This window comes from Lottia gigantea (genome assembly GCF_000327385.1).
Source record: "Lottia gigantea unplaced genomic scaffold LOTGIsca_63, whole genome shotgun sequence".
NCBI classification, from domain to species: Eukaryota; Metazoa; Mollusca; class Gastropoda; family Lottiidae; genus Lottia; species Lottia gigantea.
The window spans coordinates 62,196-125,962 of NW_008710145.1; the positions used below are offsets into that span (position 1 = coordinate 62,196).

Below are 63,767 nucleotides of genomic sequence, written 5' to 3' on the forward strand. Positions count from 1 at the left end.
CACTATAATCATGACCTTCTAAAATGGTATATATCTAAGTAAATGACAGTGTCCACAAACATACCTCCTAAGTTAAAAGTTTTCACTTATCATGGATATCTTTTATGTTGTAAAGTTGTGGCATCTTTTACATACCATCTTGGTTAGGAATTAGCATAACATTTGGCATTCATTGTCAAACAAAGATGGGATGTTTACTGGCTTGGAGCATTTCTTTGAAGGGTGATATTAAACGTTGAGAAAGGCTTTTAAACTTTGTTTTGGCTTGACGAGTATTTTCTACTGTACGTGATGGGGGTTCACATTGGCTTTACATTTCTTCCTTCACCCTTTTCTTAAAGACTAAAGGCAAAAGCTGGCAAGCTATAAGTGTCAATATTGAATTTAATGTGTTAGTGGGAAATTTCGTATGATGACTGTGTAGTGTTAAAACAGCCTGGATATCCTAGACTATACTCTCCTGCTGCTCGATTTCTATTCAGATTAGATTTAAGAGAGAGTTATATTTTAAAAGAAAGAGTAACAACATTAACCTCTTCCTTTCTTCTAACATGCCATGTCATATGGTGATTAAAATAGAAATGATATTTGAACTATGTTGTGCTGATTATGATAAAGAGATGGTATAGAAATCAGGCTGGGTTTGAATAACTATTAACATCAATTTGCTATTCAATATAAACAATTCAAGATAATATTGACTAAAAGACGTCAATTTTTTCTTGTCAACTCCTGCTGTCTTCTACTCTTTATACAGAGTAAATTAGGCATAGCCAACACTACCTATACAAATTATATAGACTTATAGAAATCGTGAACACTCTATATAGCCAGCTTATACTACAACACAATATCTCGTTTTTCATTGAAAATCTGACAGAATTTTTCCATAATCATAATTTCGCTCTAGGTAACAAACACATTGCCCTGAAATTTATTTTTCAAGCTATAAAACTTATGAGAAAAGAATAAATGTAAGCAGATATTAATTTCATATTGTTATCTTTCTATGTTGAATATTACGACCAAGAACAACCTGATTATCATTGTGGGAAAGGCGTTGTTAAAACATTTATTGAACAAATTATTCTGACCCTATGCTTTTATGTATAAAGGTTGTAAAATATAGTCTCATAAAATGAAATGGGGCAGAAGTTTATACACATATTCATACAACTTTAATCTTAATATATAATAATCAAACTAGTTGTCCTGATGATGATTACATATCCTAAATGTGTTTGGAGCTTCAAAGCTCAATAAACTCTTGACATTAAAAGCACAGATAACAAAAATAATGTTAGATATTTTCTCAGATTTGTAATAATGATATGAATGTATTTTTTTATGCCCATGGTAGAATGTAAAATATAATGTTAGTAAAAACTCAGAGAAAGTTGAGTTAAGTTTAATGATTATAACATAATATTATTGAGTGATGGTAGTTAATTTAAGTTAAGTAATGAACTCCCAGTAAACATGTTCCTTAAATATTTCAACAGATGTTCATCTATGTAAAATAAACATCATTATAAAATTCTCTATATTTTAATATCATAAACATAAACTGTGCACTCTATATATAGCTAAAAGCATGCTACACATACTGGATACTTTCTCAAAAACTAAAAGATACAGAAATCACACCAGTTGGTGCTGAATTGCATACTCATAATTTAAGTCAAGATTTGTACAACTAAATTATTTGAAATATGTAGTTAAATATAAGTAGTTAAATATAAGTATTTTGAAGAAATGAAAAAAATAAAACATAAAATTCTGGGGTCAGTGTTTCTTTCCATACTCCATGTGGTCCTCATTTGACCAAATACAAAAAATAGAGAAAGTATAATGTTTGGACAAGGACATGTGTCCCACAGGATAATGGCAACTAATAATGTTTTTCTTTCCTTTTGCACTGTGTGTAATGTTTTTTGGGTGTTTCTGGTACCAAGTTTATTCCAGTCATGTGTTTAGATAAATTATATGACTATTATTGTGCATATGTTCTGAATCTGATAACCAGATTTTTATATTTCTTACACTATTTCTTTTTTCCTTAAATAAAAATGATATATCTCTATTCTTCAGAGACCTGTCTGTAGTTATATTATGGATTTTATATTGAAGACAAATTGTATTTGATTAAAATATAGTCTTTTGAATCAATGTCTATATCGATGTTGTTGAAAAACCATGACAATATATTCTATCTCTTTTGAACAGGTTCAATTCTATAATTTTATGTGTAAAAATGGAAGGATTGAGATTAATTTGAAGGAATAAAGCCTTAATACATATTCTACAAAAACTATAAAAACTTTGTACTCAAAATACAATTTGATAATGATTACAACATTCATTTTTCTTTAATCAAAGTCGAACTTACTATATGATTTTTGTTTTAGTAAGTGATACAGGGTTTACTTTAACTTTTAATGATATAATATCGGGAAAGGAAGACTTATCACTTTAAAGTTCAAATATAGGCCATGAATGATGATAAAGAAAATTTCAACTCTTTTAAATTCTTGCTATTGATCTGCTACCATTCACTGTGTTTTATTGCTTCTCGTTATAGCTCTACTAGTGTTTTATATATACCTACTTTAATATACACCTGACTTTCTAAAGCTTTGCACCCAATAACCCCTAGTCACAATCTAAAGGTCATAACCTTGTATTTGAGTCAGTCTTTAAACAAACAGTATTTTATCATGATATATACTGAGTTTTTCATGACAAATTCCTTTTGATAATCAATTAAGCTGATTGTCAATCAATTAGATTTGATTTGATTTGATTTGATTTGTATATGATAGGAATAAGTGAAATATATCTCTTAATGTGAGTCACAACAAAAATCCTAGAGAGAAAGAATGTGTCGGAATTTATTCACTTGGTTAGAAAGAGGTTTTTTTTAATTAGATCGTATTTGGGTCAGATTGTAGGCTGTATTGAATTGGTTGAGAGGTGAACCAGTACAACTCATTATAAGCTCAGTAATAGTTTGTGTTAAGGCCACGCACAAAAATTCACTAGTTTCCCTTATAATAATCCATTTCAGTTTAAAACCAACTGATATTCCAGTCTTGACTACTAATATGTTAAATGTCAGAAGACTAATTAAGTACTAGTTAAAAATTTCACCATATTGCTTTCATTTAATGATGCATACTATAGTACTAAATGCTGATTCATAGCCAAAAACTGACATGGGAATACATAAACATCAAATTTTTATTTGAAACTCATTAAATTCTTAATGAAAGCCTTTATAGTGTTGCATATGTGTCAATAACACTGAATAACTACCAGATGAAAGATCAGATTAAAAATCAAAAGTTCTTTTATGTTGGCAAATCATAATTTGGCCTGGAAACAAACAATATGTAATTAACAGAATTATGCAAAATTAAATCTCATTACATTTCCTTTAATATTATATACCACTGTAGATTACACCTACAGGATATAGACCAGTGTACTTAATACTGTAATCAAATTAAATATACATTGTTATTACTGATAGAATTCAATACAGACATTGGGCATTTACTTTACAGAACATTCACACATATCCTTATAGAACTTTTCATGAGAATCCTGATCAGAACTATCAGAAATGTCATATTATAATAGACAGATAGATAGATAGATAGATATTTATTGTATTTTTCGACCTTTTTGAGCAGCATACATCATGATACAAGATAATACATAATAATAAGTGATACAAATATGACATACTGACTTCAATTAATAATTATACAAAAAAATATAGTGTATATATAAACAAGTTTGAAAAAAGCATCATAACAATATAATGCATCAACAAAAACACACCATAGATAGATAGATATTTATTGTATTGTTCGCCCTTTTTGCTCAATATCCAGCCTTGCATTGACTTGTTCAAATCATAAAATGGTATTTCATTAACACATTAAATATCACTGTCTGAAACATTGCATATATACAATAATGGTATATTATATGTAATCATTGATCAAGATGTGAAAAATACAAATTTAGATTTATACAGTTTCAAGCTCATGTGCTAAACCTGGTTATTTTTTGTGTTTTTCAGTTTCGAGGACTCCAACAGTATGGAGTCCCATCCATACCGACCAATGGACACCACATCACCTGACAATGTTACCAAGAGTCGGAAGAATAAAGAAGACAAGTATTGTGGTGTGTGTGGAGACAGGGCTCTAGGCTACAACTTTGATGCCATTTCCTGTGAGTCCTGTAAAGCTTTCTTCAGAAGAAATGCTCCCAAAGGCCTGGTAAGTGTTACTTTTGCCCTTAAACAAAACATGAAAGCTGGTCTTTGAAGGCTTGAGCAATACCAAGGAAATAAATTGCACAATAAAGTTATATCATAAACATTTTTGTACATAAAAACTCATACTGTGTATTTGTGTCATTCAGACCAATAAACAACAACATGGATATACCATGTCCATCTTTAAAAGTTAGTTCAAACATGAAAAACTTTGTGGATTCCTAAAAGTTCAGAAACTTTATTGAGTTGGAGCTCCACTGATATAAATATTTTGGTCAGCGAAAGTGGCATTGATGCCACTCTGTAAGTTTATCAATTCAATATCCCTTTCAGGGAGTCCACATATTGTTGATTTATTATGATGGTATTTATGATGAAATCTGAATGTATTTATAATGTTGATGATTGTCAAAGTTGGTTTTTGATTTGTGGTAGATTAGACTGTCTATAAATAAAAGTATTAAAATGGGTTATTTGGTATTTACAATAGTCCTTTATCTTTTATCATCTCTAAACCATAGCTAGCATGGATTACATTAACTTTTACACTTCTTTTACTTTTCTATTAAATGTCTGCCAGTTCCTCTATGTCTTTTCTCTAATGTAGCTATCTGAAAATGTCATCAGCGGAAATGTCTGAATTCCCATCTCTTCTAACCTTTTTATATTGAACTTGATGAAACATTTGGTAATACTTAAGAAGATAGTTGAAGTCACTGATGAAATCCAAATATTTTTCACCAAAAATCATTTTTACACCAAGGAACACATTTTTCTACAGTTGTCGTTTTCCATTTGTTTACATGACTTATTCAATATAATGTTGATAGCTAACTCAACATTACTGTTTTTCAAGAAACTGAAAACTTATTGTTGAAATTTCTTGGGACATGACAAACAATAGGTTTGCCAAAACTCTTAATGATTGGCAGCCATCTTTGTTTAGGGAATAGATTTTTGCTTGTAGAAATGTGAAAAGAAAGGCAACACCCATGTTTTTGGCCACATAAGGAAAGTAGATCAACATTTGGACAACATCTTGTTATTTAGGATATTGTTTTCTGAAGGTTCAGTAAGGACAAAGTGACAGTTTATTTGTTGTTCTGAGAAAGAATTGTTTGTTTCAACCAATATGGGAATGTTGTTCAGTGGAGGTATTTTTGTCACATGATTGGCATGACAGCACTTGAAGAAAATGATTTTAAACAACTTGATTACATTATTTCTCTGTATTACTCCGACCAGTTTCATCACTCCTCACATGTAATTGTGAAATAGCAAGTAACTAAGTAATGAATTTCCTCTCTGCCAAAAACTCTGATGGAAACATCAATTATATGAAAGAATTTTTCATTGATGGGCACGGTCAAACATGGCTGAATCCAATACTGTCAGCTTTAAGCCCTTTCAGAGAAAACTTATTAAGTGAACCAATTCTTTTTAAACTACTTTCTGGTACTTCCTGTTTTAACTAGATAGATAACAGTAGTTTCAGTTTTTGACAGTTACTGCATCTTCCTAGAATTTTTAAATAATTACTGTTTACATTACAAATTTAATTGAAATGTTGAATGGTATGAATAAAATATACAGTATTTTAGTGTTTGATGTAGTCCTATAAACCTAGATTTCACTTGCTATATATATTCAATGTTTAAACAGGTATTGCCCTAGGTGCTTTACAATAGATAATATATAGGCTGTCATGATTCAACCTGTTTTTACTTACTTTATTTCTGGTAGAACCAGTCTCATAAAGGCCTGAAGGAAATTAAATTTGAGATTATACAAGATACATACAATTTTCATTTCATTGAAATATTTCTTGAATTATTGTGGTTCTTGATAAATTTGATCAAATACTAAATGAGTTAAGGTACAAACTGATGGTTGTAATAAAAACAAACCAGTTATTGTGACTTGCTTGATGATTAAACTATATCATTAAGTAAAATTTGCAAGATTGTTAAAAAAATTTTACACGAAAACAACTTGGGTTTTGTTTATGATGTGGTAAAGAGATGAGTTTCTGTTCTTTTAAAATATCAGATTTTTAAAAACTAAATTGAAGGATGAATATAAACCGATAACATGCAGTGGGCAATAAGAAAAAAATTGCTAGGACAGTGGCATTTAGATCCTCAATAGGCATTGTATGCAGCATATGGGACCATGGTTCATTTTCTGGTCTGAAGGATTATAGACGGTTTTCCATGTGAGAATTAGGTTTTAGTTTAGACAGGTTAGATAAACAATTTAAAAAGACGGGTTCCTCTTATTCAAAGTTTCTGACATCTTCAATATTTATGAAACAGATAAAATGGTTTCAGTTATTGATAGTTTTAAAAGCAGAAGAGTATAAATTGATTGAATAATGTAAGATATCAATATGATAATCAATTATAACATGTTACTAGTTGATATTATCTCACATCATATATTCCAACTTTATTATTTATCAAATAGTTACTATAGAAACCAAATGCCCAATTAGTTTTTTATTCTATTGAAATAGTATCTTAATGTTGATTATTGTATAGGAGAAAAATCATTACATGTCAATCATTCTATTCAAATCTAAAACAAAATTCAATTTGTTGAGTTGATAATCAAACAAGTCTTGATTACTCCAGTATCTTTAATCTATTGTTCTTTTCACCATTCAAATTCTATCTTTAATGTTATTTTCAATAAAGTTCCACCAATCTGCCATTAAAACATGTCTAGCTTATAATTAAAATGAAGCATGGAATTACTGAATTATAGCTGAATTAGTAATCTGTTAACAACATGCATCATATATTTTAGATATTGTTCAAGTTAGTAACAGCTGGTTGGACATCTATCAACCACTCCTTTTACTTTCTGTTACATTATTGGAACTTTCATACATAAAAATTACATAAAATTTAATACATTAGATCAAAACCTCGTTTATCACTAGGATTAGAGGAACAGTGTACAGATGTTCACATGTCCATCTGTTCTTTCAAAGATTGCAGTAGCTCTCCAGATTTTTAGGAAATTGTGCCTCCACATTTTGCACCCTTTGAAAGATAGGTTAACCTCTTTGATTATTAATTTATCAATATCAAAAGTTATCAGTCGTGTCAAGGTTATTTGGCAAAAATTCGAAAGTAGTTGAACAACTTATACAAACAACTATTTGTATAATAGGTGACTGAATGACATATGTGTGGTTTTGTCCACTTAAGAAAGACATGTCTTCTTGGTTGGCCTATCTAGAAGTTTGATGTAACTCAACAAATGTTCAGATTGTTTTCATGGTACATAATCTATACAAATCAAATTTGTTTATTTCCAACGTTGGTTAAACCTGACTTGATCCACATTTTGTACTTTTGTCTGATTAGCTTGTGTAGATTTGAAGTGAACTGAAGATTGGTAACCTGATCATTTCATTGTATCAGCTAATAATAGAGGTTTAAGCAACCTACTTATTATTGTATAATGTATCTTGCAGGACTACTTTAAGTGCCCTTATGAAGAAAAATGCAAGATGGATGTATCAAATCGCAGGTTCTGTAAAAGATGTCGCCTACGGAAATGTTTTGAAATTGGTATGAGGAAAGAATATATTTTGACAGAAGAAGAAAAGACAAGAAAGAGAATGAGAATAGAAGAGAACAGGTATAGTAAAAACAAAATGGCTGCCAATTTTAACCCTTTTAACCATTCTGCTTCTCTAATTACAGTACAGTGAAATGTGGCTGTTTCTTTATCAACACAAATTTATCCAAATTGAATCAACAAATTCTAAAATAATTTTATATTCTGAGTTCTCATTCCTTTTTAGGGTCATGAGCCAAAGGTCACAGATTGGGGTCAAATGTGGCCAATCATCAAATCAAAGGTTAAGATCACTTTTCTATCTTATTAAAAACAGCCAAATTCTGTGTACTGTAATTAATGAATTTTAAACTATAATATATGCTTTCTCGCTTTGCTTTACATGTCTTTTTTTTCCTTGTTATTATAGTTTTCTGACAATTTTCTAACAATACGCTGGACTCAATACTGCATATAACTTTAATAAATCTTAGAAATTTATTGGTAAGCAGGAGGTATTGAATATATTGACGAGTTTTTTAATGTGAAGAAATTGTAATTTCAGACGTGAAAAAGAAGTTGAAAAGTTCCGACATCAATCAGGTGATGTAACATCTTCCAACAACAGATTACGACCTCTAGATCCAGAAGAACAGCAGGCTATCAATGAATTGATCACCGCCTACCAACAATCTCTGGAAATCTGTGTAGATAATGATATCTCACGAAATAACCCGTCCATGACTGATCTGGTCAATATTGCTGAGATCAGTGTCCGCCGAGTTATCGATATGTCCAAAAAGATCAAGTCATTCAAAGCCCTCTCACAAACGGATCAGATAAGCTTACTTAAAGGTGGTAGTATAGAACTGCTTATCATTCGTTCAGTCATTACCTTTGATAGAGAAAAACAACATTTCTTGGATCCATACGATAATGGGAAATATGCCATGACTGCTGAACAATTGAAAATGGGTGAAGGGTCTGGCTTATTTGATGAACATATGAAATTTGTGAAGTCATTAGCTATGGATTTAAAAGCTGATGAAACTGTGCTCATTCTCTTGCTGGTCATTTCACTATTTTCACCTGATCGTCCTAGTATTAGTGATAAAACCTATATTGCTAAAGAACAGGATAAATATGCCTTACTACTTCAACACTATTTGGAATCGAAATATCCTGTTAGCTACGTCCGCACAATTTATCCCAAGCTGCTCATGAAACTTACAGATATTCGAAATTTGAACGAGGAACATTCACAAGTTTTACTGAAAGTCAATCCAGAAGGAATTCAGCCATTGATGAAAGAAGTTCTAGACCTCAATGTTAATAAGCTGTAATGTAATTGCCTGCCACATTGTTTGTTTGACTGTATCAGTCTAATGGTGCCTCAATCATCAGTTTTAGACACAGGAGTTTGGTCTCTGGCAATTGGTGCAACAAGATGGTTCTGGCAGATTAAAGTACCTCTTATTGAAGTCTTGTGGCTCATTTGTGAATAGTCTATAAAGAAATGTAAGACATGTATATAAAATATTGTGCAGTCTATAGAGCACACTAATATAATCAGATTTATATGACAGAAGATTTTAAAATAGACTGAAAGTTCAAAGTGAATGAAATCTATTTTACTTTTGGAGTTTGAAAGTGATATGACTACTATTTTGTCCCAACTCACAATAACAGAGTGATGTTTTCAACTAATAACTGATCATTTGTTTGTACAAGAAGTCATTCTTCTCAGGAAATTTGATGTAGAGTTCACAATATCTAGTGTATCACAGTCAGGGGCAAAGAGTGAAAGCTGTAGAGTGGTCACACCAAAGAGAAAGAGTTCCTAGAGTTAACTGTGATTTCATTGAGCTTTCACATTGTAGCTACCTACTTAAACAACCTTTTAGAGAGATGACTGAGAGTGATAGAGTACTGAGTATACTAACAGAAAAACTATTATACCAAAGTTGTATTTAACATAGACTTTGTCAAAATTTCCTTTCAATAACTCTTTACTGATACAAAATAAGGACAAAAAACAAAAGTGACATTAAAAACTGCAAAGATATACTGTATTATGAGAGTTTATAATAATGATAATAATTTATTGCGTAAATTACACCACAAGTGGTCAAAGCAATACAAAAAACAAAAACAAACCAGAACACAATAATGTGAATGATGACAAAATACAGGAGTTACAAAAAACTGCATGAAAAATATAAATGAGCAAAATACAAAGTACAAAAAAAGTAATATTTCAATACAGCACAACATAGCGAATTTCATCTTCCAAAAGAACAATGCCTCATTGAATAATGTCCTCTTCTTGCCCTGTTATAATGGATATTATCTGTAGAATGGTTGGCTTCAACTAATTGTCAACTGAAGTGAGAAATTTTCACATTGTTTATATTGGTGTGTTGTTTGTAATTCTCTATGACTAAAAGCAATTTGTTTGTAACGGATGGTACTTGGTACCAATGGAAGTGACATTTGAGTTTATCCCCTTTGAAGAATTGTGCTATGCTGCATTTACTGACTCAATTGTAACTTGCATGAGTATCTTGTATGAGTACAAATGGTAAAGGAAGTGCTGTGAGTTCAGATCTAGTAGATAATATTGTAAATATATTGTATTATTTGATTATCATCTAAGTCTGTTCATTTATTTCATCCTTCATTGTATAAAATAGTCTATTCTGAACCAGAATTTTTTTAGCAGCCATTTTGTTTTAGATAAAAGGTCAATGTAGAAAATTGTTGTTTATTTTTAGCTGCTATGAATTTTGTTGTTGCTATTGTTTGCTGCAGGTTATTTTCTGTTTATTTATATTTAGCATGTTAAATTGAAACTATGAGAAGTTTCTCAATGTATAATCATCATAGAAAGTGCTTATTTCCTTTGTTAATTCTTTATTTAAAGTGCAGGTCTGCCAAATGGTTGATGTATTGTATAATTTTATAAATGGCAAGATTGTGGCTTTAATATCTATCTGTAAGAGTTTGCTGTCAGAAACCCCAAAACTGTAAGAAATCTTAACTCTATAGAGTTTCAGTGCTAATCTTAGCATTGTAGTTAGCCTCTGGCTTACAAAGTTATGATGTTTTGGTAGCAAGCCTCAGAATACTTCAAAACTTTGAATTTTGAATTCTTTTTAATGGGATAGCACTAAGACCAAATACCATTAATTAAGACTTGATTCCTAATTCCTAGTTTATGATTACACTATATTATTTTTTGTTTATGTTTGGTAACTGTGAAAGGTAATGTTAGCATTAAGTTTTAGTTTTTCATCATGATATTTATCATTTTATGTAAGATTCATTTTTAAATTCACTTGTTATTCTCAATGATCACTGCATACAAATACTGATTGTAATACCGGTTATATATGACTTGAAATTACTGAAGACCTTCTCTTCAATCATGTGCTTTGAAGATTTTGCTTGTGAGATTTTTGTATGCACAGCGTAAAAGGGTAATTTCTAGATTAAGTTGATAAGTCATGTCTATTACCTATCATTGTTTAAATAAAAATATTCATATATGATATATAATTAACTATGGGTAGGATGATCGCAATTGATATATTAATACCATATATTCATATTGAGAGGTTGTTTGTGAAAACTCAAGATGATTTTAGCATTACAGTAATATGATCAAGGTTTTTTAACCAATCATAAAACTGTCTTTTTAAAATTTGGATTGTATTCCCTTCAGTTTTGAAAAAAAACCAACGAAGTAAGACTAGACTGAATATCTTTTTATATCCTAAGCAGCCTTCACATCATAGCCTTATTTTCTATTTGTGCTGTTTACTCTCTGTACTGTTATATTTAGTTGTTGAAATAAAAGGTCTAGGATATGCTAAAAAAAGATAATTTTCATGTTGTAATAAGATGAAAGAAAAATAGCTGGTGGCAATTTGTTCAGGTATATATTGATTTTATTAATGATTTCAGTATGGTTCTATATATCATTGAAACCTTGAATAAAACTAGACACTTTTCTTCTACCTAGTCTCTTTTCACCTAGTAAATTTCAATCAATGTTTTCACTATAATATCATGATATTGACTCACTGTATTCCCTCTGGCTGTTCTAATTTCTATGGTAAAATTCAAGGTAAAGATATTTAAAACATAATGTAGGAAAGTTGATTATATGAAAAGTGTCTTTTGATGTCATTATGTAACTAGTTTCTACTGCATCTTTATGATTTAACAATAATATTCTATATACCACATATTTTAAGTATTTAAAGGGTTTGGTTTGGGTTAATTTGTATCCAGTGCCATAAAATATTCAAATTCTATTTTTTTGATCATTGTATATATTTCTTGATGATTTGAAATTAGTCAGTTTGAAGCATGTCCAGTCAAAATTTTAATTTGTAAATAGTCTTTAATCAATTTTCAGAGATCATTTTGGCACAATTTCTTATCAAAAATATCCCACCACTTCTAATCTCTTATACAATAAAAATTTTATGTTTGAAGTCGGTTTGTAGAATACTCTTTATATTTTACTATTAATTCTAATAACTATGCATTCTGATACAGTGGACTTTATGGATACTCTGGAAATCAGATGATCATATGAACTATGTTTGTACATGAACATATTATAATCTGAGTTACAGAAATCAGTTGATGCCACATGGTCTGATATGATGTTCACTGAAAAGTACCTGTTTCTATTTGTGTCTTCTAGAATCATGTTCTCAGTTAAGAGCAATAACTTTCATAGAATAGAATTTTAAAATATTTATTACAACTGAGGTTATGTCAAATTATTTTTGGAAGCAATAGCATGTTTATCTCTTGATATGCAAAATTTAACTTTTGAAATGGTTTCATTCAGATCTTCCATTTGACCTTGGTGAGCTTTCTACACAAATGTTCAAATAAACTGAATGTAGAAACAAGCCAACTGTAAATGTAATGATAATGTATAGTTATTGACTGAAAGATTTATGACTATATTAATTATCATAATTCTGATTAATGACCTATTTAATTACTCTAATTAATTACATCAGATATATATATATATACCATTATAGTTCATATGTAGATCTTCCTAATTGTTCAATAGTACAGCACAAATGAAAGATTCTCTTGGCTTTTTGTCCTTGTGATAGCTTCAAATTATTGAAAATAAATAGATTGTTCCTACCCTAATCTGTGGTTTTATTTCACTAACCCATATACAACAAGTTCTTCAAACAACGATCAGTAAGAATATCCCAACCATGCAATTTCTAACTATGTGTAACATCGGAAAATATGAGTAACATCAGAAACTGGGGTAGTGGTTAGAGATGTGGCTGACGAAAGGCATTTTAATTTTTCCCGTGGTAAAAGGCAGTGTCCAGCTTAGCGTTAAAGCGAACCAGAAACAGAGAAACGAAACAGAAGTAAGTCCTGGTCAACATATCCATATAGGAGTAGACCTAAATAAGCGTATGGTACATCGGCACTTTGTGTTGATTGTATTTGTAATATTCAGAAATAGTCAACGAGATGGTTCATTTCAAAAGTTTTTGCAGAAAATCGCCCCCAAATTATGAAAACATATCAAATGTGAAACTTATTTTATAAGAATGTTCGGAACGCAATGTCCGTGAATGAAATATAACAAGAGAGAACTATGACCGGCATCTGTATGAATTTAAATACTGTAGAAATTTAAATTAACGATACCTATACTACATCTACAATACTATCAAAAAAAAAACTCTTAAAGATACTCCAATTTATTGTGTCAGAATATTTCGCAGCCGAGAAGATAAACGTCTGAACCCCATGCCATACCTAAAACAATTTAACACATTCGCGATGTTAGTAATTTTGTTTCTATTTTTTTATGTTATAAATTTGTTACTCATTTTAGTACCAGCATTCGAAGTGTTCAGTTGAAACTCACTTTAACTAATTTTTCCAAACAGAAATGTAATTCAGAAATGTGTAAAAAGAACTAAAAATAACACTTCACAACAAAAAAAGCATCAGTGAAAATAATACATAAGTTTGTGCACAATAAATAATAAAATTACATACATTATAAACAATACATGCACATAGAACATTCCTAGCTATGCTAATAATATTCAAACACGCGTTAGGTTAAAAAATAAAGTTTAAGAAACTTAAGGAAAATTACATAATTACAAGACCAACTTATTATCTATCAACTTACGTCAAAGTGGTGCTGAGTTTTATAAATAGTCGGAACGACGTTCAAATATTTACAATTAAAATACCATCAAATCGAAAGAAAGCGTCGAATGTTAACTCATTTTTCTGTATTGTATGTATTTTGATACAGGCACGCCCTGAACTTTAAACATGTAATTAAACAATTTAAAACTACTTGTAGATTTCTTTAATGCAAGGAACAGCGCAGATATAAAAGACACGCTCGTTATTTCATGAAAGAACATCAAAGGGCAGACAATTGAAAGAAAGGGAACATGTAACAATAATAAAATATTTTAAACCATCAACTAAATAGTTTAATTGTAATGGTCCAACTGGAAGAATGGTTTCCGAACTGCGGGGTATCGGGAGTATCGACTTGTCATTTAAAAAATTTCTCAAGCCAAACCTTTATATATCAAGCCCATAAAAATAAAGATTACCGTCTTACCAAAGTCATTTCTGATTGAATTGTGTAATTTTCGACTGAAATTGTTAAGGGAAAAGGTCTAAATATCCATTTTTGAATGACCAGGCATCCAACTTTGAATTTAATTTCTGTTAATGCTTGGTAGGTAGGTAGTTCGCTTTCAGCGGATGATATCACAAACTAGGTAGTTGTTGGTAGTCGTAGTAGTTAGTAGTTGGATTGGCTCAAATTGGATGATTCTGTGTTGTTGGTTTGGTTGTTGATTCTTCGTTCTGGTCGGGTCGAATGACATGGCGGTGAAACTCAGCCCTGGATAGTGTGGTGTGAGTTCTGTTAATGCTGTTACTCCTTACTTTATATATTGCCTGTGTATCAAATAAAGATGTTTCGCTTAAACGCGCGTCAGCTTTTTTTGGTCGGACAAAAAATTTGGCTCAAATTTGTAAAAAGTACACACAAAATCTAGAGATATGTGCCCCTAAACGTATCTTAAAGGAGTTCACTAAAAAATATCCAACCGTTAATTTTATATCAGTTGATAATGAAAATGTATGTAGTTTTTTAAAATCCGAACAAAACCACAGACCATCACCACTGTAGTAGTAGAATGTTTCTTATTGGTCAAGAATATAGCTCTTAAAACTCATTGAGAAAGAATTTAGCAAGGATTATATATTTCAAGATTGTTAAATTTGGAATGTGAGAAAATTACTTTTTCTAATTATTTAGTTAAATACTAGAAATGTTGACTCTCAAAGAAACTCTGCCTTCACGCGATGGTGACATGTTTACTCTGGCCTGGATCTCACCGGGTCACTTATCAATCAACTTCTAAATGACCAAAATAGTCACCCGTCATTGACCTTGTACCTGATGAACCCAGAAATAATTACCCCAATAGTATTGACTGCTTGATGACCACCGTGACTTACCGCCGGCTTAGATTACGCTAAATTGACCACAGTCATAACATAAAGGTCATTTAAATGACCATTCGATACAGTTGGGTGGGCTCTAGAGTTTCAATTTTATGGTTCCAAAGAAAACAATACCATCACGATAAGCTGCAGTCTGGTTGTAAGAGTTATATAGAGGGTATCTGAATGAGTTTTTACACATGGTTGGTTGAAAATTAAGGAGTAAAGATGTTGAAATGATTAGATTAAGAAGTTAATATTGGTCAGACTTGTCTATTAATAAATACTTAGAATGGTCAACCTAAACACAGTCAGGGTTTAAAGTATTTGAATAATCTATAAGATAAATGGTAATGTCAAATGAAATACAAAGTTTGACGTCTTTATTTTAGACTGGTAGCATGTTTTAAGTTAATAAACTCATTCCTGAAATACATGTCTCAATCTATCAGCCTATTATATCAACAATTCAAATGGTGTTAGGGTCTATTGAATTGAGTTTCAATGAAAGCACTGGCCTAGGTCACAGGGCAATAGATAAGCTTATTAATTATGTGAAAATAAGTCAGTCATTAGTATGATTTTAGTTGAAAAGACACACACACCCTTACATACACATACTCTGATATATAATAATTATACTGTATATAGCAATGGCACCAGTCCTGAAATACGGGATGTGTTACGATTTTATTATTTCTTAATTTGGCACTAATACAAGCATTCCCAATTTCTTCAGAAGAAGTATCTTCTGATATTTAGTATCTTCTGATTTTTCCATCCGCTTTTTGTGATGCTGGTAAAAGAGATCGTGTGTGAAAAGTGTCGATTGTATTGGAACCTCATGCTGTATCAATTAAGTCAGGTAGGTATTGTTTCAGATCATGTGCGTTAAGTAGAAGATTCCAGGGTACAATATAATATAAGAGTTTTCTGGGAATGCATCCTTTCTATTTTGGACGCTGAAGAATAAGAAGTGACTAGTAAAAGAATAAGAAATACCGAAGCCCGTGTGCTAATCACTGTTTGTCATTAGAAATTGTTAACATTATACACAGTGTACTTTATGACGTAGAAAGATGAAACTGTCTTGGCAAAACTGAAAACTATATAGTCACTAAGGGTCATTATCAGATTCACCTGCCTTGATTGCTGTCGACCAACATTAATTTGGCGGAGTTAAAAAAATATATTGTCATTTTAATCCACACTCATAGGATTGTCTTGGGCTATTAACCACTTCAGTTTTAATATTAGCGCCGAGATTGGTGCTTTGTTACTCACTATAAGGATGGTTCAGCCACGCATTGGTTATAGAAATGATCAGCGGAAAGCTGTCACTCGTCAGTTCCCCATGCATGTTTTAACACCAAAGTGTCACAGGTGTGTGCATGTTATGCTGGTCTGATGCTTTTTAGAAATGGAAATGATGTACAATATTTTTATATTGAAAATAGAGTCCAAATGGCGTCACTGTCACTTGATGTTCGATCCAGCAACTCTCTTCACAGTTTTTACCTGAATGATTAACGTATGAAACAAGACTATAGTAGTATCAAAAAAAAAAGTTTGGCATTTAAATAATACTCATCAATCATCATGTTTTCAGCAAAAATGAAAAGAAAAAATATTTTGAAAAATCCATCATCATATTGAAAATAATGGGAAAAAATACCTGCTTTATTCTCCTCCAAAACTAGTAAATTATTGATAAATGTAAAAGTTTAGTAATTGTCGTTAATTATAAAAGGGTTGTTAATATTACGTTATTGTTCTTCACAGACTACTGACAGTAAAAATCCTTTACTTTAATCAATAATCCTTTTATAATTGTGCAGTAATAACCACAATGGATAGTCATGCACCAGCGATTCTTTAATAATCATTTCTTTAGTAAGATGCGTTTTCTCATTTATTACCAGATTAGAGTTGATAATCAGTGAAAGTATTTAGAATTATTGTTGATAAAGAGACTGTACACTAAATAATATTTTATACAACAAATCTACTTCTATATTATTGATTTTCAAACAGGAAAAATCCCTTAGTTAACAGAAATAACAATAGTCTTTGAAATGTATTATTCATTAAACTTTTATTACATCATGATAATCCCCGCTCTCATCAGTTGTGTGTGTTTTTTTTTTAATTCCAATTATATAAACGCGTGGCAAAAATCCCATCCACTGTTACAATGGTAAATGTAGGCCTATGTCGATAGCGAGTACAGTCTCATTATGTTGTAAATTAAGTCCAGTTATTAACAGGAGGCAAGGTTAGCAAATTGTTCAAATTGAAATCTGGCCAGTGAAGCCAAAAATGATTGAATGTATCATTGATGATATTTGGTTTCGAATGAACAAGAAAGTTGAAATGATAACCATTACGAAAAGTGAATTTAAATGCTAGGATAATTTCATTAATAAATACATCTAAACTAATAAAGCTTGAAATCGTACGCTTTATGGATTATAAAAAAGGAATCCAAGAAATTATTTCAACAAATCAGATAAAGTTTGTTTGTTTTGTGTCAAACACGAAAAATGTTCCCGTCTGAAAGAGTTCAACATGAAACATTGTGAATAGTTTTCATAAAACATTTATAATGCATGGTTCCTATTGCATGATTATATTATTTGTTTCATGCCAACAAGACAATAACAATAAATTCCTGTCACATGTCAACTAAAATAGTAAATATATTTTTTAAATTGTATTATTTCCTGCTGAATTGGTATATTTTTCTGAATACATATAAACAATATGAATAATATATTGGATGATTGACAGGCTGTGACGTCAAGTTTTATTATAAACAGTTAACATACCGTGACTAAAAACCTAAAATGTATGAGGATTATCAATGCAAAGTACACAATGCCTATTTTTATTGTCTAAATTTGACGAATATATTGACGCTTTTCTATGTTAGCTCATTCTGGCAGAGAAAACCAAAACAGGTCCCAATCTTCCAGAGTAAGGAATAAAATCGCCATGATTTTCTATTCAGGCTGCTTCTTGTCCGCTGTAACAATAAACTGCTTGAAGAATTTCAAAAATAGGTTTCCAATACATGTAGTCTTTTAATATCATTATTTAATTTTTAAGACGTATATCTGTTCAGAAAGTAACAAAACGGCAGACGTTTATATTCACGTAATACTGGCGTGTAGAAAATCAAGATAAGCTGAATTTTGTTATCAGCTTTCAGAATTTTTGTGAGAATTTCTGTCGTCGCTTTCTTTCTGATATAATAGAAGTATTGGCATCACAGAGAAGGAATATAGCAGTAAACTGTCACATAAATTAACACTGATGTTAATCTGGAGAATCAGAAATTACCAAGTTTAGGTTAGACAGTACATTTCACCAACATATTATGACAGCTGTAGACTGCTTGTTGATATGTATATAGGTTACGCATAATAAAGAAATTCACAAATATTAATGGTGCATGAATCTCTATGCAAATGTTCAAAGTGCCCTCAAGATGTTAACATGTATTGAAGCAAACAAGAAAGAGTTTCAATTTGTTGAACTTTTGCTGACTAAATTTAATTAGATATTTCCTGACAAGGCATTGTTACAGTAAGGCCTCTTTCCGACTAAATTCTAACAAATTTTTTTGTTATTTTATAGATTTCGGGTTATGAAAAAAAAAGTTATCCGTAGTAGGTCTAACTTATGGTTAACCTACAATGAATCAAACATGACATCTGACATAATGTCAGAATTGTCGCTTTCCACGGTTAACGAAGTTAGCTTTTATTGCAGTAAAGTGATGTGTGTAGCTGGGATGGAATAATTCTATGATGGACTTGAAACGCAAATATGAAAACCATCGAATTTTTTAACACCTCAACTGCATGACCAGACTTGTGGATTGGAGACAGGACGTTTATAAAGGTGAGATAGGTAACGCACAATCTAGCTTGAAGTTTAAAAGTTACATGTTAAAACGCTTATCACCTTAGTAAATTTTGACTTGTGTTTATCTTTTACCAATTGACATCTTCACCTCAAACCCTCAAGACATGACCTGACGATAATAGATCAATGCCCCCTAGCGTGATTTATATTTCACCAAAGACAGGTAACTCCATCTCTTGTTTTGCTCCAATGAATTATAGTTTGACATTCCATAAGACTGTATTGATGAATGAACACGATAATCGTATAATTAGTAGATATATTGTTCAGATTAAACAAAGGTGAAAGGTTGACATTATCAACTTAAATTTTAACTGTTGACTTTGCGTGCCCAAGAACAGTAATTTTTTCAAGAAGAAAATGACACGCAAATATAACTAATTAAAGTGTAAAGTGAACAACAAATATTCTTCAATTGCGACTCCATTTCTAATTCAGGCCATGGTTGTTTCACTTAAAATTATAATTCAACACAGTTGTCTTGCCTCGTAAACCCAATTCAACTTACAAACTCCTTCAATATATACAAAGATATAAACAGATCATGTGATTAATGTAACTGATATAGAAAAATTTAAATATATAATGACTACCAATGATAGTAAAATACTAAGATAGCTTGCGTTGCAAGGTATCATACGCCCACTGGCAGCTGTCAGAAAAAAATAAAACAGTCTTTAGTGACTAAAGTACGAATTTTCTCATATTGAAGAAATTATTCATGCTGAATAATTCCACAAAATTTTTTAAAATCAATATCAATAACCCAAATACAACAAACAATTAAATCACACAGCTCTAATCAAGGGCAAAAAAACAACTTTTGACGCGTGTTTACAAAGTCAAGGGAACATAACTCAATGTTCATCAAAAATATCTCTTGTTAGAACTTGTCCGAGATCTTATCAATTCCAATGATCACACCAAGTTTCATCAGAATCGGTTGAAAACTGTAGCTTCAATCCTGCTAACGAACTATTTTTAACAAATTTCGACGCGTTTTAACAAAGTCAAGGGCAATAACTCAAAAACCGTTCATCGAAAATGCGTCAAGTTAGAACTTGTCCGAGATCTTATCAATTCCAATGATCACACCAAGTTTCATCAGAATCGGTTGAAAACTGTAGCTCCAATCCTGCTCACGAACTATTTTTAACAAATTTTGACGCGTTTTAACAAAGTCAAGGGCAATAACTCAAAAACCGTTCATCGAAAATGCGTCAATTCGAACTTGACCGAGATCTTATCAATCTAAAGCATCACACAAAGTTTCATCAAAATCAGATAAAAACTGTAGTCTCTATAGTGCTAACAAGAAATGTTGACGGACGGACCGACGGACTGACGGACAGGGGCGACGACAATATACGACCACATATTCATGTGGGCGTATAAAAACATATTGGGTCTTTTTTGTTCAAAACTCAACAAATTATAGTAACAGTAACCAATGAAAATAATTAAAACAATTCATACGTTAGTCACTACAGAATATTGCTGTTCATCATTGCTTTGGCGACATGGTGTAATATTTCAATAATGTCCAGCGGTTCGCAATAATATTTACAATTTCAAGTATAATCAATTTTCACCTGTAGCCTGGACACCCGCCTATCGGAAATTCTGGTTTTTGTTCTCTATACTGGTCGGGAGCATTCTTTAAATTAAATTTTCGACTTGACATTGATATGGATCGACAGAGCTGATTTGGGATCGTGGGCTGTTTACGTTAATGATTCATAGAAACCCCTACTCTACAAGAAATAAAAATGAAAGATTTGACTAAGCTTAACACACACAATTAATTGTCTTTATTGGATCTTTCTGCAGTTGTAAACTCCTAGTTGATTTCCGTACATGGAAGGGAATCTTTTAACGTGTACCGGGAACACTGCTACTTTCGAATTGCACTATTCCAATTTTCAGTACGACGTCTTTGGGTTTTGCAATTCCATTAAAACGAAGCGTTTTATATGATGTATCTTCAGCCAAGGACCCATATATAATTACCAGCTTCAGCAATGTTTAAACACGCAAATTGAAAAAAAAAATTTCTGCGTTTCTACCACGGACTAAGATATCATTTAGATTTTTATTTCGGGTATAGGCGCTAACTAAATCATTTGTAAAGACTGTTTTTCCTGCAATTCTTTGTAATATATTATTCGGGGAACTTGATCAGCTGTGTTGTTGTATTGAATAACAAAAGGTATAATTTGGAAATCAACTTGGATGTTCATTCCTAAAGGATGCATGGTTAGTAATTTGTTTATCCAATAATTTTCGCTGAATGAGTCGAAATTTCTTTGCATCAGTGCCAGATTGTTCGTATATTTGTTCAATGGGAATAATTTTCAGGTGTGCTAATTGGTGATCCGGTTGATTGAAGTGTTTTGCAACGGTTTAATTAATTTTGTTAAAGTTGATGTCAGACTTATGATGATTGAAACGGACCCTTAACGATTTTTTGTCTCCCCAACGTATTGTTCTTCACATTTTGTGCAAGAAATGAGATAAATAATATTTTTGCTGTTGCAACTGAGTTTTCGTTTACTTGAATATGCGCGTATATTTCGGAAAAAAATTGTTGGTAAAATGAAGGGACAGGTTTGACATCGAGGGTTGTTACAAGGATTAACTGAAGAATGTGGTATTGGCAAAGGAATTGAATTATATTTATAATAGATTTCAGCAACTGTTGAGCCTTTAATACCTCTCAAGAATCTTCTAGAGTAGCCACGTTCGCGCAATTGTTGGAAAACAATCGCGTACAAATTCAGTGAAATCTGAAGATTTGCGACTTTATAATGCCAGAAAAGGTATGTTTCGGATGAAAAGAGGATTTGAATAAAACCTTCAATAAACATGACAAGTTATCTAGTTGCACCAAGAACAATTATAGTGGCAATTATCCTAAAATCGTTTTGGATAAGTTACTTGATACCTGGAGGCTTCTTTTATAGGTAAGATTGAGTAACTTGATGGTAACTTTTGGTATTGGGAGAAACGCCAATCTTTAGGACAACCCGTTTGTTTCCTTAAAATATTAATATCCCTCTTCCGTATTACTCCTTCTGCTAAAAATGATGGATGCATTCACTGTTTAGATCTCAGTTTTACAGTACAGAAAAGTAGGTGGTCAAATCTAGAACGAAATTGATCGCTATAACAAAACACATTTCTTAATGGATTTTTTAAAACCGTCATAATCCCTTGAATAAAGCTGGACTTTGATATAGGGTATGATTGTGAAGACTTACATTGAACCTTTATCTAAGTTTAACGAACTATTTCAATTTCGCTTACAGAGTATGGACACTTTTAGAAATGGATAGTGCAAATTAATACGATCACATTATAACGACTCTCCGAAAAGTCATTCACCATTGCCTATATTCATGGATAATCTCATTAAAACGTTGGAGTGACGTCTGTCCTACCATTCTGTTGACCGCTTTATTGCTTATAGCTAAATAATTTCTTCATTAAAACATGATATTAAACAAATGGACAATTTTAATAGGTTATACTTGTACGTCGACCTATCCAAACCTACCTGGGGCTAGTACAACTGCGAAGTAATATTTTAATATGATCGAGCTGATTAAAAAGTGATCGGGTTGAGGCAATTTGTCGATTCATCACATAGAATTCCCGTGACCGTTCTTATTGCTCTCGAAAGCCCTACTCGATCATTAGTCTTTTACAAAGTGTATGCACAGGTTTGGAAGATGGCCCCTGTTCTTAAGCTGGAAAACAGTTGAGAATACATTTTGCATTTAAAAACCACGAGTTCCGTACTCAGCAATCAGCAAGTGTTTCTTATCAATTGAATCGATTATTTTATCGCCATTTTCCGATTGGAATGGGCAGATCTTCAGTAGACTTCTAATGTTATACTATAGCTATACATTTAAATATTGTCGGGGTTCTGTATCTGTAATTATTTGCCTCCAAATTTGAGCATTGGAAACTTGAAAGTTGAAAGTTTTAAAATAAGATAAAGCCGAAATAGAACCACGCCTTTACCAGAATTTCACGTCTGTCTGTCTGTCTACTATTATAAGAAATGGTCGATGAAGAATGCTGGTTGAACCTTCATCTTATGATATATTATAACAGAAAAAACAACTGTTGGTGGCCTTATCAGATGAACAAAGATTTGCACAGACCATAAAACCAACTGGTTTACACTCAATGGCTTTACTTAGTACAGATTTTATTGTTTCCATCATCACTTCATCATTCCACCTCACATACCATCAATTATACAAAATACCGTATCATATAGCTAGAAAATATATTTCAGCAAACTCATTTTTTCAAGCCAATATTACAAAATTGAAAATTAGTATAAGGCTACTAAGAAAAAACTATAATGTATGTACATTCAAGATTGTATGATAAAGCCTGCATAGCAACATTTCTTGTTGTTAAATTATATCAGAAATTTGCATACTCTTAAAGTGCAAAATATAATAAAGCTGGCAGTTTTTTCAAATCAGAACGTATAATATGGAGAATTCACATTATTTTCTTTGAAAACCAGAATGTATGTACATTTACAGACTGCGTGAAAAAATATACACTGAAATGTTCTTGGTAATCTATAAGTATATGCTATATAAACATATTCTACAATTTTTTTTGACTTATTGCTCTTCATTTAAAAAATTATTGCAGAAAGTCTTGTGAGCACTACTGTTGATGTGATCTCAGTCGAGTTCGAAATTGATAACTCGAAATTGATAACAATCGGATGAAAGATTTATTGTCTTTGATTTAGTGTAACGTGTCAAATTTGACTTGTAGCCACGATGGAGACAACAGTTTTTATTCCATTTTGATGAAACTAGGTATGCATACATATTGATGATATCCCAGTCAAGTTCAAAACTGGTAACAATCAGATGAACGGTTTCATTTCTGAAAAGCTGGTAGTGAGCGTATGTTACCTTGCCCGGCAAGCTATCTTAAGTTATTTTCCTAATTTAATGCTTGAGATTGTTTTGTTTTTTTTCAAAAAGATAAAAGCTGCTATGATGATTGCTGCTGTATTGCTACTGCAATTCATTCAAAGACGTGCCCGACCACCGACCCGTCTTAATAACTGGATTGGGGATTTATTTAGATGTATATTTAACTTGCATGAATAAAACTACTATATGTTACTGCTGATCAACCTTTGCTGTGTCAATAATATATTTTATATTTATTAATTATATCGATATAATCCGTGCATCCTATCAGAAAATGGAAACGTCATCTATAATAAATGAAATTACCCATGCTAATTCTATTAAAGTAGAAAATGTGATTAAAACTTTATAAAAAAAACTCTACTAATTACATGCTACATTTCGTACTCATTACAGAAAGGTTATAATTAATTATATTTTATCCTTTATCATAATATTTTTTCTTGACAGATTCCAATTACCAGCAGTCTTACACATTCAGTTCAACATACTCTATACATATTGTATGTATTAAGATTTCAGAAATAAAACAAATCTTTTTGAAAAAGGAGATTTTTAAGAAAGAGCCTAGCAATGAAATTAAAATACAAATTTCTTTGTTTTCATTGATCGTATCTTAGGGTCACTACACTCGCCTTTCATGATCTGAGTAAATTGCTGTTTTGAGTTGTGTTAAGTTTAATTTCGACCGGATTGCGTCATAACTAACTTAATGCTGACCAACCAAAAACATTGTTTCAATGCGTGTTAATGTTGAATAATGAATATCTGCGATAGTTCTTCGCATGTTGTAGACAAACCTTGTAGTGAACAGTTAAATAGTTGAAATTTCCCAGATCACGAATGACACAAGAAAGTAACCTTCAGATCTGTATATATATTCAGATATCCACATAAATAAAGATGGCTATGTAACACCTTTACCTTAATTTCTTATAGTCGGCAGTAAATTAAAGGGACAGGTAGGCCATATTTTTCACTAATCATACTTTAGTCTCAGAAACGGGAATCTTTTTTTAGCTAAGCCAATCAGTCATAGTGTTCAAATTTCACCATCAAATCCATGTGTGTCCAGAATTATCCACGATTGGATGTTAAAATTTAATTTAAGATACTCTGTGATATATAGAAAAGACACATATAATAAAATTCATAGTTTAAAGAATTTTTAAAGGAATTGTGCGATTTTCGTGAAAACAATGGACATTGTGGATACATAGTAAATTGCTGTTTTGAGTTGTGTTAAGTTTAATTCAGTTTGCTAATAATGTATTGTGATTCATTGTATACCCATTTCTTTTATTATCAACCTACAGCCACCAATGTTTTGTTTTGAAGATAAACTTAACGTCACCTTTCATTGTTCAGACTTTCTCTTCTTTCTCTTGCACAGGATTCGTAAATTTATGAAACGGCACATACACCTATTATTCTGGACCGTGAACATAACATAAAAAACTGTTTGATATAACAGAATAGATGAAAATACGTGCTTGAAATATGATCAGATGTTTTTATATTTTACTTCTTTTCCCGGTCAGTTAGTACATTACCCCAACAATAGCGTGTGGATGTACCCAAATTCTTCCACCAAACAGCGCACTCTGTGGTATTTGTTACTGATATATACATTACAGAGGAAAATTACGTGTGTTTACTTACAGACAGATTATTTTATTATAGGGTCCTAATAATTATTATCATTATCATAGTTTTATAGAATATTATGTAAATATTGAACAAAATAAACCTTAATTCAAATAATTAGATTAATTAAATTGTTTTTTACCCAAAAATTGGAAGTAGAATATATATTTTTTAACATTAATATGACACTTCCGGTTCAACCAGATGTGATTGTTTTTTGAAACCTGGGTGTATAAAATTATTCAGCTGTTTAAAAACGATTTGAAGAACTATTTTTAAATGGTTTGCAATAACATTTAAATCTAATCAGAATCGTAAAATAATATGAAATTTCAAGCTAATTCGCAGGTATAACTAAGACGCACAAGCAGAATTTAGATACTTACTAGATACACTAATTGACCATCACTGACTTTAATCAATAAGCAAAATGATATGAAAAAATGAATTGAGTTGTGACGTTTCTGGACTAATATATACGGAACTGTAATCCAGAGTGTAGTTTATGTTTTGTTGTAGGAACATCTTCGAAGTCCGATACAAGTGTCAAATTTATAATGTATTTGGGTTCAGATAAGATATCACTTTATATTATTAGTATATTGTATAATTTTAGGATTATGATGGAATTTCTATTTGATTCACAATGAAAAATAATAAAGTTATTTACTGAAATTTTCCTAAAGAATTTATATTTGTGATGTCCGTATTGACCGATCATGTAAAAATCCGTTCCTTTATAATTTAGTTTTAATGATATTTTAAATTTGGAGTAAATCCGAATATGAACACCACCTCATATCTGGGCAATAATCTGCTCGGCGGTTCTAATTATTTTTGATATATTTTTTGTTCGAATTATAGCTTTTCAAAAGGAATATATGCTCAAATAGTTGATTAAAAAAACTGAAAGGGTGAATACAACTATCTGTGAACCATGTCAGAATTTAAATCTGTCATGGTTTTATGTGCGAAGCTTTAAATTGAATGGCAGATCAGTTTACTAACAACCCAGACGTGGTATCTGAAAATGACTCGACTCGTCACTTTCAATGTAGGTTCTTGGTCAAGTGTTTGCTAAAACGAAATAAGGAGAGCAGAAATTTATCTCGATTAGCTGGAAAACAACTCTTTGGGCAATTGTATTCGTTTACCAGAAGAAGATATAATTGATATATATCGTCTTTGAGGAAAAAAGAAAATACCAACCCCGACATTTACTTGTAATTATTGGGTACTTTTCTTCATTTTTAAACGTTTGAGGATGGGAATAATTAAACAAAACTTGAGTTTGAACATAAAAATTAATCATTTTCAGTTCAAATTGTTTGAAACTATTGTAATTATTTCCGATTAATCATAGATCACTTCATCACTCAGTTATGATCCAGAGTTCATTTTAGTTTAAATCAGTTTTGTTTTCAGAATATCGTAAGGGGGAAATAAAGGCTGCTTACTATAAAAATAATTTCTGCGAAACTTGTTATGAATTTCTGTTTAAAAATGACTGAAAATGTCAAATTGTCTACCTATGTAAACATTATTCTTCCAATATTATCAGATTTAGAATAAATTAGAATCCCCCTCCCCCCCCCTTTAAAAAAAAAGGCCGCTTTACTTACAAACGGATTGGTGACGTCATGTTTTTGAGAAATAAAAATCGGAATAACTAAAAAAATATGATGGATTTCTTGATTGTGTTATCAATTAGAATTTTCTACAACTACATTTTTATTTTTGATATGTGAAATATTTAACATATTGGTAAGTCCAAGAACCTTTTAAAAATCAAGACTACTATTTACGTTCACGATTTATCATTACACTTTACAGATAATATCGTTCTTCAAGAGTTCCAATATCATTTGTCACTATTCATGACATGACAAAGTAAAATCCTACAATTACCATCACAATATTCTCCGTCATCAAATTTTGTTTTTTGTCTTAGGTAACGCTACCGGTTGAAAATTTCTATAAGTATAAGGCAATACAAACGTTATGAGATATATTTAAACGATTTCAGTATTGTAATTTATTGTAATATATGCACAAAACTTACCTATTTCAGTTTTATCATAATATATAGTAATATATTTACAGCACTAAAATCATCCAAAAACTCATTATTCAAATAACTAAATGATTTTTATTCTGAAATATGAGTCTAGAAAGACAGACGAGTCAATTGAACAATGAAGTCTTCAGTGATAATAATGGGGGGTCAACATACTCGTAAAATGAAGTTAGTTTTTATGAATAGAAAATATTATTTAATTGAGTATTGACAGTCATAAACAATGATCCACCATTAGAAATATCTGACTACCAGACGCCGTAAACCACAGGGAACAGAAATATAATGGTGTCCTCATTTCACAAACAGACATAAGGTAGACACACGATGATATCTATAAGAAATATGATGGATTTAATGTTTCACATCACATATTTCTTAGTAGCATTTTTTGCGTTTATATTTAATTAATTATTATGTAGTTCTGATAACTTTTAAAGATTTGTTGACTATGATAATAGCCGAAATTGTCAACATTTTTAAATAAAAAAAGTTGCATTTATCTTCATAAGTTTAGTTTTATTTTTGTATTTTTGAAGAAATTTTTACGAACATTGTTCAAGAGATATCTATATGACACGATTTTAAATGTTTGCCAGGCTCAGGTTTTGAAATAAATATTTCTTTCATATTTTTATAAATTATTCTTTATTTCATTACCTTTCTGGTCCTTCGAAAATATTTTAAGAGCCATGGAAAGGTTCTTTCTTGCAGATGTGTACTCATACCGTTACCCCCAAAAATATTATTTACCTTCATTCGTACTATAATTAGCGTTAACAAGTTTAACCAAATTAACTTGAATGGTTGGCAAACATTTTGCATAAACATGCAAAAAGGATATAAATTGTTTAGAAATGCGAAAGTTGATTATTTGAATTTTAAGTGTCATTGGTGCCTGAATAATTATATAGGTCTACACCAAGTAACCGACTTAAAAAAGTATCCTCACTTATTTTCAACCATATCGTAACCGATAGCCCCGTTTTAAGAATTAGGAGTACCAAAAAATATTTAAACCTATCAATTCTACAAAATCTACATTTTCTGGGACATTTATATTTTTTATTTCATGGTATTAAATAAATATTATAACTTATAACTTATAACACTATTATTCAAGATTATATTCCAAAACTGCGATAATAAAACCCATACGTTCTTATCAGTTTTAGACGCCAAGTCATTGAAACACTAACAAGTGGTTTTACAATGACCTTGGCCAGAAAAACTAAAAATGTCCTTTTGAGTGCTGAGGTATCTTGGCTGGCTATAGAATAAACTACTTGGTGAGTGCCGAGATATTTTGGCTGTCTACAGAATAAACTATTTGGTGAGTGCCGAGATATCTTGGCTGTCTACAGAATAAACTATTTGGTTAGTGCCGAGATACCTTGGCTGTCTACAGAATAAACTACTTAGTGAGTGCCGAGATATCTTGGCTGTCTACAGAATAAACTATTTGGTGAGTGCCGAGATATCTTGGCTGTCTACAGAATAAACTATTTGGTGAGTGCTAAGATATCTTGGCTGTCTACAGAATAAACTATTTGGTGAGTGCCGAGATATCTTGGTTGGCTACAGAATAAAATATTCAGTGAGTGCTAAGATATTTTGGGTAGCTACAGAATAAACTATTTGGTGAGTGCTAAGATATCTTGGCTGTCTACAGAATAAACTATTTGGTGAGTGCTAAGATATCTTGGCTGTCTACAGAATAAACTATTTGGTGAGTGCCGAGATATCTTGGCTGTCTACAGAATAAACTATTTGGTGAGTGCTAAGATATCTTGGGTAGCTACAGAATAAACTCATGAGTAAGGTCTGAGGTATCTTGGCTGGCTACAGAAGAAATTATCGAGTAAATGGTGGAATATCTTGGCTGGTTACAAAATAAACTACTCGGTAAGGACTGAGATATCACGGTTGGCTACAGAATATACTAATGAGTAAGTGCTGGGATATTTTGGCTGGATACAAAATAAACTACTAAGCAAGGGCCTTGATATCTTGGCTAGCTGCTAAATAAACTACTCATTAAGGGTCGGGATATCTTGGCTGGCTGCAGAATAAAAGAGTGACAGAAGAGAAGGGTTGCGGAGGAAGAAATGGTAAAAGAGATTGGTTGAGAAAAAAACCAGGTGGTAGAAGAAAAGGGTTAAGGAAGAAAGAGGTGATAGAAGAGAAGGGTTGAGAGAGAAAGAATGGTAGAAGAGAAGGGTTAAGAGAGAAAGAGGTGGTAGAAGAGAAGGGTTAAGAGAGAAAGAGGTGGTAGAGGAGAAGGGTTGAGGAAGAAAGAGGTGAAGAAGACAAGGGTTGAGAGAGAAGAAGGTTGGAAGTTTCGGAGTCGAAAAATCTTTCCTAAAATTTGTAAATTTAATTTTAGTTGTTGAAGGGAGACAATCGTACATAAATAACCTCAGACCGAAATCGTTTTCAACATTTCTATAAAGGGATATAACCCATTACCAATAATAAAACCAGATCAAAGTAATCTTTGGTTTAATGCAGAGACAAAATGATCGGAATAAATAATGTAACTCTTAAATTGCTCACTTTCGAACTGTGTAAATTTAAATTTAAAACACCGTCTTTTGATATCCTTGTACAATAAAGCCGTTTTTTCCTTCTTTCAAAAGATGTTAAACTTGTCTTGGAGCGATCGTGGCTACATTTTTTATCTGATGTGTTTAAACTTCGTGATTTATTTGGATGATAGGTTGGGTTATTGCCTTTTACACAGCTAAAATACGTCAAAATTGATCTGTGAAAAACAGTTTTGCTAACTTTTTGATAAAACTTTTTAATAGCTAAAAATACAACCAAATAGGTAAGTAGATTCATGAATATTATAAAGTTGAAGATTAGGCTTCCATATTCCATAAAAGACATAGCCTACTTTCACAAAATAAGTTAGATTTTAATATTTGAAATAGCAGTGTTTTGAAAATTTCCTGTCAAGAAATGCAATGGCGAAAGTAATTACATGTATTCTAAATTCACTTGGTCAATGTGGCCAAATTTTTTTTTTTTTGGCACAACTTGTCCTGACTTGAGCTTTTTGACTGTAGTTTTTAAATGTTCCTGTTTTCAGTTTTATTTTATTCAGTTAAGGCTGGGAAAATAAAGGGATGATTTCTGAGTTTCCATTGCTACTGGCAGAAATTCGTTCACTCTTTCTGTTTGGTTAATTAAGACGAATCTGAATGAAAGCACTGGTCTCAGCAATAGATAAGCTTATTAACATCTTGAGCGCTTGTCTATACCAAAAACTAAAACCAACAAACATTATCAGCTAAGGTACCTGAACAAAAATCTCCAAGAAATAATATTCATAATATTGGTTGTCTCCCTTTACATATTGAGTTTTGACCTTTATTTCTACTATAACATTATTGAATGCATTAAAAGTGCACAGTATGGAAAACAACAATACAACAAGAAGTCAATCTGACCCAGATCAAAATTGAATTCGCACATGCATGGGTCACAGTTTCGCTCAAATTAGGTCGCTTATATTCAATCAATATATATACACATATATATATATGACAATTTGCATCTATGAATGCACGTTTTCAACGATCATATTCGTCTTAATACTTGTCTAATGAGCCAATAGAATTCCATCCATTCCATCTATTAATAAACCGTATGGGTATGATGCTTATGATAATCCCCGAGACAGAGATGAAAGAACCTTTTAACGCATATTAACGTTTATAATAATGACAGCTTTGCATACTGCCGATCAGTCGAGGATTTCTCGAACACGTTCGAAGAGGACAATGTTCTTTGAATGTCATTGACTATTATTAAATAAGAACTCGTCAAGATCAGTTTTTAACATGATAGTGTTTTGTCTTATTGTGTGCGACTGATTCGGATAAAGCTATATATGCGTAGGCCTATGTTATTTGATGTGTTCTACCTTGATGAAGGCTTTATTATTGATATCCCTTGACCTAATCAAAAAGAGTCCAAATCAAGTTGTTAGACAAATAGGAGATAGAGTTTTCGTTCGATTTCAATGGAACTTGGTATGTGTTTTTTGGTGAGGTCTCAGATAAGTTGATCTTTTACCTTTAAATTTTGTAACTGCTGCAGTGGGCGTATGTTACTTGTGAAGCTATCTTAAGTCATTGGCCTTGACCTGGTAAGAGTGTCCAATTTGACAATATTTTTTTTATTTTTCATCGATGTTGATGGTACACATTTGGGAAACCTTGGTCTGTGTATTCCCGAGATCTTAGACAGAACTGAATGAAGGATTGAGGCAGGTGGTTAATATGATAGGACCAATTTTGAAAACATCATGTTTATATGATTAGTGGGGAATCAGTGAACTACACAAACATACGTTGGTCTTTCAAATGGTTAGGATTTTGTCAGTATGACATGTTTTTGTTTCATTCAGATATTTTCAAGTATTTGGATTATTTCTGTTGATTTCTCGAGAGCTTATAATGTCGACTGTAACATTCAGAGCAAAAACAAAAACACGGATATTTTCTGACAGTTGCCGTGGTCGTATGCAACTTTGCTTGGCAAGTTATTTTTTTGGTCATTCAGGATTAATCGAACGTAGAATTAAATACTGATAGTTTTGTCATGTATTGGTGTTTGTTATTATTTGCGAGATAATATCTGTGGGCGGAACAGAAGAAAACAAGGTGATCCTCTTTCAAGAGACTTCAATTTATGATATTTTAAATGCCCGTGGCAATTCAATTCATACTCCAGCTGTGAAATCTTACAATATATTATCTAGACATAATTAGATTTATATTTTAAGAAAGTAATAGAACTCGAAACTAAAGTACAGAAAGAACAAATGTTACTAAACATTGAACAAGAGTTACCGATCCATAACAGACATGAACAGGAGATGCACAACGATAAAAAGTGGAATAAATATGAGATATTAATTAGAGGCCATACTGATGTTAATTGGAGATATAAATTGTATATATTTGATTGAGAGATGAAAATTATGGAGAAAAATACAAAACATATAAATTATGAAAGGTGAACAGGAGAACCATACACAGTGTGTTCGATGTTAATAGGGATAGAACAAACGGGAACGACATGAATGAATATACAATAAAATAAATAAATAAATATAAGACGAATATAGGGTATAATTGAAGATGGGTTTCCTTATTTTCATTTTTGAAAATGAAAATGCTAATACTTATAATTATATGAATAGAAAGTAGGGGTGTTCTAATGACTTGGTAAAATACCAGTTTGTCTCACATCTCACAATTAATTCATAAATAGCTAAATTATAAGAGAAATTACGTAAGCGGAATTACAATGAGTGACCGATCAAGAAAGGTCATAAGGTATTTTTTTGCTTATCCAGACTGTACTAACATGGTCATTTATGATTGGTTAAAACTGTTAATTATATGCAATAACATAATGATATGATTAAGAATATATGACAATTCATAAGAAACACCAATTAATCAAATAGTTTGCCTTATTTGACACTAACAAATAAAGAAACGCATCTTTAATGTTTGCTTTTGTTTGCGCTTTTCAACGAATCTTTAAACAAACCAAATAGGAATATAAGATATAATCTAGAGAACAGGTAGGAATTCAAGCTATAATAATCCAAGATAATATCAAAAGAAACAAGAAGGAATTCAAGATATAATCCAAAGCAACGGGTAGGAATCCCAGATATAATCAAGAACAGGACGAAATCGAGAGAAACATACAGGAATACAAGATATAGTCAAGAGAAACGGGAATTAATAAAAGATGTAAGCAAAAGAAAAGGGAAGGAATCCAGGATATAATCATAGAAACATGAATAATAAACAAGTAGGAATTCAAGATATAATCAAAAGAAACAGGAATGAATACAAGATATGATCAAGAGAACAGGTAGGAATACAAGATCTAAACAATAGAAACAGGAATGAATACAAGATATGATCAAGAGAACAGGTAGGAATACAAGATCTAAACAATAGAAACAGGAATGAATACAAGATATGATCAAGAGAACAGGTAGGAATACAAGATCTTAACAATAAAAACAGGAATGAATACAAGGTATAATCAAGAGAACAGGTAGGAATACAAGATCTAAACAATAGAAACATGAATGAATACAAGGTATAATCAAGAGAACAGGTAGGAATACAAGATATAAACAATAGAAACAGGAATGAATACAAGATATGATCAAGAGAACAGGTAGGAATACAAGATCTAAACAATAGAAACAGGAATGAATACAAGGTATAATCAAGAGAACAGGTAGGAATACAATATATAAACAATAGAAACAGGAATGAATACAAGATATGATCAAGAGAACAGGTAGGAATACAAGATCTAAACAATAGAAACAGGAATGAATACAAGATATGATCAAGAGAACAGGTAGGAATACAAGATCTAAACAATAGAAACAGGAATGAATACAAGGTATAATCAAGAGAACAGGTAGGAATACAATATATAAACAATAGAAACAGGAATGAATACAAGATATGATCAAGAGAACAGGTAGGAATACAAGATCTAAACAATAGAAACAGGAATGAATACAAGATATGATCAAGAGAACAGGTAGGAATACAATATATAAACAATAGAAACAGGAATGAATACAAGGTATAATCAAGAGAACAGGTAGGAATACAAGATCTAAACAATAGAAACAGGAATGAATACAAGATATGATCAAGAGAACAGGTAGGAATACAAGATCTAAACAATAGAAACAGGAATGAATACAAGGTATAATCAAGAGAACAGGTAGGAATACAATATATAAACAATAGAAACAGGAATGAATACAAGATATGATCAAGAGAACAGGTAGGAATACAAGATCTAAACAATAGAAACAGGAATGAATACAAGGTATAATCAAGAGAACAGGTAGGAATACAATATATAAACAATAGAAACAGGAATAAATACAAGGTATAATCAAGAGAACAGGTAGGAATACAATATATAATCAAGAGAAACCAACACATGATGTAAAGGGAATGAATTCACGTTTTAATCAAGAGAAACAAGGATGAACACGAATGTTATGAAGTAAAACAGAACTAAAGATAAGGAGTTAAGAAAATGAAAGCAAGGCAAAGAATATTAATTAATATATAGGTGAGACGGATTTTAGATCGCATAATTGATCGCATTTCTCGGTACGACTGTACTCGATTTTGTAATCAATAATCATAGCCTACACTACTTATGAAAAAAACTTCACTTCTGAAAGATGAAAGAGTCTATTTCAATAAGTCAACATATCCACATATTTTTATTCCTGAAGACAATGCAGTGTTCCACCAGTTCTTGTCTTACATCATTCTCATGGGTTCAAATCAAATATTGTGATTTAGTACTTCCTACCTAGCCAACCATTGTATATAAATATGAAATCAATGATTGGATTTAAACAAAAATACATTGGAGACAACGAGTTCATTTTCACCGGATGGCTTTGCTTTTGTGTAAGACGTAAGCTCTTGACTGATCCAAGATGACTTTGTTGCACTGTTATTCGATATTGACATTTCGTTTTGTGTGGACGTGAGTAGTTACTCGCACAGGATATACCCCTATAGTGTAGGTTCTAAACAGTCCTTAATGCCTAGTTCACACCAACGGTGAATGCCGCGCTTTAAATCGGCGACCAAAGCGCCATCATTTTTTGTTTACTTTTCAAAAAATATCACGATCTCCTAAGTAATGTTACGCTCTGATAAGTTCTGATACGAATTGGTTACGCTTTGGGGACGAATTATTTCCCGATTTGATCAGGCCTTGTTACGCTTTAAATCACGCTTTGATAAACTTTATTAAGCTTTGATGCGGTTATGACGCTTTAAATCACGCTCTGATACGATTATCAAGCTCTGCTGAACTTTGTTACCCTTTGTTAAGCTTTGATACGTTCTCGGTGCTTTAATCAATTCGTGACAGAGCGCCCAAAATTTTTAAACAGTTTAAAAAATTTTGGCGCTCTTGTCGAATATCCAGCTTTGCTCAAAGCTTTCCAACGATCTATTACGACCCTGGCGCTTTAGTCGAGCTTTGTTACGCTTTGTACGCCGCATTAAAGCGCCATCAAAGCGCCGTTGGTGTGAACTGAGCATTATGGTTCGTATCTACCATTAATTGACATTAATCTTGTTATTGTCATGGATATAGAACCCTGAACTTCGCCAAGGATTAAATTTTTAGTTTTGCATTATAATTGCCTTGACGATTGGTTTCAACATCGATACTTTATTTATCTATCATTGATTCAATCCATACAGCAATCTTCAGTTCTTAAAAATATTGATTAATTCCAGTTACGAAAAATTTGAAAAAGATTTGAAGTACATGTATATTATTCGTGTTTATTTTTTTCGTATTGACCCTAAAATATGTCGATTTCTCTCACAAGCATTGTTCTAGTTCTTGTCAATATACAATGTTAATGTGACATATAACGCTCGCCTGAAATGTCTGATTTTGACCGTGTTCAACTTGGGCTCGATATTTAATTTTTCTAATATAAGATAATAGGTCTTTATTTCCATGAAAATGGATGTGCATGTAGGCCTATGTTAAAAACTAAAAATCAATAAAATCGAAACATCTAATGTGTAAGGATAGATTTATTATCTTAGACCAACATTTTCAAATTTCTGAAATGTCAAATCGATGAAAAAGATAAAAGTTAAGAATTGAAGTCTATTATCAAATCAAAATCAGTAAAGACCTACGACTATGTGAATAATACTAATTATATATCTCATCGGGTTATAAGAGTGGAACACAATTCTTTCTTGAAATAATTTTCTTGACGCTGCAGGAAATAACTAAATAACCCATATAATTATACAACCAATCTGTCTTCAACTTCAAATATATATTTGTCAAAGTATGGCTTAAATCAAAATAAAATGTCTCTTTTACACGTGTACTTTTTTTGGTAGAAATTGCATTACATGTGTTTCTTTTTTGTTGTTGCAAGTACAATAAAGTAATGGGTACCTCTTCTGTTGTCCGTTATGGTTTTTAGTCGAGCTCGGGAGTTTTTTCCCACCAACAGAACTACATACATGACTGCAGTGTACAGATTTATTCTTTGTTTGTGTAGTATTGTCATGTTCCGAACCGGAGGCAGAATCTATTATGACAATCACGTAACGTTTTGTTCTCGGCTGACTTCTTTGTAGAAGAGCATGAAAAAAATGAAATGGTATAGCATAGAACAGATTAAGATTGAAATTATGAAGCACAGGAATCGAAGGAAGGCATATTTAGTCGTGTTAAAGCGGTAAATCAACCCATCACTAAAACCGCCTTGAAACGATCTCAAATCGCTTTAACGAAATCCTTTTTCAAACTGATTTCAATTCGCTTTAATGGAAGCGGGTTATCCATCGCGTTTTGCGACAGCGATTATCCACGTCCGCCTATTATGTCACAGTCTTCGAAATAACACCACCATACAGTACAATACAAGCTTATTTCTACCATTGTTTTCGTTAGACATCTCATGTCTCGACACCTTGGAATAAATGACCCTGTGTGAATAGGTTAAGGGATAGGTTGTTGAGGGTTAAAGCACTGGCAATGAGACGCTTTATAGATTGAAGTGTGACGCTACCAAATTGAATGTGCTGTAACGAAAACGAATTCAGGGGATCGCTTTCCGGAAATTGGTTTGCTTTACATTTTTCTCTATCAGTCTACATAAACGAACTAATATTACCATTTCAAATATTTAGTGCGTTTTTAATTCATAATCGAATACTCTCAAGATTTTAATATGTATTATTGATTTGTAAGTGATATTTAGAGGATTACAGCATGTTTTTATCATTTAATAGAGAATAATTTTAAAAATTCTGTATATTCAACATGTTATAAAGTACATCGCAATTTAGAATTATTGTAAAGGTTAATAATCAATTCAAGGGAGTTCCGGAAAATTCCGCGAGGGAAATATATTTACAATAACCAAATGAGATGGAATGGTTTCGAGTTCCGGTTCTTGATGTTGAGTTTCTCTCCTTATTTGTTATGTTTTTGAGACCATGCTTCATCTGCTCTGGAGGCCAACCTTTGCGAAATATCCACACAATAAAATTTAATTTCTCGTCTTCTGATAACATAACGATTTCTTTGACAGAAAGCATATTGCTTGCTGTGTTAAGCTCCATATAGGAAAACTCTCATTATTTTGAAGCTAGTTAGTATCTCACCTCCTTAATTGCACTTTATTGGTATAATAATGGAGACGGTGTACCATGAGGGAAATTTTGCCAGGAAAGCGGCATTATAGCCTGCTCTATATCGATTTCTATGTGTCGAAGGTTCTTTAACATGCACAGCCTGTACCGCACGGGGCCTCGGTTTGTTCTCCCATCCGAACGGCTCGACACTTTTTTTTTACGTCAACCCTTCCCATTTGCATCAGGAGTTAAAATAGTCCGATGGTGTTATCTCGACCTTCAGGTTAGCGAGCAAGCATCTAACTCACTAAGCCACCGCGGCTCCCTGTTCATGAGAAAAGCAATGACACCACATCAAGAAACTCAAAAGCAACGCTGTGGTCAGCCTCAAAACTTGGAACCGAAATGCGTTCCTGAACTTAAGATTAGAGAAATTTGTGAAACTAATTATGAAAATAAGTGTTTTCGTTTGTAAACACAAATAAAATATGTAACGGAACAGATGGTAAAGACATGTCTTATTACCAGTTAGCGTGAATATGTTAGTTTCCCTATACAAAATGCATGTAAATTTCTAAATACTGAACAAATTTGAAACATTTTTCTTAAACTGCTTTTGGTGTTCAGCCAATTATTACGATTCCATATTTATTACGCAGAGATATTATCCATTAAAGAGTTTAATTAGAGCTATTTGCCAGAGTCATAATAAACTATTTGAACGACATTGAGAAGTGAGGAGTAGATATCATTCATAAATATGATTAGTGTAGCCAAACTTTAGAAATATCTTTTCCATTATCTCGGTTCATCTCTGGGAAACGTCTCTTCTAATTTCTAATGCGTCGTGGTTTCGTCAGTGCTGCCTGTTAGGAAGGTTGGAGGCTCAGATGGATTGGTTTTCCAAAAGGATTCTGTGGATGGAAATTTGTTGATGTGTTCGGAGAGGGCGGATTTTCCATCCTCGTTTTTGGTGGATGTGGAGTGTTCTTTCATTCTGGTGGAGAGGGGTCTTGATATCTTTCCTATGTACATGGCACCACAGTTGCCTGGTATCTGGTATTTAAAGAAAAGCATTAAGAACACACGTTCACATGTGGTCCATTAACTCTTATGGACACTTAATATGCGGGCACACGAATGGTCTTGGTCTGAGACTTTGGTCGCGATAAAGAGTCTTGTCTTGAGTTTCAACGACTGGCACGGGCACACGAGGAGATTATCCAGTAGCTTATTTTGTCGTGGAAGCACGGGCACACACGAGATTTTACTCAAGATTCGAGTCGGAGACAAAAATCTCCGACCAAGACCGCTCGTGTGCCGCACCTTAACTGGACTTATCATCATTTGATCTTTTCTATTCTGACAATGAATGAATGAGTTGAGAAATACTAAAACGCACGAAAATCGCATCATCCCTTCAAATATACCTCAAACTAGAAATTTCACTGTCTATTTCGTTTAATGTGTTTTCTATATATGGCGTAGTCTCACTAAAACTCGAGTCGAATTTTTAATTTTCACACGTGAATAATTATGGATACACATGGATTTGAAGGCTCTATGAGCCGTGAACAATACCACTGATAATGTAAGCTAAAAAAATTCATGTTTTTTAATGTAGAACGTATAGTGAAGGTGCTCCTTTAATATTTTATTTGGAGCATACGGGCCATTATTTACCACGTTTCTGTTTGCTGACACAGTTTTACAAATGATTGCTTTAAAAAACTTTGTTTACGACATGTCTGTTCTTTTTTTTTTGGGTATTCTATTTATAAACAGGTTTACATGATTAGTTAATTCTGTTTCCAGTCAATTATTTTATCTAGGTCTTCATTCAGATAAAAGAATTAATTTCTTGTGAAAGTAATTCCAGTCTGGAATTTGTATATGCTGACTTGGTTAAGGAAGATGATTTATGAAATGTGTCTGCTACTGAACTTTTCCTGGGTTACAAGAGTAAAATAAACTACTTTTATACATTATCAATGCCAAATCAATTATTATCAACACTAATGACATTTCACTTTACATGATGGCAAATAGCAAACATAGAATTTAAAACTTTAAAACTTAACGATGTAAATAGTGTATATTTCCATAACAATAATGTCTTAAAATATAACTATGTACATAAAATAAAGTATTAGTATGGCACTTAAAGGCAAAAATAACATAGTAGTGTGTGATAGTCTTGCTAACTGCCAACAATTTATAATATATTGAGTAAATATCTCATGGTATAGCTTGTCTGAGCCTTAAAGCCTCGGGGTATTGAACTGGTTTGTTCACAATGGAGGCTTGAGTAATTGTATTTTGAGGAATAAATACACTAGTCAGCAAGACCATCATACACAATCATAATCAACATATGTACATATCCTTTCAACATTCTACAATAAAAGACACTGAAACACATAACACATGACTAATTCTGGAGAACATACAGTTATACTGTGAATTGTAGAACAAATGATTTATAACCCTCATATTGTCTCACAAAATAGTTTTTCACATAAAACAAGGTAGTGCACTAAGGTAATATTTAAAACAGCCAGTCATCTCTTGGTTTTGTACCTTAATTTGTATTGGCATCATTATTGTTTGGTGCAAAACACCCAAATTCTACACTATACAAACTGTTTAGAGTTAAACTTGTAAAATCCTTACAACACTCTTAAGTTTTTTTTAAACCTTTGCTGGGCAGATGCCAATTGAATTATTTATCATAGCTACCAATACTGTTTACCAAATTTAAACACAGGAAACAGAAAATGTAAAATACATCAGGAATGTAACTAGCAGAAGAAAGACAAAATAAGCACTATTCCCAACAGGTCTTTTGTTCTAAAACAATATACAAGAAAATGTCATTGAATCAAACTTAATTTCTATACCACCTTTCAGAATGAAAATCCTTCATAGTGTTTGTCTACTATCAAAAAAAATTCTTTTAATGGACAGAAGTATTACTTTGGTGGTCCAATATAGATATATGTCTGTAATAATTCATATTAATTTTATAACAAAAATCATGAATATTAAAAACAAAATGTAAAATAACAGAAATAATTTCAGAAACAATTTGAGCACCATCTTTCATCCATGATTTTGTTTATCCACAGCAAGTTTTTCAAGAATTTGTAGAAAGAAAATGATTTCCATTATTATTATCATCATTAAGGTCAATTAACATATTTTCAATTAAGGTCCAAGTATAATTATACATGATAACTATATATGATTTTCATTTTTGATTTTAATTCATTTCATAATAATACGAAAACAATTTTTGTAAAATAACTTTAAACATGTGCCATTGCCTTCAATTGCTTGGTGACTAATTGCTGGTCAATAGTACCTGTTAAACCAACCTCATCACAACATTGTACAAATCTAACGTTATCAAAGCAATCATCATTAGAGTACTTTAAAGTCAGAGAGTTTCAACTATTAAAATGTCGATCATCATTTCAAAACATGTTGCATGGTATATCTAGACTCCATAGATAATCCATGGATTTCAATTAGTTTAAACTAGAGACACTCTAGCTACGCCTTCCACCTCATTGATTTAGTTTGTGCATTTTAATATATATATATATATATTGAAGAAAGCGTATCTAGAGTGTCAATAATAAGTTCTCTTGTTTATTGATTTGTAGGTGGCATTCTGAGAAGAGATAGACATATCTGGAACTGAGTTCCAATAGTTAATAAAGGGAAGCAGCTACAACAACAAATATTCAGTTAACAATTACTTAACATATATACCTAATTATGTTTGTAAACATGATTTCACAGTATGTTACATTTTACTACGGTGTTGAAATATAACAAAAATATTTCCTGATTATTAATAATAGAACATGATGTTCAATTATCTATAACATTGGGGACAATATCATATGATAAGAAAAAGGTTTTGTATACTTGTAACATAGCAAAAAGATATCAACAGCACAGAAAATGACTTCAATCGAAAATAGTAATTTAACTATTTGGTAGGATAACCTTCTTGCAAAGTAAGTTTTTTAGTTGCTAACTACCGATAGACCAGGCTGTTATACTAGAAGACCAGCTATAAGAGCCATTTAACTTAAGGTAGAAAAAGCAGTCAAACTACCAGCTAAGATAGTAATCAAACTACAAGAATCCTATCCTGAATATGGGTTTTGACGTGATTTTATTAACCCATATTAAACTAAGCCCTCAATACTTCGTTTTGTGGGGGTAAAAATAACGGCAGATTTCCTTGAAAGATTTCAGGGCCAATTTTGATTGGACTATGTAATTTCTCTCACTTGTATTACCACGGTCACTAGGAAGTATAAAGAATGGGTGCTTGGTTTGGACACAATGGTCATGTAGCTACCAGAAAAAATAGCCATCTAGCTATTGGGTGACATGGGAGGATAAGCCCCATGGGGCAAAATGCTTCCTCGGGATAACTCTACCGTTAATCATCAGATAGCATTTTATCTTTTTACATAATCTCAACCAACAACAAATTATTTGAAGGCCTGCTGAAATTCCCACAGATAATTAAAGGTTTGTACCAGTTTTCATCTAATATTTGGAGTGTGTGTCATAAGGGTCCTTGAGACGTTTCAGCCTCACTTGTATTAAACATTTCTTGTTCACCTTTTCACATAACAGTTAAGGCTTTGTGACATGTTGCTCTTTTAATACCATCATATTTAAAATCAGTGGCTACTATATAAAGTCATTATTAATAGAGTCATTAACCTATATTATCTAGAATGATAATTTCATTTCCCAAGATGAAAGCTGTACATATCATTCAACATAATTGCCAATTTTTATTGTTCTCGAAATCAAGTTCTTAGGGGGTGCATATTCACCCATGTTCCCTAGAAAAACAATAAGCTAAAAAATCACACTACCAGGTAAGATAGTAATCAAACTACCAGCTAAATAAACAAATATAACTAACAGTAGTAGTTAGTAGATAGTAAGCGAACTACTGGCAAGGATGACCACCACCTAAAAATAACCATCTTGTTTAAGTTACAGTACTACCAACAACCGAATTGACCGTGTCCTATATTGGATTAAACACATTGAATGGCAATATAAATATAGCTAAAAGTTATTTTAAAGAGGTTTTCTACCCTTTTTATGTGTATCAGGAACATCTTAGACTTTTATTTGGGATATTTCTATTCTTCGTCCAATGCCTGTGCTTCCTGCAACTGCAGCAGAAAAAGATAACCGGAAATGACGTAGATCCTGCAAGAGATTTGTAACCATTATACTACCAGACCACCAGCCAATACTGGAATAAGTTGATTTACCAAATGTTTGCCTCTCTATATTCAAAATTTATCACAAATAAGGATATTTAGCACTTTGAACTGTACAAATATCATACAACTCTTCCATTCCGTTAAAACTTAGCAATAAAAGAGTTTTATAAGGCAACGGTGAAGCAAAATGAACTAGTCAGCAATTTCTAAGAATCTGAAATTGCAGGAATCACAGGCATTGGAAAAAGAATTTGAATGTCCCAAATAGAATTCAGGGTATCCCCAATACATATAAAAAGGCTAGAAAACCTCTTTACAATCCCTTTATCAAGGATAACTACATCGTGCTTTTCTAGACTTTAACAATTAACAAAAAAAAACAATAACAAGATAAATGTGGTTTATATGTTGCAGCCATTTTCAGCGTCAATTTCAATTTAATGTAGTAAATTAAATAAAGTAAATTCAATTCAATAAATAAGTCCATTGCATGCTATCTGGAATTCATTTGTTTACTGACTAAAAAGTTTGTAGTCGAATCCAGATAAAGTAAAGTCTACTAACTCTACAGTAACTATCTGAGAAATATCAACATAGAATTTTATTTCTTAATAATTTGTAAACTTGTATGTCTATCCCTTGACAACTCTACATTTATGAATGTGATGTGATATTTTGTTGCTTCTTTAGAGAAAAAATCTTATAACAAAACAGGAATATTCAACCTACACATGATTAAATAAGAAAGCAATTTCTTAAAGCCATTGTTACTGTCTATTTTTAGGCTTAAATTTGAAAATATTTATTTGAAAATCTCAAAGATGAATTCAAACTGAGACAATAGGTGCAAACATTTAAAAAAAAAGTGGAGCGATGTAAATTGTAAGCAAAAGCCAAGCCTCATCTTATCTTTAACAATTCCTGCACAATAGGAGTAAAACATGCCATACAACCAGAGTCCATAAGGGTTAATCCCCACTAGCAGGACTATTTAACTCAGCATTTATAAGTTAATCATCTAGTTATATGTTTATTGAATGTTTTACATGGCTTGACAGGAATATTTAATAGTCAATTACGTTGAATTGAATAGAACTTGATGTAATCGGCATGTTAATTATCTTTGAAACTATCTTTTCTATGCTATTTACTTGCAACATTAGCAAGATAAAAAGATAGCTTACAAAGCTGGTAATATACGCCCAATTGCAGCTTTGTAATTAAATAGGAACTTTTGGTAGTAACAATCACCAATTCAACCTTTAGTCATTTTTTCAAACTTCTTTGTTCTTCAATAAGTCTCTCCTCTAACTGATAATTTATAATTTTTCTTTAGATCAAATCTGTCACAAATTATGTATTTACAAGCTAGAAACAATCCCTTTCAAAAACAGAGACAGTAACTCATTTCAGAAATGGTAATGTCCTTTCTACAATCTTTACCAGCTAAACATTGAATATGTTTCAAAGAACAAGAGCAATAACTCATAATATGAAGTTTTTTTTATGATGTTATTAATTTCAATAGGGTGCAAGGTTTTGTTTAAGTCTGTATCCTCTATATTGTTTCTGAACAATTATGGATTGACAGAAGGACATGGAAAAGCCAATATACATATTCATTGTACTTTTCAAACTTGTAAACCTCAGTATCTTATAGCATAAATTTTTGTTCACATTACATAAAACTTAAATAAGAAAATCCATTAAGTTATTTCCTGTTTTTCTAAATTGAATATACTTTGACTCTGATAAAAGGTATTTTAGGTTTTTGAATTGAGATATGTTGTAATTTAAAACCTAGACAAGTATAATATACCATGATACCATGGGCAATTCAAGGAATATATTGTGTTCTGATAAACAACAGCTATCACACATTTGCAGTATTTAAACTTAAACAAAGAAACAACTTTAAATCAACTTGTAAAGGATTATAAATCATTAATCTTTTTTCATATTTGCAGCAAATTTCCAAGGTGCAAAAGCACATTTTTTTCAGATCCAAATCTTTTCAGTACTTGAAAAACAAGAATATGGTTTTTAAATCATTAGTTTCAAAGGGTCAAAGCGAGTATGGTGGCTATTTTTTCTGTAATCAACACCTGAAACATAGGTTTCAGTTATATATATATTACAGGAATACTACCTCTTAGAATGTACTTTTAAATTTAAAGTTCATTCTAATCTAAGAGGTGGAATTCTTTAAGTCTCATTAATCTTTCATAACCTGATGTTATATATAAATAAATAGATTTATCTCATTTGGAAGGGAAAAAAGCTTAAAATCATCTTGTAGCATGACTTATCACATGACAGGAGCGCTAAAATTATCTAGAGTTTCTAACAATAATCAAAGCTCCTGGTAATAAGAGACAGACAGCTTGAAAATCCTTTACAATGAAATTAAGTATAAGATCAGCAAGAACCCAGGAAAACTCTCTGTAATCTCTCTTTAATATGTCAGTGTAGTAGAAGTAACATACAGACTGGTGGAAAATTCCTTAACAATTGATAACTGTCACATTAACAGGTCTTCCATACATCTGTCGTTGAGGAAAGATGGAACTAGGAAGTAGCAGTTTTATGTTAAAATCATTTCACCCACATGTCATTGAGACCTTCATCATATCTCATTAGTCATGGAAGTATTTGAAGGAAAGAAGTGTTTCTAGAATATTTTCACACACAAATTATCTGTAAATCCAAAGTCATTATTTCAGATTTAATATTTCTAGCATGATTGGTTCAATTTCTGCTGGATCCACTTGTAGCAGAACTCGAGCATGATTGTCACTAATGGTTTTCAATTCATAAAGTTTACTTAATATTGCTACAAAATAATTTTTAGCAAATTCAAAGGAATATACATTTTCTAGATAATGTTTGAGTAAAATTAAGTATCTGTCTTGTATATCAGCAACCTTACTGCGTTGTTGAATATTACTAGCATCAGGATTAAATACAATCATAGTTTGTATAAGTGCAAATAGTTTAGTATTATTCACAACCAGAGATTTTAGACCACGACAATATTTGATATGACTTTCATATAAATCACTATGACGAGTCGTTGTTTTTAGTATTTTGGTAGAAATTTCACCATTTGGAGTCAACCAGGAGTCTCTTTCCACTATATAAAAAGCCACAGATCGTAATAAAAGAGTGTTCACAACCGATGCTTTTAACGCATTTATTTGGTCTTCTTGGCGAAGTAGATTAAAATCAGCCATTCGTTTCACAAATTTAATCAACCGACGCACCGCAAACTCTGAGTTATTGACCAAACTACATTTGGTACTGAAGTCATCTTCTGATTGTTTTGGATCATTCGTAGGTAAGGGACAACCAACCGTTTCTTGATATGCTATTGTGATATCTTCCAATAATTCCTGTTCGTCTTTCGTTAATGTACGATATGATAGAGGATCCGAAGGTAAAAGGTTTTTAGGAATGTGACTGAATAAATCAGAATTATTGTAGGCTGAATTACTCGATGTTTCATCCAACGATGAAGAACAAGCATTAGATGAATCTACAATGGGAGGATATTCAAAATCAATGGGTTCCTGTTTTATGACCATTTTATCACGCTCAATTCTTTTCATACGATTTTCTGCAACTTTAGCCATCCGCACACGCTTTTCATTTTCACCTGAAATAATCAAAACAGACTTTATTCACAACTCATAGATGAAGACAATAAAGGTCAAATTACCAGTTGTAATTGCTAAAATATCAAATTAATCTAAATTAATCTATTGTCATAATTGAAGTAGGTTGGTTTATGAGATGGAGTGTGCAAAAAGAAGCAATACAAAATTAAAAAGGCTAACACTATGAGGGACATAACCCTCTAATATTCTGTTCTACATCTTGCATCTTACGTGAGTAGAACTTAAAAGGGTATTGTATTGAAGCAGATAGGATCAAAAGCTGTAGTTAATATATATCATAAATACTCAGGAAATCCTTCTGAAATACATATCATATCAATTAACAATTCTAACTTTCCATAATACATTTAGAACATCTGCATTTTTCTCATTTATGCCTTATCCATTAAAAAATTATTTCAAAAAATGTTTATAATAAAATGATATCATATGAAGTCATGTTTTAGTGCGGTCATTTTTATTAACATTTTTCTTCTTTGTTTAAATTCATCATATTGAAAAGTAAATTTCATTGATATTAATGTTTCTTCAATTTTACACCCTATCATTCCAAGTACAAATTCCACTATATCACACTGCTGAAAGAATATCAGTTACTCAAATAAGTAAAATATAGTCAGTTCAGGCACTATGTGGAAATAGTCCATTAAGTAATGTTACTCTGCAACAAGGTTTATTATCATTATTTGTGGGACTTTGCTACTGCAAAGTCCCAGTTTGTTTTTGAAATGTTTATTCTTTTTTTTTTTTTCTATTTTTACAAACCTTCCTGAGCTTAGACTACAATGGTTGCAGCACCAATTCAACATTTGCGAACCTTAGATATAGGCGACGATGTGCATAAATATATTTTGGATCTTTTTTGCAAAACCAGAAGTGCCACAGTTCAACATGTGCAAGAATAGATAATCGGCTCTAGAAGTCGTATTTTTCGGTCGATTTTCTTTGGGTTTGCATTTTTAGAAACTACTGTTGAAATCTGAAGGAATAGCACTTTCAAAATTTCAAAATTCGAAAATTTGTAGCAGAAATTTTTTTTGCCAAATTTTGCATTTTTTAAATTTTTTTTTGCTTTTTGTCTGAAAATCTGAAAAAAATTGAGCAAAGACAGTTTAAGAAAGTAAACAAAATGGTACAGTCAAATTTTCAACTTCACTTCCGGTTTAAACAGGAAATCGATTTTCATTTCCGGTTGAGTAACTTCTGGTGTAATTTGTAGAGCTCAAAAAATTTTATGCTGATAGGTAGACAAAGTTATGACAAAAAAACGAAGAAAAAAAAATCCGGACCAGACGTGAAACTTTAGCCGGCATTTTGATTTTACTGAAATGATTCGATTTTTATTCAGACATAACGGCTTATCTGATTTAAATGATTTGTGTCAAATGAAAGAAAAAAAAAAAAACATGACATTAGGAAGCCGTTTTTCGATTCTCGATTTTGCTTTTTTGCAACTTCCGGTTGAATTTTTACAAAGTTTAAAGGGTCATATCTCGTGATCTTGACCTTTAATGACCTTGAACTTTATAAGGTCAAAGGTCATTGACCTTAGCTAATGGTTAATACTTTGACATTTAACCTCCGACATGTACTTCCGGTTTTATAGCTGTCCAAAAACAGCCAAATTCGCAACTTTGGACTGCTCTAGCACATGACCTAATTAACCTAGAGGGTTAATTTTTTCGGATTCTTGATGTGCTTCTCATGTTCTTTCCAGCGATGTATAACAATTGTATTTTAAAAGCAAAATTGAAATTCTTGATTTTTTCAAATTTGAGTGGTTTTTTACCATATTTATGTCTCTTTGAGCTTGGTGTATGTATATCATATGATCTACTAGATGTAGAACCTTGAAATTTGGAACACAACTAGACATGTTGAATATGAATTCACTTAGGACAAAAAAGTTAAGGTGGGCGTTGCACATCCGGGTTGAATTACTAATTGTTTACATTTAAAGGAAGGGGCATATCTCGCATTTGTTCAAAAAGGGACTTTGCACACAATTACCTCATCCTTTTGGCTAGTTTGTGTTAACAACTCAGTTATTTCAGCTTTATAGTTCCAAAAAATGAACGGGTTTTAAAATTTCCATATTTTCAATTTTTCGATTTTGACCTTTTTTGACTTCTGTTGACCTATATCTTTTGACCTGCATGATGTAGAAGCTTGACATTTTGAACATAGCATCACAATTTGAATATCAATTAACCTATGCAAAAAAAATTGAGGTGGGCGTGGCACATCCGGGTTAAATTACTCATTATTGACATTTTTGGCCAAAGAAATAACTCGCAAAGAATACATTTGTTCAAAATGGAACTTTGCTCACAGTTACGTCATCCTTTGAGCCACTTTGTCTTAGAAGGTCAGTTAGTTCAGCTTCATAATTCAAAAAAAGGAACAGGTTTTGGAAATTCACAATTTTCAATTTATGACCTTGACCTTTGATGACCTTGACCTTTATTGGGTCAAAGGTCATTGACCTTGACTATCAGTTTATGTTTCATATTTGACCTCTGACGTCTACTTCCGGTTTTATAGCTGTCCAAAAACAGCCAAATTCGCAAATTTGGACTGCTCTAGCTCGTGACCTAATTAACTTTGAGGGTAAATTTTTGTGGATTCTGAATGTGCTCATCGTGCTCATTCCAGTGATATATAATGCAAAATTGAAATTTCTGAATTTTTGAAATTTCGGGCGTGGCACATTAGGCTTAAATTACTTATTCTTTACATTTTTATCAGAGGTATAACTTGTATAAAATACATTTGTTCAAAACAGGACCTTGCATACAATTACCTCACACCTTTGGCCATTTTGTGTGAAAAGGTCAGTTGTTTCCGCTTCGTAGTTCAAAAAAAGGAACAGGGTTTAAATTTTGCATATTTTCCACTTTTGACCTTTACCATTGATGACCTTGACCTTTGTAAGATCGAAGGTCATGGACCATGGCTAAAGATTAGTACCTTCATATTTGATGTTCATCGTCAACTTCCAGTTTTATAATGTTTGTATTTTCAAAGTTTGATGACTCATATCTAGTGACGTTGACCTTAAATGACCTTGCCCTTAACATTATAAAAGGTCATTGACCTTAGAAATCTAATCATACTTTCATATTTTTTGTCTGGCTTCAACTTCCGCTTTCACAACCTTCCAAAAAAGCGAAATTTTCTAAATTTTTTACTGATTTAGCATGTGACCTAATTGGCTAAGAACGTTGATTTTTTCAGATTCTCTAGCAAATTGGCTCAAGAGCAAAGTCCCACTCAGTATCACGAGTGGTTCTAGTTTTGGTATTGGTTCAAGCTTTTAGCAAAAATATTTACTGCTTGATTACATTTAACAATCAATCTGTTTATCGTTACAATTTACAGCAAAATATTTGTTTTTCCATCAATGATATTAGAATTACACAAAACAGAAATGTGCAATGATTACAAGTAATTCTATAGTGAATATGATATGATAGAAGTCTTCATAACCAGTAGCATATTTAGAGGGAGGGCCAATGACCCATGGCCTCCCCCTCAAGCCTATGATAGGTCTTGTTTTTTAAGTAAAATCAAGTCCTCTAAATGATAAAAATTCATCTGAGGCCATCTGGAATCCATTGGTTTCTGAGAGCCCCCATATTCTTGGCCATCCTCATTTTTTGGCCCCCTTCTCAGAAATTTTGTAGATATTACCCCTGTTCATAACCATGAGTCCATGACAGCCTGAAGTTTTGCGGAATACAGATTCTGAGAATGTTTAGTACAGGGGTTTTCAGCCTTTTATCTATCTTTTTGGGTCATTGCCCCTATAAATCCTTCCTGTTTTCTCTAAGGTTTTCCCTGCAAGAGACTGTATCATAATTGTCCAAAAATAATTATCATAGACAGTAAAGTGCCTCATTACCCTCCAAAAATATCCTGGGATAATTACCCCAGGTTGAAAACCCCAGGTCAAGTAAAAGGAGAAATCCTTTTGGTAATGGATTTCATTTATTAAATGACAACTTTAAAGCAGAATACTCCTTTAAAGCACCTGATCCATCTTTTTCCTTCACCTTCACAGTCAGATGACTATTTTGTATCATAGAAGTTGAATAATGAAATTGAGGTTGCCTTTGAAAGGAGTCATTTCATGGGTATTTACATTGCTATCAACCTTATTTGTCTAAACCTGTTTCTATGTCAATGTGACATGAGACCAAAACTGACACGAAGCCAAACTACTAAACTAGGTGACTATTTAAATTAAAACCACCAAATTTTTTATTGATTTGTATTTGTAAATTATCAATACCAAGAACAGTCTGACATTCAAATTCAAAAATAATTTCCTCCAGAAACCAAGATTTATAGAACGTGACTTAAGCAAACAAAATGTTGAAAGAAAAACTTTAGAAAAGCCTAAAAGAATGAGAAGGTTGAAAAATCCAATATTCACTGTTTTTAAGCAGGATGAAGAAAACCAGAAAATCTTTCATTTGAAAATGAGTTAATCTTTAAAAATGTTTTAGTTTAGTTTGAAATCTCTTTCAAACAGAAATGTATCAAAGACAAAATGCATGGAGGAAGACCCAATGATGAAATGTAAATTAAGTCTATTTGTTCAATTGATTTAGAGTAGGAGCCCAGAGCCGCAGCAGGTTGGTGTCATGGTTCCTTCGACAGAGTCAGAAACACCTAGACACTCCGACATGACATTTGAGACTTGATATTCGCGAATTGAAAAGCACATTTTTATCACGCAGGGTGCAATAACAAGTTGGAATGTTTTTATTAGGTATGAAGATATGAAACAATAAATAAAGCAGTTCTACCCCTTAAATCTTGTCGTGTTCCAGACCCATCCCTGTGCAACCCACCATTTTGATGACGTAGCTAATTGTTGTAAATCCTAAGATACGACCAAAGTTGCAACTCTATTTATTTTGTGAAATCCATCGTAAGTTTTACGAACCACTTACAATCAGTTTAAGTTTATTTTTTCTTTACCATGTGGACAGCGTTGCGGTAATAATTGTCATCATCACATACACTGCAGTAGAACTCATAGGCCCAAGTGTATCAATGTACACAGTGTCACACAATGGTCAAAGGTCATATTTCTGACTTTCTGTTGAATCGATAAAGGTGAGTTTTGTAGTTATTGACGTATAAATGAGAAACCGCTACACCAATTCCGCTCAAACTTTTATTAGGTAAGCACGTGATTTTAATATCAAGTGATTTTGGTCTTTATTGGGTCTTTAATTATCTAAGACAGGTAGGTGACTGTCTTAAGGATGTTGACTGGTCTATTGTGTGTTATGAAAATAGGGAATATGAAAAATTGATTTCTTGAGACTGGTTGCGTATTTTATCAAGATTTGGGGTCCTTCCCTTCAGTTTGAAGTTGATTTTATGTCCTTCAGAATTTTTTCGATGTTTTGACAGCCTTTCAGACATGTCATGTAAATTGGATGTTTCAAACCTTCAACAAATGATTAAAAAAAGATGAATGGATCAATCTCTGTCAAACTTGACGTATCAGAAGACAATTATAATGCGAAGAATATAATGTTTTGTTTTTAAATTTCTAATTATTTGTCTTGGTAGTAACCATCGAAATGTAAAAAATTAAGAGAAAACTGGAAAATTTTTCCAGGTATTGAACTAAGTGAAATTTTCTTTGATATGGAATAAGCAATTTATCTAACAATACCAAGATTGTCGATTGTCGACAAGACCAAGATTGTCGACATAATAAACGGCTAAATAATTGTATGTCAACTAATTGAAATTTCAGCGAAAACTAACCAGATACATAAATTCTTATATTTATTTCCTTTCTACATTGCTCAAATATACAGTAATAACAATTATCTGCATTCTGGACCCAAAAGTAGTTAATTAATTAACGGTTGTGTTAAGCAGATTTCACTGTCTTGCTTTATTATCATATGGCCATAAACACAGTGTCACACAACCTCAAACTATTCCCTTTGTTGACAAATACCACTTATTTATTTTTGTTTTTTTATTCAGTGTTCCATTCTGTGGTATTTTGTTTGGTTTATTATTGGTTTCTAAAGCTACTCTAACTCAGTTCAGTGTCCCAAAAAATGAAATTGCTATGCTTTTGTTCAGGTCCAAATCCCTTGTTTAGACTCTCGCCACATGCAATGACGTAAATTTATCCAGAAAGTCTTTCCGTTTCTAAAAATAACTTTTACTAAATCACTAATATCTCGGGTACCAAAAGAAACTGGTTCAAAATTTTTTTCACACAACCATCTTTACATTTGTGAATACAACATAGCAACAGGCCTGTTCATGACAAGTCTTTTTCTCAAAGGCTAGCCCAGGCAACAGCCTTAAAGTGGGAACAAAGAAGACAAATATGCTTGACTACAATAAAGCCTGCAAAAAAAGAGAAATGACTGTTACACCCTTATTAGAACATTAGGCCAAGAGACAGGTTAGATTTATTGAACTATTTCTAGGACAGATGCTAGAAAATGTTATGCTTACATCTGCTTATCCTAAGGATTACAACTTATATTAGGTTTGATTCACAAGAATTTTTTCAGATATATATTTTCTCCTTTTGGTCTACTTTATCAAATGAATGATCAAACTTAGGGAGGAAGGCAATAAAAAAAAAAAAATTAGCTTTATATGCAAATATTTTACATTATGACAAGACAGACACTATTTGAGTCATTTTAAACAGTGAAATGACAAGGCTGTACAAATAGACCCTGATGTGACGTCATAAAAGTGTAAGATTAGTTATTTCTACCTAAGAAATGACCATGTGATTTCAAGAATTTAAACAATCTGATTTGGATCCTATTTTGAACCAGATACAGACCCATAAAACATCCATTACAAAAACAGACTTGAGTGATAACTTTTCTAAGATTTGCTTAAGTCGATTCTTGATCCATCTTAAGTTCATGTCTTAGCTGAGACAAATCTTAAGACTTAAGTTCAAACTTAAGTTCTTTTCTTGATTCTGGGCCCTGGAATATCGAGCCACAATCTAGAAGCATGTGTTATAACACATCCTTGAAAGAATTCCAACATAAAACAATCTGTAAGAATTTGATTTCAATGTCTAGATATTAAACTGCTTAAGCCATGGTTTTAGTGTCAATAAGCCAGGGGCAATCAATGGATTTAATATAATAACAGTGTTATTTCTTTTTATTATATATCACATCAGTTGATACCATTATTCCATTATTTATTGTCTAGCTATTCTTATTTGCAATTAGGTCTATTGTAACTCTTAGACAAATTACTGAATACCAGTATATTTCTTAGAATGAACTGTTCTTTCTTATCCAGTCTAGAAAATATTTAGGGATTGAAGACAAAGATTATGAGCAGACAAAGGGAAAGCCACAGTTATCATGGATAAGAAAGAGTACCAAGAAACTGACACCGAACTACTTAGTGATGCGAAAACTTACAGAAGACTCCGCAAAAACCCAACGAGCATATACAAAGACAGGTTGGACAAGAAGTTAAACGAACTTGAATCCAGTAACCAAATTACCAATCAACTTAAATTTAAACTGAGATCAAGCCGTCACCCACGTTCCCCATATGCCAGAGCAACAATTAAAATCCACAAAAACCCCATCAAGACTCGGCTACTCATATGCTCTCGGGATTCTGTCTTCTATAACATCGCCCAACATCTTAGCAGAATCTTGGCACCTTTGGGGAAAACAGCTAACTCATTCATTAAAGACTCAGAACTTTACATGGATAGAAACAAGTGCATATGATCCACCGAATTCAACATTCACTGATCACATGGACAACAGGTGTTTATAGTATTCTTTGATCTTTCTTCGCTCTCAATGCCTCTTGTTTCCATTCAGAATATACTCATAAAATTAATCAGTGGTGTTACAAATTAACGGGATCTTTTTGTTTTCAGTCACCTAATCTTATAATTAGTTTATTCAAGTAGCTTTGGAGTACTGTGAATAATAGATTTACAAAAACTCTACTACTGTCCTCAATTCTGTGTTCAGAACTTTTTTCCCGCTCAATTATTTAGGCGCGTAAATACCACAAGGATTCTGTAAGCTATTGTGAGAGTATTTGTTTCTCATTTACCATGTGTATTGTGATGAATAATTTGCGAAAATCGAAGGATAATATTAAAACCCTGTATATCTGTTAAGCTATTCAAATTCATACAATACATGACAACAATTTCAGACAGCATGACATTCGTTGTTCTTACTATAAAAGCCATACAAATTATATTTTGTTACCGCCGTAGAACGTTTCTCTTTAATAATATTAAAATAACACATTAATATACCTATTTCAGTTTAGTAATTTCAAATATATTAATACAAAATATTTATAAGATACTTAGATCTTATAAACATAACAACATGGCAATGAAAGAAGACAAAATGACCGATCCTCAACATCGATTCATGGTAATTTCAAAGGGAAAAAAACACTCAAAATTTAATTCACTGTGTATAGTGTGCACCCCTTCTGACATTGGTAATTTTAAATAAGAAATTGAGAAGTATAATAACTTCCTGCCCATAATTTATAATAGAGCAAAAAATTTCTTGCCAATATATATGTACTATAGTATATCTTGTTTCATATTGATAATATTTTTGGATTTCTGTATGAAAGGAAAGAGTTTGTCACATCTTTCAGTTTATAATATAGATTTTACATCATACAAAGAAAAGAGAAAGGTGATTAGGTATAAAAACATTCTTCATTTCCTGTTTTTTTGGGGTCGATATTAAGCAAGAATTATTGTTTATAAGTTTCACTTCCTTCACATTGACCAACTCATCTCAGATAAACCACTTCTACTGAAAATTGTTAAGTAAAACTGGCTCTAAGTTTTATTGCTGAATGCGCTGTTTACAAATTCCTTTATCCTCCATCACAAATTTGCATATTAATGACAACTCGCAATGCAAAAGACTACTTTTTAGACTAGTAAGAAAAGAAACAGATCAGAAAGACCAGTATGCCTCCTAATGTCGAAGGAGATAAAGCTGAGGCCATACCAAAATAATATTCTGTTCGTCGGGAATTCCGTACCCGATTTTCCGTTATCAAAATTTTATTTTCAAAATTAAAAAATAATATTCCGTATGTATCAAAAGAGCTCCCATATGTAAAATTTTGAAAAAAGAATTTTTAATTTTTAAAAAAAAATTATATTGCCCATATGTCCGTACCTCTAAATTGATCAGATAACATGATTGTTTAGCTCTCATTTTTAGTTTCATTTTTATTTCTCTAAGCCTAAAATTTGGTAGCAGGAGTAACAAATTGCGCCCTCTATTTCTGTTTGTCAGTTTGTGGACATCGTGCGACAATTATAGAAGAACATGTTCCCGCTGTTAAAAGAGTGAGTTCGTACAGTAGTTTAGGCCCTTCGCTGAAGCAAGAACGTTTTCTCGACGACCGAACGCATCGAAATTCCGGAAGTTGATAATTATCAGAAATAGGCATGGCCGATGCAGTGCTAGAATTAATATTTGTATTTGTCTTTTTTACCAAAATGATTTTAGTAATCAAAATTAGGTCACACCAGAAACTTATTTTGCCAAACATGGCGTTTGATGTTGAGCCTGAAAACACTTTTAAAGATGTTTATGATCTGGCATCTGCAGGAATTCAATCGTGCATATCACAGATCCCAGAAAAAGTGTACATCAAGGACAATATGGAAAAATCATGCGGTGTCTTAGTTACACTTTCGTTGAAAATTTCTCTGTGTGATGAACTGAAATCCAAGTTTGTGGACTTTTTAATTAACTTGCCTTCTCATTCTTCGTCTGCAGAACCTGTTTGTAATACTTCCAAAAGTGATAAAAATGTGTTCGATTTTATGATGGCATCAAGAAAGACATTAATGTTTCCTGAAAAACCTACACCACCAGTCTTTGACAAAACCTTAACTGGACCTCAAAAACTATTTTGTGATGTGCTAGATTGGTGCAAAACAATTGATGATGGCTGGTCAAAAGACCAGTTAATCTGTGCAAAAGAAATTTTGTGGAAGATTACAAATAAATACTATTAATTGTTATTTTATCTGAATACATTCAAAATGATCCATGCTGGAAATGGTACGAAGGGACTTTTTTTTTTTTTAAAATTAAAAATTATTATATTGCAGCAACCAAATCAATGATTACTAACTTTTAGACATTTTTTTTTTAAAATTAAAAAAAAAATTTCGTTCGCTCGTACCTTTTTTTTTTCAAGAAATCCTGAAGAACAGAAAATTATTTTGGTATGGCCTGACTTTTGTTTTTCGAATTACTTGCGTCAGATAAACTTTTGAATATATAATATGTGATTTTGTCAAATGGTTGAAAACTGCAAATAGTAGAAGCTTAGATAAAATGTTACCTTGCATAATTTGAAGTAGCCAAAAAACAACATTGTTTTTTTTCTTAGTTTTCTATATTTAACAATGCAAACATTAACACCACCAAAGAAATTTAAAGCTCTTAACAAAGATTGACCATATATAGATTTGAGCAAGCAATCACATGCCAACAAGTTGTTTGAATAGTAGTAAAAATTACCATAATTGAAATTTACGTTTGAAGGAGAAATCAACAATATTGTACCAGTCATTTCTTGAAATAAATCATTGATACAGTTTTAGGTACAAACTGACTTTTCTGATATAATCAAACTCTGTTGAGGAATTTCATCAAATAGAATTAAATCTCCACACGTACTTGAATATCTGACATTTTACATAATAAAAACATTTATACGGAAAAGATTTTTCTTTAAGATTTGAAAGTAGTTTCATGCCTCAGGTTTTTCCCAAATTGTACCTTAATTGTGGCAATAATTTTAGATCAATCTTACCTAAAATCATACTTTCTTTCATTCCTATTGAGAGGCACTTCTGTAATCTGCAACAAGGACAAAACCTTCTTGTACGCACATCAATGATACAATTACCTTTAAAAAGGCACTTCATTTTCTGAAATTAGAATATCACAGAACACTTCATGCAGTTTCCATTTTAACGTGATTTAATTAATGGCACCAAAAGTTCTACCTAAAATTAAAATGAAAATTGGTCAATTGCATGCACTTTAAGACGCTTCTTAACTGATCAATTAGGTTCTAATTAAAACTCATTGGAAATAAATTAGCTTTTTTGTTTTCTTCCAATATCATCAAAAATGTTGTACATTCATGTAAATCCTTTGAAAAAGTTCAAATATGAATCAGTGTCAAACTCAAACCTGTCCATTTTCATTACAACATACATCTATGAATTGTAATCATAGATCTTTAAATATGAAATTTTATGATAAAATGCACAGTTTCAGACAGCCATACTTAAAATAAACTTGAAAACGCAACACACACACTTTGTGTCGTTGAATTATTATAAGGTAAATTAAGGTAAAGAGAATTCTAAAAATTCAAATATGAGTGGCTTAGCAACTAATTCTTAAACAAAATACTGCCTTACAAGTCTAATGCTTGGAGAATTACAAATGAAACAATGTAGTTAACATTATGAATGTTCAACTCATCATATAGAAACCTTCAAGTCTAATTATGTCAGTCTGATAAGAAGACACATTTGTCCTTGTGAAACATTGAAAACAAGATTTTTATGTAACAATAACCTGAAAAAAACCTGTGTTATTTTAAAATGAAATATTGAAAAAAACTGAAATTGAGAATATTGTTACAAATTAAAACGCGTACACGAGTTGACATACTGACTATTTTCACTTGAAAGAATCATTATATCATTATAATTCCTCTAAGATTTTCAAAGATATATTTTCATTAAAAATATAACAGTACCAGCGCCCTCCAGCTCAAATTTTAATAACATTTTATAACTCAATAATAACAAGAAAGAGTTATCAACAGTATTATGTATCGAGATTTTCTTGAGAGGTTTTATTATATAAAATCAAAAATATAATCTTGCCAGGCAAGATAACATACGCCCACTACCAGCTGTCAGGAATGATAAACTCTTTAGTGGCTTAATAACAAATTTTCAAATCATCCGTACACACAAGGGCAATAACGCTGAAACTGTTTATCTGATTCTTACCAATTTCTAACCTGAGCCAGTCTCATCAATATATACATGCATATTGAGTTTCATCAATATTGAAAATTGACGCGTTTATACTAAGTCAAGGGCAATAACTCTGAAACTGTTCATCCAATTATTATCAATTTCGAACTTGAATGATATCTCAAGTATACAATATATACATGCATACCAAGTTTCATCAAGACCAGGTAAAAACTGTAGCCTCTATTGCACCTAAAAGAAATGTGAAAGGACGGACAGGGGCGACGGAAATATATGTCCACGTTTTCATGTGGGCGTATAAAAACAATTCTGTTCCTGATTTAGGAAAACTTATTTTGAACAATTTCATGTTTCTGGATTCATATTGCACAATACCTGTGCATTTACTTAATTTATAAAATATTCAAAAGATGACTATGAAATAAGTCCTTAGGTGTTGTGTATTGGTCGTTTCTCAAGTTGCTATCAGATTTTCATGAATCAAGTGATGTTTAATTTCTTTTTCTATCAAGTATGGATCAAAAAACAGGAGACAAAGATGACTTGATAAAAATGAACTTACCTTTTTCTTCAAGGCATTCCTTCTAAAAAAGGCTTTACATGATTCACAAGTAATTGCATTGAAATTATAACCTAAAGCTCTATCACCACATACACCACAAAACTTGTCATCTTTACTCTTAGAGCGTTTCCTTGGTCTTTCACCATCCTCGGTCATTTCATCACTTTCTCCAAGATCTTGATATGCATCATGACTCTCATTTCCTGATTCACACATCTAAAATATTGAACAATATACAAATTAATATCAACATACAATGTAAAATATACTGTCAGGGCATACTCAGATTGTTTTGATTCTAGTCCACTGAGCAAAATCAATGATCTTATTGAAGTAAAAAGTAGTCTGCTTATAACATTACATAAACAACCTACATACTTTACTTATAAAATGTAGAAAAGAAATCAACACAATTTTGATTATTGGAAGATTTCCTTTCAGGAAGATTATACAAACATAATAATACCACATACAAGCAATGATTATTGTATTCACTAATATAACCTTTTTGGCATGGAATATTTTAACACATAATTGAAAAATCCTATTGTCTGAGCAAAGTAGCCTCAAAATACTACTGTTAGTCTTAGAATGTCTTAATAACAAAACACAAGACAATATTATGGAATATAACACACTTCTTTAATAAGGTTAGGTACATAACGTTTTAACACAATATACTTTTTTTTTTTTTTCTTTTTTTTTTTTTATCTATCTTTTTTTTTTTTTTTTTTAAGCACTCAGATATTGTGTCTGCTTAAAGCGATCTCATATATACAAGTAGTAGCAAGACACACAGTACATTTCTCCAGAGAAGAGTTTATTATTTTCCAGGGTTACTCGGCTTCACCACTTGGACGTTACGGGCTATTGTTGTTAGTGGTCCTATGTAGTAGCTAGAAGGACCACAGGGGGTTAGAGGCCCTGAGATCCCAACTCTAATACATAGGATTGTTACCTCCATGACTTCGCATTGTTAACTCACTTGTTTTAATACCCTTTTATCCATTGTCTCTCTTAATCACTTGTTATTACCCTTTTATCTTTTGTCCCTCTTAATCTCTATATTGTTTCTTGTTGGTATATATTTTGTTATGTTTTATTCTCTTGCCATTACATCTGATGACGACACGTGTATATTGTGTTGTGTTGAAACGTTATGTGCCTAACCTTATTAAAGAAGTGTGTTATATTCCATAATATTAATAATATAATAATTGTTTTGTGTTTTGTTATATGTATATATATATTATATATATATATATGTAATAATATCAAGCCTAAATTATATCATTTATTCACAGGAAAGAAAGAGTAGTAAAATTTTTTTGACATTCTAACCAAATTTATCATAATTTCACATGTAAACATTTAAATATAAAAGTAGCAAACAAGAACAAAAAATAGGATATCGAACAACATTGGCATTAAAAAATTGTGAAAGAAAATTCTCCATTTTTAAAATCATAAGTCATTTTGCAGGTACATTTTTTACTTGAATATAATGTATTTCCAAAGATTTTGATATTTATAGCTTGCCATCCTTTCATTCTTTTTGGCAAAAATAACCAAAATGTTCATATTCCACAATCAATCTTGACATTGTTTTAAATTCTTACTTGGAAATAATAATTACATTTACAATTTCCTTTAACCCATTTAACATTACAAAATTAAACGTTCCGAGAACAGTCAAGCATTCTGAGAACTGTTCCAATTCTGGCCTATCTCGGTGAGGTGGTCTCAGAACAGGCTTGACAAATTGGTGTAATGTAAACGGTAACCTTCCAAGAATGCTTTACTGCGCATGCCTTACAAGCAACCTTCACCTTTTTCTCGCGGAGTTTCGTCATATAAATTCAAATTGTTAATTACATCCAGATGTCATCACAGTGACTACAAGGGTTAATTTAAACTTCTTCAAGAAGAGTTCCACAGATAAAATGCTTTGCATTTACACTACATATAAAGAACTGTTCTCAGACGACTTTAGTTTACTGTAATGTAAATGGGTACATTTTATCATGACCTGGTCTGGACAGAGAACGGAACGCTTAATAGCGGCCTGGTGTTAAAGGGGCTTTTAGCCCACAATTACATCTTACAGAGGTACAGTGGTGTAACCTATATTCGTACATAAAGATTAACACTGAATTTCGTCAAAATTAAAAAACTCAAATTTATTTTTTATGTCAGGTTCCTCAGATATTCTTTAAAATGATTAAAATTGGTTTGTTTCCATTTTGTCGGAATTTCCCACTTTGACCCATATTTCATGAGTAATACATTTTATGTATATTATTTAATTGTAACCAATGACAATTCCTTCAAAGAACCATGATATAAAAAAAAATATTGACTGACAAAATAAGATAAGTAAAACATAAGAGTGATTTATTGCTAAAAAACATTGAAACAATATAAGAATATGGCCCATATTGAATTCTATAGAATTTTCCTGACATGGAATACGCTAGTTTGTCACGTGACGTCATTCAGTGAACTAGATTCTAGCGGATGACGCTTGGAATTGCGATTACAGCTTGGGATTATAAGGAAATTCGGCCGATAAAAAAATATATTTGGTAATAATTGAAATCCACCATTTTGTGTTTGTCAAAGTATACATTAATACATTTTACCTTGCTTGAAACTACTAAATTCATTCTACTAGCTGATATTGTAGAGATAACCCATGTTTATCAAGAAAAGCAAATGCAGAGGTCACGTGAGGTGGTACATGAAAATTATTAATTTTTTCCAGAGATGCATGAAAAATAGGTTAGGACAGAATTAGGTTACTTGACTGTATATTATAATAGTTTGAATACATGCTTTACATATAGGATAATGAACAAAACTTACTTTTACAAATAACAAAGCAAAAGTTGAGTCATAGAAAACCTTGAGGCGAGACCAGAGTGTATTTAGTACTGTCATGCCTTTTTGTGTATATTATAAAATCAATCAAGAACTCAACAAGGTGCATTATAAAAAAAATCACCTTAAGTTTAGACGAAAACTAAACATTTAATTTATTTTTGCGATTAACCCAATCTCGTCCAATGTATAGATTCATTAATATACAGACAAGGTTAACATCCAGAAGCCAGAAGAGAGTATAATCCAGTCTTTATCATTTCAACATCACTTTCAAAACTTATCCCTTGTTAGAAAAACTTCTACCTCAGAATAAAGACCTTGTCCTGTCTTGAGATATCACAGAATTTGAATCAAGGTTAAACATCAAACAGATTTGCCCAGTTAATTTCGGGATGAATTTCAGCTCTCAGATATATCATCCTTTTAAAACATTACCATTTACAAGCACTGTCATTATCAAAACCAAACAGCTTAGAATCCAAGAATCAAAGATACAGAAAAGAAAATGTGATACAAAAGAAATACTTTCTGACCTTTTCTCTTTTTAACAAAAAAGAATATGTCATACAGATAAGATGTAGCCTTGACTGAATAATTCAGAATATGGGCCTACTTGAAAGTGGTCACAGCTTTAAACAGGCTGTTGATCAGAACAAAATAATCTCTAAGATGCAACATTGCAAGTGGCAATTTATGGTCAATTAAAACTGAGCCATAAGGGATTTTCAAACAGTTAATTACCGTGTGCACAATTGTCCTTTATAGCCAAGCAAAGATATTAGTGCACATTAGGGTCGATTCAAAACATAAACACAAATACATTAGTAGTATAAAAAGTAATGGACAAAATACATCAAGATTGTTTGGTTTCAATTTCTATCTATTCTACCCAAAGCTAAAATGGACTGCTCAAGTTAATATTTCTGATGGAACACGGATGTGGGCTAAAAAAATTTTCTTCTCACTGGATATGCATTGTGTGATATGTATGATCGACCTTATAGTTATATAAGTCAAGGTAG

General features: G+C 31.8%; 4 protein-coding genes across 4 annotated transcripts; 2 read left to right on the forward strand and 2 right to left on the reverse strand.

Moving 5' to 3' along the window:
- The first annotated feature begins 4,203 nt into the window (after positions 1 to 4,203).
- Positions 4,204 to 9,832, forward strand: LOTGIDRAFT_235311 (hypothetical protein). Its single transcript, XM_009064471.1, has 3 exons — positions 4,204 to 4,292; positions 7,776 to 7,942; positions 8,427 to 9,832. Exons 2-3 carry the CDS (start codon positions 7,812 to 7,814, stop codon positions 9,202 to 9,204), a joined length of 909 nt encoding a protein of 302 aa, XP_009062719.1. The 5' UTR covers positions 4,204 to 4,292; positions 7,776 to 7,811; the 3' UTR covers positions 9,205 to 9,832.
- Positions 9,833 to 46,252: 36,420 nt separating this feature from the next.
- On the reverse strand, positions 46,253 to 46,822 carry LOTGIDRAFT_97589 (hypothetical protein; the record flags this gene model as incomplete). The annotated part of the gene is made up of 1 exon (XM_009064472.1): positions 46,253 to 46,822. A coding segment is annotated over one exon (570 nt), but the record flags the coding sequence as incomplete, so codon positions are not given.
- Positions 46,823 to 56,810: 9,988 nt separating this feature from the next.
- LOTGIDRAFT_167000 (hypothetical protein) lies at positions 56,811 to 57,284 on the forward strand (the record flags this gene model as incomplete). The annotated part of the gene is made up of 1 exon (XM_009064473.1): positions 56,811 to 57,284. The coding sequence occupies one exon, from the start codon at positions 56,811 to 56,813 to the stop codon at positions 57,282 to 57,284; it is 474 nt and encodes a 157-aa protein (XP_009062721.1).
- An 819-nt stretch (positions 57,285 to 58,103) lies between these two features.
- Positions 58,104 to 59,985, reverse strand: LOTGIDRAFT_59139 (hypothetical protein; the record flags this gene model as incomplete). Its single annotated transcript, XM_009064465.1, has 2 exons — positions 58,104 to 58,208; positions 59,863 to 59,985. Coding segments are annotated over 2 exons (228 nt in total), but the record flags the coding sequence as incomplete, so codon positions are not given.
- Positions 59,986 to 63,767: the final 3,782 nt, after the last annotated feature.

Excerpts from the sequence above, each read along its gene's own strand:
- LOTGIDRAFT_235311 (XM_009064471.1), top strand. The coding sequence starts at position 7,812 with ATGGATGTATCAAATCGCAGGTTCTGTAAAAGATGTCGCCTACGGAAA. Across the intron at positions 7,943-8,426 it reads ATGAGAATAGAAGAGAACAG|ACGTGAAAAAGAAGTTGAAA; the intron begins GTATAGTAAAAA and ends TTGTAATTTCAG.